This window comes from Chiloscyllium punctatum, chromosome 2 (assembly GCF_047496795.1).
Source record: "Chiloscyllium punctatum isolate Juve2018m chromosome 2, sChiPun1.3, whole genome shotgun sequence".
Classification (NCBI taxonomy): Eukaryota; Metazoa; Chordata; class Chondrichthyes; order Orectolobiformes; family Hemiscylliidae; genus Chiloscyllium; species Chiloscyllium punctatum.
The window spans coordinates 107,425,889-107,497,977 of NC_092740.1; the positions used below are offsets into that span (position 1 = coordinate 107,425,889).

The window sequence follows — 72,089 nt, forward strand, 5'->3', positions numbered from 1 at the left end:
ATCCTGTTGTAATCTAAGGTAACTCTCTTCACTGTCCATTACACCTCCAATTTTGGTGTCATCTGCAAACTTACTAACTGTATCTCATATGCTCACATCCCAATCATTTATGTAAATGACAAAAGGTAGAGGACCCAGCACCGATCCTTGTGGCACTCCACTGGTCACAGGTCTCCAGTCTGAAAAACAACCCTCCACCACCACCCTCTGTCTTCTACCTTTGAGCCAGTTCTGTAACCAAATGGCTAGTTCTCCCTGTATTCCATGTGATCTAACCTTGCTAATCAATCTCCCATGGGAACCTTGGCGAACGCCTTACTGAAATCCATATAAATCACAGCTACCGCTCTGCCCTTATCAATCCTCTTTGTTACTTCTTCAAAAAGCTCAATCAAGTTTGTGAGACATGATTTCCTATGCACAAAGCCATGTTGACTATCCCTAATCAGTCCTTACCTTTCCAAATACATGTACATCCTGTCCCTCAGGATTCCCTCCAACAACTTGCCCACCACCGACGTCAGGCCCACTGGTCTATAGTTCCCTGGCTTGTCCTTACCACCTTTCTTAAACAGTGGCACCATGTTAGCTAACCTCGAGTCTTCTGGCACCTCATCTGTGACTATCAATGGTACAAATATCTCAGTAAGAGGCCCAGCAATCACTTCTCTAGCTTCCCACAGAGGTCTAGGATACACCCAATCAGGTCCTGGGGATTTATCCACCTTTATGCATTTCAAGACATCCAGCACTTCCTCCTCTGTAATTTGGGCATTTTGCAAGATGTCACCATCTATTTCCCTGCAGTCTATATCTTCAATCTCCTTTTCCACAGTAAATACTTCTGCAAAATACTTGTTTAATATCTCCCCCATTTTCTGTCCGTCATATACAAGTCAGAAATGTGATGGAATACTTTCTACTTTCCTGGATAAGTGCAGCTCCAGCAACTCTGAAGAAGCTTGACACCATCCAGGATAGCACAGCCCAATTGACTAGCACCACATTCACAAGCATTCACTCCCCATCACCACCAATGCTCAGTAGCAGCATCTACAAAATCTATGGCAGAAATTCACCAAAGATCCTTAGATAGCACCTTCCCAACCCATGACCACTTCAGTTCTGAAGGGTCCCTGGACCTGAAATGGTAGCCCTCTGTGTTTGTGCTTTGTTTTAGCTGATATGAGAACCAATTCTCCTCCAAATGATTCATTGAATATTTACTGACTGTATGTTTGGATTTGTTGGCAGAAAATTGGAAATCTGGTAACCCTTATTGGACTATACAGTACTGGGACCCTATACTTTAATCAGCTATGAATAGTACTATTGTGAGCAGCTAGATCTGACTATTTCCTTTTATGTTAAATCCCCACAGTATGAAAACAGGCCATTTGGCCCAACAAGTCCAAACAGACCATCCGAAGAATAACCAACTCAGACCCATTCCCCTTCTTTATTACTCTACATTTACTTCTGACTAATGTACCTAATCTAAGCAACCCTGAACACTACAGACAATTTAGCATGGCCAATTCACCTAACCCGCACATCTTCGGATTGTGAGAAGAAACCAGAACACACATAGGGAAACCCACGTAGACACGGTAAGAATGTGCAAACCCGAGGCTGGAATCAATCCTGGGTCCCTGGTGCTGTGAGGCAGCAGCATTAATCACTGAGCCACCATGCCGCTATTGTATTTACCTGCTGCATATAGTCCTTTATGGAAAAGAAGATAAACATAAAATTAGTCTTTTAATTTCTTAACTTCCTTGTAGCTGGATTTTCAATAATCAGCTATTCAGTTTAGCTGTCCTTGTTGAAATACTAGATTTTTGCAGTTATTTAGTGCAGATAATAAATATGTTTACTTCCCTGATGACAATGTAACCACGTAGTTTAATTAAATGATGTAATTTACAGGTTGAATGTAAACTTTAATACATAGTTCCAAATTCCAGGGGGCTTTGTAGACAGTGTACATCAAGTTACAAAAGGAAATTGTTGATTAAGGGAATGGGCAAAACTGTGGTAGATGGATTTCAATGTAAGCAAGCATGAAGTTATCAATTTTAAACTTAAGAAGGACTCATTAGGGTACTTTCTAGATGGTATAATGTTAAATATACAGGATGTCCAGAGACTTTGGGATTCAAGTGCATATCTTTAAAATGCCACAAACAGGTGTAGGAAATAACCATAAAGTTAATGGAATGCTAGCCTTTACAATTAGAGGACTGGTGTACAAGGATGCACAAGTTATGCTGAAGCTATACAAAACCCTGGATGGAACCCACTTGGAGTACTGTGAGCAGATCTGGGTACCATATCTTAGGAAGAATATACTGGTCTTGGATGGAGTATAAGGCAGGTTTATAAGAATAATATCTGAACTTCAGGACTAATTAATGAACAGAGATTAGACAAACTAGGTCTGTTTTCTCCAGAATTTAGGTGAGGGATAATCTGACTGAAATCTTCAAGTTACTATCAGGAAAAGATAGGGTAGATAAACATAAACTATTTTCACTAGTTGAGAATTTTAGAACGAGGGAGCGTAGTCCAAAAATTAGGTCAGACTTTCAGGAGAAATGTTAGGAAGAATTCTCTTCCACAAATAGTTTGTATTCCATCAATTGTTAATTTTAAAGATGAAATAGATAAAGTTTTGTCAAACACTGATGTTAAGGAATATGGGCCACGGTGAGGCTAAAGATCATCCATGATCTAACTCAATGGTGAACAGTGTCAAGGGGGTTGAATGGCCTATTCCTGTGTTGCACGTCTATCAATGCTAATCTGTCTATAGACCTTTGAAAGACACATTTCTCAGAACTATTGGACATCAGACATAATTCATTTTTACTGGCACCTTTAATTCATGGTGAAAATGGAGGACTTGCACAATCGCATGGTTTACACATTTATAGAGAGTGCCCTTGATTGTCTCAACCCAAACAGATAGACTTCTAGGATTGGCATGTAACTGTAACATTGAAATGTTTTGAAACAGTTTCAAAAGTAGAATGAAAAAAGCTTATGTCACTTAGTGAAATACAGGTAATTTATTATTAAATTGACGAAGTTTGAATTTAATTCAGTTCATAAGTACATTTCATTGTACATTGAGACAGCACTTAAAAAAAACCTTCCATTTTCTTGTTGAAAATTTTAAATAAGTAAGACCGGTGGATGTACCTGTTTGCTAATGCACAGTGTTTCTTTTGTTTCCCTTGCAAAAACATAAATGAAAGTTTCACTATCAGTTTAAACTAGTAGTTTAAGAGTTGCTCCTTCTGGCCAAATATGGCAAATTGCACTCAAAATTCAATTGAAATTGTGCTGCGATACAACATTTTTGCAAGAATTCATTTTGCATAACTGCAAACATAAAACCATCCCCACGGGCCAGCACAATTATACAGAGTAACAAATGTAATTTTTACTCTTTGCTTCATAATACAAATTAATTCTTGATGTATTTAATCATGGTAACTTAATGCAGTTTTATTAACTCTGCTGAAAATGGGTTTATTACAGCAATAAGCATGGATTAATTTAATCTATACATAGACACAGGAAAAATCAGACTGGCAATATTAACCTGAATGATCTTCACAGAATGATTTTGAGTTTCTTATATCAGTATGTTCTGGAACTGATCAGCCAGCAGATTATAAGAGACTTGGCATTGTTTAATAAGACAGGACTCATTAATTATCTCAGAGTAAAGCACCCCTAGATAGCAAGGGTCACAATATAATTGATTTTTACATCCAGATTGAAAGATAGAAGAATGGGTCTCAGATTAGTATTTAATTTAAATAAGGGCAACTATTTGTGAATGAAAGCTGAGCTAGTTGAAGTGAACTGGCATATTAGGTGAGGAGACAGACCAATAGAGAAATAGTTGCACACAATTAAGGGGGTATTTTAGAATACTCCTCACAAATATGTTCCTATTATAAAGAAAAAAGTCCAAAATGAGATCCACCATCTGTTAACTAAATAAGTTAAGGAAAGCATAATACTTAAGAAAAAGTGCACATAATTGCACCAAATACTTAGTTCATTGCACAGAATATAAAACAATAGTCGATAGTGACTTGTAGATTAATCAGGTAGAAAAAATTAGAATACGAAAGGAAATTATCTAGAAATGTAAAACTGGGGAAAGGAGTTTCCACAGGTAATTTAAAATGGAAAAGTGTAAATAATGTCACCATTGGTCCTTCACAGTGAGAATGGAAAATTAATAGTAGATAATAAGAAAATGGCAGAATGAGCAAATAATATACTTCTGTCGTCACAGTGGAGATTGCAAAAAATAAATTCCATCTATACCTGTGAACCAAGAGGTGGAAGATCAAGAGAACTTTGTAAAATTGCAATCACCAGGGAAGGGACTCTGAGTGAAGTGAGACAGCTACGAGGTGATTAAATAGACATCATAGTCAGTAGTTAAGAAAGGTGGCTAAGGAGTTCGTAGATACTTTAGAACTGATTTTCCAAAATTTCAGAGATTCAGGAAAGATTTCTTCAGCCTGGTAAGTAATAAATATAATCCCTCTTTTCAAGAAGAAGGGGCAGAGAAAAGGAATGTATAAATCAATTAATTTTCAAAGTTTGGGAGAAGATTTGTAGCTCGGGTTCTCGTTGTGGTTCTGTTCGCCGAGCAGGGAATTTGTCTTGCAAACGTTTCGTCCACTGTCTAGGTGACATCCTCAGTGCTTGGGAGCCTCCTGTGAAGTGCTTCTGTGCTGTTTCGTCCGGCATTTATAGTGGCCTGTCTCTGCCGCTTCCGGTTGTCAGTTCGAGCTGTCCGCTGTAGTGGCCGGTATATTGGGTCCAGGTCGATGTGTTGTCTGAGCGTGGCTGTTGGTTTGTGTGCTGTTATGGTACTATACATCAGGAGCATTTCTGAACTGACAGCCAGACTACTGCGACAACTAGGACTCATAACAGCACACAAACCAACAGCCACGCTCAGACAACTCACCAGAACGAAGGACCCGATACCCAACATGAGCAAAACTAGTGTAGTGTACAAAATCCCATGCAAGGACTGCACAAAACACTACATCGGACAAACAGGAAGACAGTTAACGATCTGTATACACGAACATCAACTAGCCACGAAACGACACGACCAGCTATCCTTAGTAGCCACACACACAGACGACAAGCAACATGAATTCGACTGGGACATCACTACCATTATAGGGCAAGCCAAACAGAGAACAGCCAGGGAATTCCTAGAGGCATGGCACTCATCCACAGACTCTATCAACAAACACATCAACCTGGACCCAATATACCGGCCACTACAGCGGACAGCTCGAACTGACAACCGGAAGCGGCAGAGACAGGCCACAATAAATGCCGGAGGAAACAGCACAGAAGCGCTTCACAGGAGGCTCCCAAGCACTGAGGATGTCACGTAGACAGGGGACGAAATGTTTGCAAGACAAATTCCCAGCTCGGCGAACAGAACCACAACATCAATTAGTTTTTCATCTGGCGTGGGGAATGTGTTATCATCAATCATTAAGGAGAACTTGCTGGGCTCTTAGAAAACCTCAAGGTAATTGGGAAGAGTCAGCATAGTTTGATGAAAGAGAAATCATGTTTAACTGACTCTTGGAGTTCTCTAAAAAAAGTAACATGCATTGTGGAAAAATGGGAGCCTATAAATGTACTACACTTGAACTTCCAGAAGGCATTTGACAAGGTGTCACATAAACCATCATTGTGAAAAGTAAACCATTATTGTGTAAAATGTTAGCATTAGCAGAGAATTAGCTGGGTGATAAAAAGAAAGATAAATAGGTCCTTATCTGATTGGCATATGTGATGAGTAAAATCCCACAGGAGACTGCATTGGGGCATCACTCACCAAAATGACTTGGATGAGGGGAGCAAAGGGATAGTTCCTAAATTTTTAAGTGACATGGAAATAGGAAAATTTGGCATTTTGGAAAAGACAAGAGGATGCAGATGGATATGCACAGGTTAAGTGAGTGGGCAAAAAATCTGGCAGACGGACCACAATGTGGGAAAATGTGAAATTGTTCACTTTGGAAGGAAGGATTAAAAAAAACTTAAATGGAGCATCACTGCAGAAGTTTGAGGTGTACAGAGATCTAGGTGTTCTAATGCAAGAATCCCAAAAGTGAATGTGCAGGTACAACAATTCATAGAATCTCGACAGTGCACGTAGAGGCCATTCGGCCCATTGAATCTGGAGGCAGTTCAGAGGAGGTTTAATAGGTTGATACGTGGAATGAGTCGGTTGACTTATGAGGATAGGTTGGCCACGCTGGATTTGTTTCCAATAGAGTTTAGAAGAGAGTGATGATTTGACTGTTGTGTTCAAGAACCTGAATGGTCTTGCCAAGGTGAAAACTATGGATGAATATTGAACTGGGGGCACTGTTTGAAAATCAGTGGTCCCACTTAGGACAAGGAAAAGGTTTTTTTCTATCAGAGTATGTGCTTTTGGAAATCTGCCTCAGAAGTTGATGGGGGTGGGGTCACTGCATATTTTTTAAACAGATGCAAATCAAAGATTATTGGGGGGCAGCTGGGAATGTGGAATTCAAACACAAATAGATCAGCCATAATCTTATTCAATGGTGGAGCAGGCTTGAGGGCCAAATGTCTTAGATTACTCCTAATTCATATGCTTGGATGTATCCACCTGATTGTAAATAAGCACTTTTGCCAGTGCTCTTTATGCAGAAAGTAAATTAAAAGTCATTGTAAAAATGAGTTTCAAAGCAATACTGAACAATTTGTAGTTTGGCTGGTGCACACGAGTCAGTTCAGTTTTCAAGGGCATTTAAAATGTGCCTGTGTGCCTAAGAAGTCAAATCAGGGTGACTGGCAGAACTTCAGATTTTTAATTGGGATTATAGGGTGCATTGAATCTTCAACTGTTACAAAGTATTGAAAACATTTTAAGCAGGATTTGTTTTGGGACCTCCTCGTTTGTGTTGAATTTACCCTGATTTTTGCACCTTTAGAAGTGGTTCCACCCAGATTGTAAATTGAAATTCTACTCTTAAGTTTCAAAATAAATTTGATAACAATGTCACAAGGACTTAACATGGTATCGTTGACTTTGGGTAGTAGTGTGAAATGACTAATATCAGACCAACTGCTTTAAACACTGTATCAGTGGGGGGTGATGTATAATGAAAGGCTGAACAATAATTTCTTCCATCTGTTTGTAGATACAGAAAAATATTTTATTCTCACATAATTTATCCAAAACAATAATATCCATCATCAGAGTCATCTTTGGATTCTTTATTGATAGATTCACTGTTAAGTGAATCTGTTGTTACACATCCGTCTGAGAAGGGATCTAGGTCAGAAGGTGTGCAGTCACCTGGCAAGTCATCAGCCAGCGTGTCCAGGTAACTTCCCACTGAGATTTCATCAAGGCCATCACTGCCATCTTGCAGGCTACTCCAGCTGCCTTGGAGTGAAGTGCTCTGGCTTTCTGCCAAGCTATAGAGACTGCTTGTCAAGCTGCTCCCCCTGCTCGTCATGTTGCCTTTCTCCTCTATTATCCATTTGATCGACTCAATACCTTCATTGATGGACAATAACTGATGCATCAATTTGACATCAATTGCCCTGAGGCGAGCCTGACACAGAGTGAGAAAAATAAATCAGTTCATTACATTACTTAATGTCTCTTAAGAGTACAAACAGTATACAGAAATTTCTCTGAGCCACAGCTGAAGTTTTACATAACATTTTTGACATTTTGTCATTTCAATGCTCTAAGTTTGACCTTGGTTTCCCTTTTAGTATTTTTTGGCATCATTTACAAAACAATCTTGTGGAAGTAGGACAACTTCAAACAATAATACAAAATATACAATCCACAGAGTCCGACTGTGTTTATATTCCCATAGCCACCGAATTACTGAAGAATGCATCATCTGCTGAAAGACAAATTTTATTTGAACCTATATAACTGTGAAATGAAAAAAAATTCTGGAGCATTTGTCCAAGCTCCTGTCTGCTGGAAATAGAGCAGGAGCACCCCTCAAAAGTGTGAGGAACATTGCACTGTGACTGAGATTGCGATGTCATTTCCCCTGGGATCTGCCACTTTGTACCTGCAGTACCCTCCTTAAATCAGTTGGTCCAACCATTTAGGATGATAATAAATGCATAAGAATCTTAAAGGCTTCTACTTGCATCAAATTGACTGGAATGTGTTCTACTCGTGTGCTTACTGGTATAAACTCTTGCATACTGAATTATAAGATTTTACCAGCACAGAAAAAAGGCCATTTGGCTCATCATGTCAATTCCTCACCTTCTCCCTGCACATTCTACCTGTTCAAACAACCAGCAAATTCCTTTTGGAATACTCCGATTGAACTTATCTCCACCACAATTTTTGGCAGTGCATCCCAGACTCTAACCACTCACTGCATGAACAAATATTTTCATGTTGCCAATGTGCTCTTTACGTTGCCAACTGACCTGTGCTGATCTTCTGAAGTGCTGCATACTGCCCACTAACAAAAAAATGCAAATCATGTTTGGTCATTGTACTCACTCATCATTCCCCCCATCCTATTAATTCCACAGTATCTCCATTCCCTACCAGGCCATCAAATGCTCCCTGCACTCCTTACTGTATAAAAAAAAAATCTTCTTTGGATGTTACCATGAAAGACTGATTAGTGATTACGTTTGTTTTTAAGCAAGGTGCTTTATCACTTTCTTGGACAGCCAGCTCCTGGGATAAAAGAGGTAATGAGTCGGATCTTGAATTGGCCCTGGAGGCTGGAACAGGACTGTGTGGACTTTGATATTGCCTCATCAAACAGGGTGGGAGAAGGTAGGTAGTTTAAAACACAGTCACCTCCAGTTCAATGTGTGCAGAAATTAAGGGTTCATTTTTAAACGCTGGAAATTTTTTAAAGCAGGAAATCTTGCTCTGGAATGAGTGCAATTCATTTAAGCCGGCCATTTCGCCAATTCTAATGTGCTGCCTGCTCTCTTCTACAAGGAAGGGACATAATGGCTTCAGCCTGCCTTTGCTGCAAGTGCTCTGCAACCAACCATTATTCCCCACCATCTGTATGCCACAGATGCCTTGTCAACCTTCCCCCTCCCCGCACTCCTTAAACTACTGGTGACGCTCACCCAAGACAGTGAATGCTGAGCCTTCCTGCAGCCTAATTAGTCAAGAATACATACTGAGGTCAAGAAATCCATCAGTCAGTTGAACAAGCTTTGCTTCAAGGGGAATAGTGCTTGATTGTCAGCTCTTTCTCTCTGATCAATTCTATCAGTTGGACAATGTTCAGTTACATGGATATGTAGGATTCAATTGCTTGCAGTTTCTACTATTGATACCTTGAAGGTATGGATAATAGTAATATTTAAGTAAATAATTTAATTGTCGTTAATGTTTAGTTAACTTTTATATAAGCATAAAATTTAAAGGAAGTGGAGTGTTATGAATGAATGAATAAATAAATGAATTGATTTAAAAAAAAAATAATTTAACATATCTTATTGTTCTGATCGGGTTTGTTCATTCTGTACACAGCGTATAATTGATGAATGGGCACAGAGGTTGTGCAGCTTGACATGGAGCAGATGAAGGGAACATATGGCCAATTGAGGGGCATTATTTTGCACTATGAGTACAAGGTTCCTTGGGAGGAGGTTGTGGGCTAAAGGGCTTAGTCTGGCCTGCAGGCTAAGGAGCCAAGGACTGTGGTGGGGCAGGGGTTAGTGAATGCCACAACTGGGGTCCTTGCTATCACACTTCTGTGGAATCTCCCTGATTCATTGAAAATTTTGCCTCACAGTTTCTTGAATCTCCCCTTGACCACATTCCCTGTCACTACCCTCTTTATTAGTTTGTAGCCCTGGGTAGTTTGAGAAAAAGGTTCCCACTCTAACACCACATTTTACTTACCGACACCACATAGACTGCAGTGTTTCAAGATGACAGCTCATCGATACCTTCTCAAGGATTTTAACCTGGAGTTTCTGGCCCAGAAGCAGCATCACTAACTACTGCTCCACAAGGACCTCTCTGCAAACCATTGTCTAACCAACCTAAATCTTAAGTGATACTAGCCTGACAACTCAACACTTCAGATATTTGACTTTAACCCAATTTCATGCATATTATGGTTTAGACTGGTGGATTTAAAATACCAAGAGCTGGGTGGTTTCCCAAAATCATGCAAAACTGGAAAAAAATATATCAATAATAGCTCATCAGTGCTTGGAATAGCAACAAATGTAATTAGACTTTTTTAAAAAGTCTGAGTGTTAAATGATGTGAAAAAGAAATTGCATTTATATGGTGCCATTTACAGCCTCCAGATGACTTTTTTTGCAGTCATTGCTGTAACTTAAGAAATACAGCAGGCAATTTTGTGCATGGGAAGGGCCCATAAACAACATTCTGGATAATGGCTAATTACTCTGGTCTTTTTACCATGTTGACTGACGAAGAGACACCAGGGATAACATTGCTTCTCTTCTTCAAAATAGTTCTACAAGATCTTTTATGTGTACATGACCGATGGACCTCTGTTTATCCTCTCACTTAAGAGATTACTTCCTTCAACTTTTCTGGTCAAGCCTGTGGAATAGAACTTGAACTCACTACCTGCAGATTCTGGGGCATTAGTAGTACTACCGAAGCTAAAGTTGACACCATTTGTCAGGTGGAATCAATTTGAATCATTTAGATCTCATAAGCAGTCAAAGCAGGCCATTAATATCAGAAGAAGCATCTCACACAAAGGGCCTCTATCGTATAATCTTTACAAGTGGACTGATTTACTTAACAATGCAACTCCTAATGTTTTGTAGAATATAGCAATGTATATTTTACATATATATTACATTCAATAGACATATCAACGACTGGAAATTTATTAGTTGGGATAATTTCCCTTTTGCTATAATGGTTGCATTCTATTTCCCCAACAGGACCCGCGCTGTTGTTAGGAAAGGGAGTGGTGAATAAGCTTGAGAATATACATTCTGTAATAGGTGGGGATTCACAACTGCAGTAAGGTATCTAGTCCAGGGGGAGGTCACAGACTGTGGGAGGATTCTCTGATTGTAAGAGGGCTGGGGGGGGGGGGTGTGCATGATAAGGTTCACTTATCAGGGGTGTGTGTGTGTAGGAAGAGAATTGGGATGAAACACTCCTGCTCTGCCTGGCCCATAAGCCATGCTGGAAAATCATCCAGCACTTCCACTGTTGTGTTTCCTGTGATTAGGGTGAGGCCTGGCCTGGCAATCTTAAATCACAAAGAATGGTGCAAAGTGATACCATATTAAAATATTCAGCTTAGCTCCTGGGAGATTGATACAAAACAGTTCATCTCAGTTTAAACTGCAAGTGGGAAGGCTGAAGACAGGCTGGATTTATGGCTAGACTTTTCTTGTAAATGCTTACGTCTCACTTGAGTTAAACTTAGATTTTGAGGGTTAAAGTTCCTCTTGGTGCAGCAGCATCAGACATCATCTGTGAATGGCTAACAGCAGTGTTCTCATGAACTTTCAGCCCCATCAAGTTGATGTGGAAATAGGGATTTCACTTGTCGCAGCCAAAACTTTTTTTTTGTTATCATTTTCTATTTTTTAACTTTTGTTTCATGTCACCTAAGGGGAAAATTCTGCTGAATGGCTCACTGAAATTGGTGCACCACCCAATTTAAACCTAAACAGACACAAAGTTCCAAGTTCAAATCCTAACACACATCGTGAACACTGGTGTTCACTGATACCGCCCTGCGTTCACTAATCCTCTAGGAGGAAGTGGTGTCAGATTTGTAGGGGACCACTGTCCTGGTTTGAAAGTTGCGAGTTGATTGGTTATTGAGCAGCTGCTGTTAGAGACTATGTTATCAGCCTCAGTAATTTAAAAGAAAATGTACACTTCTAAAGTAGCACAGGGAAAGTGAAATTTCACAGACCATTGGGGAGAAAACTGATTGATCAGTGAGGGTGAAAAAATTTCAACTTGCTTTAGCTTACAGTTTAGAGCTAATCATACAAGAAACTTATGTTCTACCTGCCTTAAATTTTGCTTAAGAGTGATTTCATTAAAGGTATGGCAGTGGAGCTCTGCCCCATGTGCTGCACAGCCTGCAGCACGTGGAAAATCTTAGCTGCTCAGTGCAGTCTGGAAGACAACATTTGCAGGTTTGATTAACTTGAGCTCCAGTTTTTGGAGCTTGAGCGTGGCTGGAGTAATGTGGACAGCACAATTCTAGATGTGGTTGCAACCCCTTCCCTCAACATAAGGAAATGTAGCCAGAGGGTGAATGGGTCACCATCAGTCAGGAGGATGACAGGCAAGAAGTCATTAATTTAGCACTTTCTATAAAACTTTCTGTTCCCAGCTACACTATATTATCATGTTGTCTAACTTAATATCATCACCAAACATGATAATGTCAGAAATCGGTATGTTCAGCTACATGATCGGCAACATTCACAAGTCCTTGATACTGAAGCAATCCATGTATAAATGTTAAAAATCACGCAACACCAGGTTATAGTCCAACAGGTTTAATTGGAAGCACCAGCTTTTGGAGCTCTGCTCCTTCATCAGATGCTCCAAATCATGTATCAATGAATCATAAATGCAATGAGACCTGGACAATACCCAGCTCTGGGTTGGCAGTCTGCTAGTGAGATTTGTGACTCTAGTGCCAAACAATGGCCAACAAGGGAAGATCTAACCATCACCTCTTGATACTCAGTGGCATTATCATCACCAAACTCCCCCATTATCCTCCATTTTGGGTTGCTACTGACCAGGAATTGAACTGGACTAACTATATAAATATTGTGGCTATGAGAGTAGGTCTGAGGCTGGGAAAATTGTGGAGATTAACTCACCTCCTGACTCCACAAAGCATGAGCACCATCTACAATGCACAAGTCAGGTGTGTGCAGGAATACTCCCCACTTGCCTGAATGAGTACAGCTCCAACAACACTCAAAAGTGGATGTCATCTAGGACAAAGCAACCTGCTCGATTGGCATCACAGTCACAAATATTCAAACATCTACCACCAATGCTCAGTGGCAGCAGTGTGTTGTATGCTTTCTTCCTCAGATATTTCCTCACCTACATATCTCTTTTAGAATGCTGCGTACAATTCTGATTGCCCTTCTATAGAAAGGATGATGTTAAACTTGAGAGGGTGCAGAACGATTCACAAGGATGTTGCTAGGACTGAAGGGTTTGAATTACACGGAGAGGCTGAATAGGGTGGAGTTTTTGTCTCTGGAGCATGGGAAGCTGAGGGGGTGACCTTATACAGGTTTATAAAATTATGAGGGGCATAGATAGGGCGAATAGACAAGCTCTTTTTCCTCGAGTGGGGGAGTCCAAAACTAGAGGTATAGGTTTAAGGTGAGGGGAAAAGATTTAAAAAGGACCTGAGGGCTAATGTTTTCATGCAGAGGGTGGTGTATGATATGGAACAAGCTGCCAGAGGAAGTGCTGGAGGCGAGTCCAATTCCAACATTTAAAGGACATCTGAATGGGTATATGAATAGAAATTATTTAGAGGAACATTGGCCACATTCTGCCAAATGGGCAGATTGGGATGTCTGGTTAGTGTAGACAAGTTACACTGAAGGGTCTGTTTCCATACTGTATGACTCTAAGTCAGGAAAGTCCAAGACTGAATCTCACTTAAAGACAGATTTTTTTGTTTTGCACATAGTTCGAGTAAAAGATTTTGGGGGAATGGGGGTGATGTAGCTTATATTAAGAGGGAGTTGAAAGTGAAGGAGAACAATAGTGGTACGAAACACATTAGTGAGGTTACAGAAAGGCATTTCTGCAGCCATATATGTGACTCCAGGCTTGTTGCCTCTTTAGGGTCAGTCTCAACCATGTGACTGAACAGCTGAAGGGCATTCTCAAGGGAGGGGGTGAACGAGTAGAGATTGTGCTTTACAATAGGACCAACAACATAGGGAGAAAAAGGAATTAGGTTCTGCAGCAAGAATTTGTCAGAATAACTGATTAAAAAGCAAGACCTCTTTTATGGATTTCTCTCAATGCGACATGTTAGTGACCATTGAAATTGGGGGATAGCACAGATGAATGTGTGGCTGAAGATTTAGAGCAGGAAATTTAGATTCTTTTAAATTTATTGACTTTAGATTCCTGGATTACACAGTCTGGGGAAGGTAGGACATTTAAAAGTCTGGTAGTTTACACTTTAACTAAAATGGAACATACATATTTCTGGTTTGCTTGTGCGGTTTGGCAGGGGTGTGGGTCACTGAGTACAAGTACAATTGGGGGTTAGGCATAGACAAATATAGAAGGTAAAAACAAGTAGTCTGGAAAACAGAGTGTACAAGGTTCAGTTAAGGCACAAGGGAGCAGGACAAAGCTGGAAGGCATTTATTTTAACGGAGGAGTCTTGTGAGTAAGGCAGGTGAGTTGAGTGTGTTGATTGACATAAGATGTGTGGGGTGTGATATCATTGCTATCAAGGAGACATGGCTGAGGGAGAGGCAGGACTGGCAGCTCAATATTCCATGGTATAAAATTTTCAGGCAAGTTAGGGAGCACTATAAAAGATGAGGTGATATGGCAATATTGATAAAGGAGCCAATTGCTGCACTAAGAAGGGATGATACCCTGGATGGCTTTTCATTTGAGGCCATATGGATCAAATTTAAAACAAAAAGGGGGTAATCGAATTGTTAGGAGTGTCCTGTCAACCTCCAAACAGTGAAAGATAAAAGGGCAGATATACAGGCAAATTTCAGAAGTGCAAAAATAATTGGGAAATAATAGTAGGGGATTCAACTTCTCTAAAATTAATCAGGATACACAAAGTGTGAAAGGCTTAGAAAGGCCAGAAATTTTAAAATGTGCCCAGGAGAACATTTTCAGACTGCTGTAGAAATTCCCACAAGAGAACTGGCCCTAACTTTAGGGAATAATACAAGGCAAATGGAAAAAGTGTCAGTGGAGTCAGTGATGGCGACAATAATTTTAAGATTTCAGTTATTGAAGGAACAAGATAAAAAATGACAGAAATAAAGCTTTATAATTGGCTCAGGTTGATTTTAATATGATAAAGATCTGACCAAAGTGGGCTGGGATAAATTACTTGTCAAAAAGTCTGCATCAGGACAGTCATTCAAAGAATAAATAGTGAAAGTGCACGTCCAACATGTTCATGTAAAAGTAAGGCATACAACCCAACTAATAAGAGAATGGATGTCACAGGATGTACAGGATTGGATAAGGAAAGAAAGAGAAGCTTACACCATATACCAAAGCAGTGGATACCCTACATGAGTATACGGAGTACAGTGGGGGGGGGGGGGGCTACTTATAAAAAAAATTAGGAGAGTGAAGGGGGGTATGAAAAAGTACTGGCAGGTAAAATAAAAGAAACTCTGAAGGGATTTTATAAGCATATTATGGGAACAAGGATGCATGAGTATCTTGCATCTGCATTCACTGTGGAAAAGTATGATGTAGGTCTGGAATCAGAAAGAGGACCATGAAAGTTTTGAAAAAGTTAGCATTGAGAGGGAAGAGGTATTAGTGACTTTAGCTGGTTTAAAATTGGATAGTCCCTTGGCCCAGATAGATTTATCCCAGGCTGCCGTGGGGAGGCAAGGGAGGAGATTGTAGGGCTTCTGACATTAGTTTTCAAATCTTCTCTGGCTATAGGAGGGGTACTAGAGGACTGGAGGTCAGTAACATTTACTGGTTCAAGGTTCAAGGTCAGAAGTCACACGACACTAGGTTAAAATCCAACAAGTTTATTTGAAAGCACAAGCTTTCAGACTGCTACATCTTCGTCAAATGAAGTGCAGAGAAGCATATAGACACAGAATTTGTAGCAGAGAGATCAAAAGATCATAGGAATGGTGTGAGTGCGATGTCAACAAGTTGAATAATAAGTCTCTGCAGATGATCAAAAGTTCAGATGGTGTGAGTAAAATTTGATCATCTGTAGAGACTTATTATTCAACCTGTCGACAATCCACTTGTATGATTTGTATGATCTCTGTGCTATAAATTCTGTGCCTATGTGCCTCTCTGCACTTCATCTGATGAAGGTGCAGCATTCAATAAGCTTGTGATTTTGAATAAACCTGTTGGACTATAACCTGGTGTTGTATGACTTCTAACCTTGTCCACCCCATTCCAACACCAGCAACTCCATAAGAAGATTCAGCCAGAGAGATGGGTGGCTGTCAGGAGAAGCAGGCAGGTAGTGCAGGAGTCTCCTGTCGCTATTCCCCTCTCTAAAGGTATACAATTTTAGATACTGTTGGGGATGGGGGTAGCCTCTCAGAGGAGTACCACATCAGTAGCCAGGCCTGTGGCACCACAATTAGCTCTGCTGTCTAGCAAGATCCAAGTGAGTGACAGTGGTCGGAGGCGTGCTACTTAGGGGCATAGGCAGGCATTTCTGTGTCCACATTCGAGACTCCAGGATGGTGTGTTGCCTCCCTAGTGCCAGGGTCAAGGACATCTCTGAGCAGTTCCATGGAATTCTTAAGGGGAAAGGTGAGCAGCCAGAGGACGCTGTACACTTTAGTATCAATAACATAGGTAAAAAGAGAGATGCGGAGTGAATACAGAGAGTTAGGAAAGAGGCTGAAAAGCAGGCCCATGAGGGTAGAAATCTCTGGGTTACTAACAGTGCCATATGCTAGTAAGGCAAGGAATAGAAAGATAGGAGAGATAAATGAGTGACTAAGGAGCTGGTGCAAGAGGGGTGTGTTGCACCTAAACTGGAGGGGAACCAATGTCCTCGCAGGGAGGATCACTAGTGCTACTCAGAAGGGTTTAAACTATAGTGGCAGAGGGGCTGGGAACCAGAGCAGCAGGTCAGCAAGTGGAGGGATTGAGTGGGAAGTAGATGTTGGGACCGATAAGTTAGAAAGGAAGGACAGGCAGAGACAGACAAATGAATGTGATGATATGAATGGACTGAGGTGAGCTTATATCAACTCGAGGACTATTATAGGTAAGGCAGAAGAGACTGGATCAGTACATGGGACTATGATGTTGTGACCATTACAGAGACTTGGTTGAGAGAGGGACAGGACTGTGTTTTAGTGTTTTAGCTCAGTGTTTTAGGGTTTTGTATGTTTTGGATGAGGTAGAAAGGAAGCTAAAAGAGGTGGAGGAGTTGCATTACTAATGAGGGAGAATGTCACATCTTCATGCAGAGAGGACATACCGGATAATAGGTCCTCCCAATTAACACTCCCTAGCTCCTGCCTAATACTGCCCTTCCCAATTTAGTACCTTCCCACTTATCCTGATTCATAGCTATCTTAAAACGTAAGGAGTGGTCATCACTGTTTTCAAAATGCTCTCCCACTGAAGGGTCAGACACCTGGCCAGTCTCATTAGCCAATACAAGGCCCAGTACCGCCCCTCCTCTACTTGGACTATCAATATACTGTTTCAAGAAATCCTCTTTGATGCACTAAACAAGTTCTCCCCCATCTGAGTCTCTTTTTCTAAGAGAGTCCCAGTCAATATTGCTTCTTAACCATCAATGTGAAACTCAGCGGTCTATAGTTTCCTGGATTATCCCTATTTCCCTTCTTGAGTGGACAAACAACATTAACTACTCGCCAGATAATCCAGGAAACTAGGGACCGGTGAGTCTCACATTGGTGATTGAGAAGCTATTGGAAAAAATTCTTAGGGATAGGGAAAAGCACGACCGAAATTGGGACAGTCAACAAGGTTGTGGGTGCAGCATGTCATGTCTAACTAAACTGATTGAGGTTTTTGAGGAGGTGAAAAAGGTGATCAATGAGGATAGACCAGTGGATGTTGGCTATGTGGATTTTAGTAAGGCTTTCGACAAGATCCTTCATGGTAGAAGATTAGATGCATGGGATCGATGGTAACTTGGCTGCAAAGATTCAGGGTAGGTTTGTCCATAGAATGCAAAAAACAGTGGTGGAAGGGTATTTTTCAGCTGGAGGTATGTGACTAGTGGTGTTCTGCAGAGATCTGTAATGGGTCCTCTGCTGTATGTGATATATATAAATGATTGGATGAAAATAGACGGATGGATTAGTACGTTTGCAGATGATACAAAGAAAGGTGGAATTGTGGATAGTGTAGAAGGTTGTCAAAGGATATAGTGTGATATAGACCAGTTGCAGATATGGGCAGAAAAATGACAGATTGCGTTTATGCTGTGTAAGTGTGAGGTGCTGCACTTTGGGAGATCAAATGTTAAGGAAAGATATACAGTTAATGACAGGACCGTGACAGCAATGATGTACAGAGGGATCTTGGGGTTCAAGTCCAAAACTTCCAGAAAGCGGTCACGCAAGTAGATAGGGTAGTAAAGAAAGTATATGGTATGCTTGCCTTTATTGGTCAGGGAATTAAGTACAAGAGCCAGGATATCATGCATAAGACTTTGATTCGGCCACACCTTAGAGTACTGTGTTCAGTTCTGGCCACGACATTACAGGAAGGATGTGGAGGCTTTGGAGAGAGTGTAGAAGAGGTCTACCAGGACGCTGCTTAGATGAGAGGGTATGAGGAGGAGAGGGTAGAAAAACACAGGTTGTTTTCTGTGAAGCAGCAGAGGCTAAGGGGAGATTGATAGAAGTTTAGAAAATTATGAGATGCCTGGATAGGATTGATGGTCAGAATCTCTTTGCCAGAGTTGTAAGTTCTAGGGGGCATGTATTAAGAGGGAAAAGTTCAAAGGAGATGTGAGGGGCAACGTTTTTACACACAGTGTGATAGGGATTTGGAATATGCTACCAAGGGTGATTGTGGAGGCAGATACGATGGGGTCGTTTAAGGGACTTTTAGATAAGCATTTGAGTACGCAATGAATGGCGGGACATGGACCAAGGGCAGGCAGAAGGGATTAGTTTAATTTGGCATCAGGTTCGGCACAACATGGTGGGCCTAAGGGCCCATTCCTGTGCTGTACAGTTCAATGTTCTATGTTCTCAGGTTGATAGGGATGAACTAGGCATCTACAGGTTAGTGAGATAACATCTGTGGTAGGGAAGCTATTGGGGAAAATCTGATGGGTAGAATTAATCTCCATTTGGAGAGGCAAGAATTAATCAAGGATAGTCAGCATGGCTTTGTCAGGGAGAGAACATACATAAATTTTGTTTTGAGGTAACTAGATGTGTAGATGAAGCCAATGTAGTTAATGTAGTTTACATGGACTTCAGTAAGGTTTTTGGCAAGATGTTACATAGGAGAATGACCACAATGGTAGGAGTCTGTGGGATCTAATTTGACAAATAGAAATCAAAATTAACTTAGTGGCAAAAGGCAAAGGCTAATGATTGAAAGGGTTTTTTTGTGACTAGTTGCCACACTATAAGGAGGATGTGATTGCACCACAGAGGGTGCAGAAGAGATTCAGCAGGATGGGCCACAAAGTTCAGTGGTCACTTGTTGTTTTCTGTCCATGTTAATGATCTGGACATGAATGTAGCAGGTATAATCAGTGAGCTTGCAGAAGATACAAAAAACAGTGTTGTGGTAAATAGCAATATGGAAAGCCTTAAACTACAGGATGAAATAAATTAGCTGGTTAGATGGGCTGATTAGTGGCAAATGGCATTTAATCCTGAAAAGTGTAAAGTGATGTATTTGAGGAGGACTAACAAGGCAAGTGAGTACACATTGAATGGTAGAATCTTAGGAAGTACAGAGGATCAGAGTGACCATGGTGTGCATTTCCATAGATTTTGAACACATATGGAATATTTGCCTTTTTTCGACAAGGCATTGAGTACAAGAGCAAGGAGGTTATGATGGGACAAAATCAGAAATTACTGGAGAAAAACTCAGTCGATCTGGTAGCATCTTTGGAGAAAGAAGCATAGCTAATGTCTTGAGTCCAGCAACCGTTGGGTGGCACAGTTGTTAGCACTGCTGCCTCACAGCGCCAGGGACCCGGGTTCAATTCCTGCCTCGGGTCACTGTCCATGTGGAGTTTGCACATTCTCTCTGTGTGGGTTTCCTCCCACAATCCAAAGATGTGCAGGTCAGGTAAATTGGCCATGCTAAATTGCCTGTAGTGTTAGGTGCATTAGTCAGGGGTATATATAGGGTAGGAGAATGGGTCTGGGTGGGCTGCTCTTCAGAGGGTCAGTGTGGACTTGTTGGGCCGAAAGGCCTGTTTCCATACTATAGGGAATCTAGTCCATCTTGAGTTCTGACAAAAGACAACTGAACTTGAAAAGTTAACTCTGATTACTGAGCTCCTCTAGCATTTATTTTTATTCTTTCAGATTTCCAACATTCACAGTTCTGTGTTTTATTTTATACGTTATGTTGGAGCCCAATATAATGTTAGTTAGCTTACAGCTGGAGTGCTGTGTACAGTGCTAGTTGCCACGCTATAGGAAGGATGTGATTGCACCACAAGATTGTGCAGAGGAGATTCAATAGGACATTAAGTGGGCTGGAGCAATTCAGTTATGAAGACAGATGAGAGAGACTGAGGTTGGCTCCTTTGAGCTGAGAAGGCTGAGGGGGCTCTATTGAGGTGTACAAAATTATGAGGGGCATAAGCAAGGATAGATGAGAAGCAACCTTCCCCTGCAGAGGGGTAAATAACAAGGGTAAAGATTTAAGGTAAATGATAGGAGATTTAGAACTATTTAAGGACAGGATTTTTCACTCAGAGGATGAGAAGTATCTGGAATTCACTCCTGATAGGGTGCTCGAGTCAGGAAATATTTAAGTAGTATTTAGATGAACACTTGAAATGCTGTAGTATACAAGGCTATGGGTAAAGGTCAGGAAAATGAAATTCGAGTAGATAGTTGTTTCATGACTGGCATGTATGTAATGAAGCAAACTATACCTGTCCTAATCAGTATGTTCAAGGCTAAAATCTAAATGGAGAGAGTCTGCTGACACCAACCATTTGATGACAAATTCTGACTGTGCATGCTCACCGCCACTTTGTTTTAGATCTGTATGTGTAATGTGTAAATTAATTCTTAATAATTAAAATAATTCTATTTCACTTACATATCTTTCATTGATATTGATTTTACCCGACTATCAAGGGTTTGTTAAGGTTTTATCACAGGTTATTTCAGAGATTTCACTGCAATTGCACATGCTCCTAGGTATCAGTAAATAAGCCAGTTAAGTATTTTGAATACACAGATGCTTGACAATATACTATTATTATCTCTACATGTCATGTCACTCCATCCTTTGAAAGTAGAGATGGTGCCTGATTCATTGGAGTACAGTCATTTGAAAAGTGATGTCCATCCAGCAATCCTGTCCAGGCTAGCTTGAAACACAGTATTTAAAAGTTGTGCTGAATGGTTCCTCACCTTTTTGGCTGTTCTGCATATAAAGTGCACTGGGAATTCATCATAGTTTCATTTGTTCATTCCCCATATTACCTTTCTACACCAAAGCAATAGCTGTCAGGCAAAGTTTTATATAATTACAGAGTTATTTCTCCTGAAACAATACAAGAATGGACCATTATGGCTTAGCTGTAATAAACATTACTTCAAATAATTGGTCTCAACATATTGAACTAAGTATAAAAAGAAATACCTTTGTTTCACCAGAGCTCAGGCAGGTCACTGTCTAAATGCACAGATCCAAGATAATTAGGTTCTCCATAAGATACTGCTAGGGATAGAAGTTTATATTATATTGATAACAATGTTCCAGTGGGAGTGAGGATGGATGAATGTTCTGGCATTTTAGCTGATTGCCAAATATAATCAGTGTGGTTTTGTGCAGAACCTCCCATTCAAAGGGTGTGGCAGAGTTCATGCTAGGGTGGATTTTAAGGATTATGTGCAGTTTATAGGCTTGATAATATTCTCTCAATCTATGTTTTTCATGTTCCTAATAAATGTGTACATATGAAAGCTTTAAGTGTTGAGCTTCCTTAAAGGTTAACATTTTTTATGCATTTGTACTCTAAATATGTTAGATTATCAGTTGAATAATTGATGACATGTCTTACCATGTACTAAGATATCAAGGTACACATACAACTAAGTTAAAATGTTTTATACTGTAATGTAAGAGAAATCATTGAAATTTTCTGAGTGGCATTATTTTTATTCACATAGAACAAAGAACAGCTCAACAACAGGCCCTTCAGCCTACGATGACTGCGTCAACACAAAATGCTTTTCTAAATTAAAATCTTTTGCCTCTACATGTATCCCCCATGCGCTGCCAATTCATGTATCTGTCAAGATGCCTCTTAAGCATTGCTATTGTATCTGCTTCCACTCCCTCCACTGGCCATGCATTCCAGGCACTTGCCAAGCTCTGTAAAATAACTTGCCTCTCGCATACCGTCTAAGCTTTCTTCTTTTGCTTTCAACCTACGTTTCCAAATAATTGATATTTCTACTCTGAGAAAAAGATTCCAACTATCCATTCTATCCATGCCTCTCATAACTTTGAAAACCTCTATCAGGTCACTCCTCAGCCTTCGACATTCAAGTGAAAAACAAACCAAGTTTGTCCAATCTCTCCTTATAGCTAATACCCTCCAAATCAGGCAACATCCCAGTAAAACTTTTCTGTACCATCTCCAAAGCCTCTATATCCTTTTGGTAGCGAGACAATCAGAACACTACACAATGTTCCAAATATAGCCTAACTAAAGTTCTATCCAGTTGCATCATGACTTGCCTATTGTTATGCTCCACACCCTGTCCAATGAAGGCAAGCATGGCATATGCTTTCCTGACCACCTTATCCAATTGTGTTGCCAGATTAAGTAAACTGTGGACATGTACACCAAGATCCCTCTATCTGTTAATGTTTCTAAGGGTTCTTCCAAATACAGTATACTTCCCTCATGCATTAGACGTTCCAGCATAAATCCCATCTGCCATTTCTCCACCCAAATCTCCAGCCTATCGATATCCTGTGGTAATCATCCTCATTCACCGCAGTTCCCCCAATCCTTCTGCCATCTGCAACCTTACTAATCAGACCACCCATATTCTCTTCCAAATTATTTATATATATAATCACAAACAACAGAGATCCCAGTACTGATACCTGTGGAACACCACTGGTCACAGATCTCTTGTCAGAGAAAACACCTTCCACTGTTACTCTCTGTCTTCTATGACCAAGCCAGTTCTGTATCTATCTTATCAGCTCACTGTGAATCCCACACATTTTCACCTTCTGTATTAGCCTACAATGAGGAACTTTGTCAAAGGCCTTGCCTATGTCCATGTAGACAACAGGGGTGACATGGTGATTCAGTGGTTAGCACTGCTGCCTCACAGCACTATGGACCTGGGTTTGTTTCTGCCAACAGGTGACTGTTTGGAGTTTGCACATTCTCCCCATGTCTCTATGAGTGATCTGGTTTCTTCCCACAGATTAGGTGGATTGGCTGTGCTAAATTGTCCATAATGTCCAGAGATGTACAGGCTATGTGGATTAACCATTGGACTGCAGTATTACAGGGTTAGGGTGGAGGGTCGATTTTGGTGGGATGCTCTTTTCAGGGACAGTGGGGCCTGATAGGTGAAATGACCTATTTCCATACTATAGGGGTCCTATGATTACTATGACATTCACTGCCTTGACCCCAATCACATTTCTGACTTCATCACAAAACTCAATCAAATTTGTTAGATATGGTCTTCCCTGCACAAAGCCATGTTGCCTATTGCTAATCAATCCATATTTATCCAAACATGAGTAAATCCTGTCTCTAAGAATCCTCTTCAGTAACGTCTCTACCACTGACATAAGGCTCACCAGCGTGTAATTTTCTGAGTTATTCCTATTGCCTTTTAGATTAGATTCCCTACAATGTGGAAACGACCAATTGGCCCCACCAGTCCACACCGACCCTCCGAAGAGTAACCTACCCAGACCCATTTCCCTCTGACTAATGCACCTGACACTATGGGCAATTTAGCATGGCTAATCCACCTGACTGGCACATCTTTGGATTGTGGGAGCACCCAGAGGAAACCCACACAGACACAGGGAGAATGTGCAAACTCCACACAGACAGTTGCCCGAGGCTAGAATCGAATCCGGGTCCCTGGTGCTGTGAGAGTGTAGTGCTAACCACTGAGCCACCATGCACCCCTTCCTGAACAAAGGAACAACATTAGCTATTCTCCAGTCCTCTGGAACCTCTCCTGAAACTGAGCAGAATACAAAGATTTCATAGAAGGCTCCAGCAATTTCCTCCCTTGCCTCCTTCTGTATTTTGGAATAGATCCCATCAGACCCTGGGGATTTCTCTACCTTAATGCTTTTCAGAATCCCAAATACCTTCTCCTTTTTATACTGACATGCCCTAGAATATCAATGTACCCTTCCTAGACTCACCATCCACCATGTCCTCCTCCTTTGTGAATACTGATGTAAAGTATTTGTGAAGGACCTCACCCACTTAGATTCGTAAGAGTCATAAAGCATAGAAACAGGCTCTTTGGCCTACCATGCTGACCAACAAACACTAAAGTACAATAATCCCATTTACTGCACTTGGTACATAGTCTACTATGCCCGAATGATTGTAAATATTTTTATTGGGTGATTGAGATAACACCTATCAAAAGCATTAAAAAAAAACCATACACACATATCTTGCAGTGTGCCAGTTTTCGCCAAGTGTACAGCAGTAAAGGACAGCCAGTTCAACTTTAGCTGCAGATGCATGGCAGAGAATTGGGCAATATTATGATGCTTTCCACCAACTCCAAAGCCAAGAAACATTGGATCCTCAGCTAGTGAAGTTATCCCTATGCCAACAAGGATCAGATTGGGTAGATTTCAATGCCTAAAATCTAGATCAGTGACATAACTGGAGAAAGTCTATTTGGCACATAACTTTGGTAAGGACACTTGTATGGGCACCTTGTGAGAGTGTCAGAAGCAGCAAAATGGTGCCAACGTGATGTCACACAGCTTTACCAGCTCATAACATTCACTGCCTGAACTACCCAATGTTTGCAACAAAAATATTTCAAGTGTTTGGCTCTGCACATAAATTCCTTCCTTTGTCCTCAAATGGACCTATCCTTTCTGGAGCTACCCTCTTGCTTCTTATATACATATAAAAGACCTTGGGATTTTCCTTGATCCCATTTGCCAAGATATTATGTGGCCCCTTATTGTCCTCTTAGCTCTTTGTTAAAGTTATTTATGCTTTTGTCTTTCTTGAGGCAGTTCTTTACATTTTCACACATGCAATATTTTCCTTTGTGTGGTATGTAACAGTACGAACTACGATGTAATTATATGTTAGTAAAGTCTTAGATTCTTTGGCTCTTCTAAATGAAGATTAATGCTTAGTGCACAAAATTACAGGTGGTGCCATGTGATGCTTATTACTCTGTTATTGAGTGTCAGCAAGTTTTTTTTATTAGGAGTAGACAGAATGAACAGTGCAATGTTTAGAGAGATTCAATCTACACTGGCTGCCAGCCATTTCACTGCAGTGTAAATTTGATGGACTGCTGCATGGTTATCTTGTGTTGACAGGAGAACAGTGGACTTCCCTTTAAAAATGTATTTTTGCTCTGTTTTCCTTTTCCTTCCCCCTTCTCCACTTTGGAGATATGAACACTTTGTTCTGGTATGATTGCAATATGATTGCACAGGCAATAGTTACGCTCTGGCATCATATTCACATTCCTCAGAGGTGAGCTATGGCAATGAGTGTCAGTAAACTATATACCATAGGTTGAAGACCTGCTGAACTTCCTACTGCTCTTCCCTGCAACTTTAGCATTGGGCAATTAGAATACCAACTGCAGTATCAATTCCAGACAACATGTTGAAGTGTGCCAAGTCTACAACTTCAATATGAAAGTTGTAGTCGTTAGGTGAATGTATTATCAATGAGCATAGGAATATTACGCCGTTATATGCATTCAAATCTAAATACCCCTGGCCAGAATTTCAATGGCTGCCTTGTGGTCCTGCCACCAGTTCCAAATCTGTTTTTGCAAGCCCCCACTGTGTGTGCCAGTACTGTAGAATCTATGGAGTGGAAGGGGGCATAATGATGATGTCACCGTATTAGCAATCTAGAATCTCAGAACATTCTGGAATTAAATCCTATTACAGAAGATAATGAAATCTGAAATTTAAATGTCAATCAGATAACCATCAATGACTGCTGTTAAAAACCCATTTGGTACACTAAAGGTAAGGAAAACTGCTGACAAAGAGTTACTTGACTCAAAGTGTTAACTCTACCTTCTCCTCACAGATCCTGCTGAGTTTCACCAGCAAGTTTTGTTTATGTTTGAAGGAATTCTGCTATGCTCCCCACTATAGCCTACATGTGACTCTTAACTATCCTCTGTAATGGCCAAGCAGGCCATCACTTTAAAGGCAATTGGGGCGCCAGCCCAGCCAGCAATACCCACATTCCATGAATGAATAACCTAAGAAAACTTAAGAAAGACCTGCCTTTCTGAGCAGACGGTCTAATGAGAGCTCGGGTGGCTAAGCAGTGTCACCAATAGAGATGGCAGCTGAAGCTGGAAACTAAAGGAAAGGGTGTTGACATTTTGCACTTCCCTCACAAGTAAGTAAGATGTTTCCTTCTCTAGCTCTTCTACTGCTGTATCGGTGGCAACCATATCCACTGACACGCCCGTCCATGGGCTGAGGAGCGACACAAAAGAAGATTTACTCCGGGGGGGCTATGTGAATGTATCTGGGGTTAACACGGCTATCAATTGGTTTATTAATTGGACTAAATGGCCTCCCACCTTTGGTTGGTGGGGAGTCCAGCTGGTGCTTTACCATTGCCCCCATTGTGATAAACCCTGGCGGCAGGGATGGATTGGGTGCTATTGTGATGCCATGTGACCACCCCTCTCACCTCACAATCCTTCTCCAAAACTCTGGGAAAATTCAAGCCCAAATGTTATATAAAGGTTGCGTAAATGAAATGATGCAGTTGAATTCTCTGACTCTGAGGATCAGCTAGCCACAAATATTCATTATACGCCCTACTGACTGCACGCTGTAAGGATTCCATTCGTTCTCTGTCACATGTGCTTTGATGATATAACCTTCCACACAAATGCTTGTGGTAAGTTTTCCTTTTCCTCAATCATGAATTCTATCCAAGGACAGGATTTTCACCCATATCCAACTGATTTCTTGTACCCCCGTTCTCATGCCTTCCCCTTCCTCCCAATGTCTTCACACCTCCCCAGTCTCCATACTCAAAGGATCATTTTCTATCATTTCTTGCAAAATGCACCAAACGCATCATCCCATCCCCTTGTCAAGTTTCTGAGGGCCACTCCCTATGCAACACCCTCATCCATTCCTCCATCACCTCTAAGCCTAATCTCTTTCTCAAGGCATCTTTTGGTACAAACACAGGAGATGTAACACTGCCTTTTCACTGTCTCTCACCTTACAAGATCACAAACTCTCCTAGCTGAAACATTGATTTATTTGGGCTTCTTTTGATTTAGTTTACTGTATTCATTGCTCACATGCTTCAGAAGTTGCTTCTCCTGCCTCCATTCACATTGAGGATTCAGGTGTGGAAGTTGTGAGCAAAACTGAAGACAATAAACTAAGCGAAAGGATCAGTGAGATGGTAAGCCAAGGAGAGACTGCAGGTAAGTGTGCAGGTTATGAAACCAGTAAGGCTTCAAGTTGGACAGTCAGGTAGCAAGGGAAGCCATTCCAAAATGGCGCAGATCAGTTCATGTGTAACTACTAATGGGAAATTACCTTAAAATGAAATCAGAGATATTAAACTAGACTGGAGGCTGCAGTAACTGACTGATATTAAACAAAAACACCATAAAGCAAGGTAATGTTAAACAGGGACTCACTGTGCGAAAATAGTCAAGAAGCTGTGAACAGTTGTATACATTATCAATATTCCATGCTACCTGTGCTCATATCTGTGATCTTAGATAGGGAACTATTAAGCTTCAATACATAGAACATAGAACTTAGAACAATACAGCACAGAACAGGCCCTTCGGCCCACGATGTTGTGCCGAACTTCTATCCTAGATTAAGCACCCATCCATGTACCTATCCAAATGCCGCTTAAAGGTCGCCAATGATTCTGACTCTACCACTCCCACGGGCAGCGCATTCCATGCCCCCACCACTCTCTGGGTAAAGAACCCACCCCTGACATCTCCCCTATACCTTCCACCCTTCACCTTAAATTTATGTCCCCTTGTAACACTCTGTTGTACCCGGGGAAAAAGTTTCTGACTGTCTACTCTATCTATTCCTCTGATCATCTTATAAACCTCTATTCAGTCACCCCTGATCCTTCGCCGTTCCAACGAGAAAAGGTCGAGAACTCTCAACCTATCCTCGTACGACCTATTCTCCATTCCAGGCAACATCCTGGTAAATCTTCTCTGCACCCTCTCCAAAGCTTCCACATCTTTCCTAAAGTGAGGCGACCAGAACTGCACACAGTACTCCAAATGTGGCCTAACCAAAGTCCTGTACAGCTGCAACATCACTTCACGACTCTTGAATTCAATCCCTCTGCTAATGAACGATAATACTCCATAGGCCTTCTTACAAACTCTATCCACCTGAGTGGCAACTTTCAAAGATCTATGTACATAGACCCCAAGATCCCTCTGTTCCTCCACCTGACTAAGAACCCTACCATTAACCCCGTATTCCGCATTCTTATTTGTTCTTCCAAAATGGACAACCTCACACTTGGCAGGGTTGAACTCCATCTGCCACTCCTCAGCCCAGCTCTGCATCATATCTAAGTCCCTTTGCAAACGACAAATGCCCTCCTCACGGTCCACAACTCCACCTATCTTCATATCATCTGCAAATTTACTGACCCACCCTTCGACTCCCTCATCCAAGTCATTAATAAAAATGAGGACCCAGAACTGATCCCTGCGGCACTCCACTTGTAACTGGGCTCCAGGCTGAATATTTACCATCTACCACCACTCTCTGACTTCGACCGGTTAGCCAGTTTTCGATCCAATTGGCCAAATTTCCCTCTATCCCATGCCTCCTGACTTTCCGCTAAAGCCTACCATGGGGAACCTTATCAAATGCCTTACAACTGGTGTTGTTTCATCAATTTAAATTAAATGGCAATGGAGGTTGGGGGGTTTCAGCAGGATCAGCATTCCTGTACAGCAGCATGGTATCATCTATAAAAGTCTCAGTTTGTGTGAGAAATCATTAACACACTTTCCGTAGAAAGTTTTCATTCACCTAAATGTCAGCCCTGCCACACTTGCTCCTGAAACACAAAGGTTACAGGTCAAGTCCCACTCTAGAGCTTAAGTGTGACAAAAAAAAAATCAAAGGTGGACACTCAATCACAGCACTGGGGGAGCACACCCCCGGTAAAGATACCATCTATCAGATGAAATATTAAACCAAGACCTTATGTATCTGTTCAGATGGATGCAAAATATTCCACGGCACTATTTCAAAGTAAAGATGGGGATTTCACTCCCATGTCTTAGCCAATATTTATTCTCCAGTGAACTGCACACAAAAGAAAATTAAGTTGTCATATGATATTGATGCTTGCAGGAGCTTGCTGGGCACAACAGTGACTACATTTCAAAAAGTACCCCTGTATTGGCTGGAAAGTTCTTAGAGATACCTGGCGGTAGTGAATGATACTATGTAAATAGAAGTGCTTCTCAATTAATTTTTCAATATCTAGTAAATAATGCCATTATGCTGATTGCTGCTAAAACTCAGAGCAAGAAGTCAAGGGAGAGCAGCATGGCGACTCAGTGGCTAGCACTGCTGCCAAGGACCCGGGATTGATTCCACCCTTGGATCACTGTGTCTGTGAAGTTTGCACATTCTCCACGTCTATGTGGGTTTCCTCCAGATGCTCTGGTTTCCTCCCACAGTCCAAATATAGTCGTAGAGCTATACATCATGGAAACAGACCCGTCAGTCCAACTCATTCATGCCGTCCAGATATCCTAAATTCATCGAGTTCCATTTGCCAGCATTTGACCTATATCCCTCTAATCCCTTCCTATTCATATACCCATCCAGATGCCTTTTAAATATTATAATTGTACTAGCCTCCACCACTTTGTCTGACAGCTCATTACATATATGCACTACCTGCTGGAGTGAAAAGGTTGCCCGTCAGGCTCCTTTTAAATCTTTGCCTTCTCACCTTAAACCTATGCCCTTTTGTTCTGGACTCCCCAACTCTAGGGAAAAAACCTTGACCATTCACCCTAAGCATGCCCCTCATGATTTTATAAACCTCTATAACATCACCCCTCATCCTCCAATGCTCTAGGGAGACAGCCCCCATCTAATCAGCCTCTCCCTATAGCTCAAATCCTCCAACCCTGGCAACACCCTTGTAAATCTTTTCTGAACCCTTTCAAGAGACCAAGATTACACACAATATTCCAAAAGTGGCCTAACCAATATCCTGTACAGCTGCAACATGACCTCCCAACTCCTATACTCAACCCACTGACCAATAAAGTAAAGTTTACGAAACGCCTTCTCTTCCACTATCCAATGTACCTGGGACTCCACTTTCAAGAAACTATGAACCTGCACTCCAAAGTCTTTTTTCAGCAATACTCCCCAGAACTTTACCATTAAGTGTATAAGCCCTCCCCGACTTGCTTTTCAAAAATGCAGGACCTCACATTTATTTAAATTAAACTCCATTTGCCAGTCCTCAGCCCATTGACCCATCTGATCAAGGTCCCGTTGAACTCTGAGGTAACCTTCTTTGCTGTCCGCTACACCACCAATTTTGGGGTCATCTGCAAACTTACTAATCATACCTCCTCTGTTCACATTCAAATCATTTATATAAATGACAAAAAGCAGTGGACCCAGCATAGATCCTTGAGGCACATTGCTGGTCACAGGCCTCCAGACTGAAAAACAACCCTCCACCACTACCCTCTGTCTCCTGATGTCAAGCAAGTCCTGCATCCAAATATGTGCAGGTTAGCTGGTTTGGACATGCTAAATTGCCCATAGCATCCAGGGATGTGCAGGCTAGGTGGGTTAGCCAAGGGACATGCAGGGTTACAGGGATTAAACAGAGGGATGGGTTTGGGTGGGATCCTGTTCAGACAGTCAGTATGAACTCATGGGCTGAATGGCTTCCTTCCACCTTCTTGGGTTTCTATGATCTAAGTCAAATAAAATAAAGGCAATAAATTACCCAAAATTTGTCAATTATGATTATCATTCATTGGTGGTTTAATGATTGTGATTCAGTTGTAAATTAGAAACATTAGTTTTTTTTCACATGAAGACTGCTTCAAATAAGAACTGAAATTTGGCTTAACATTTTATTTTTTGGTAAACACTACTCGTCTGTTCTTAAACTCTGCTCTGAGGAGAGTTGGCCAATTTGACATATAGTTAGAACTAAATAGAAACTAGTTTGTCCAACAGAGCCATCATACAAATTTCTTGAAAGGGATTCTTAGTCTAACCTAGCTTTACATCTTTAAAGCATGTCTTGTTCTTAACATCAGTATTTGTAAACAGGATATTAGCCAACCTTAGTGGACCAGCTTATAACTTGAGTCTCCGCTGAATCATTTATTTGAATAAAAGCCCTATTGGCTCCTGAAGACAGTCGCAATAGTACTTATTGAGTTCTACTTAAAAGTGAATATTAGTTGAATAAATTTGATAGTATGAATTCTTTCATACCTCACTGAGCAATAAATGCTAGTCCAGACAATGGGGCTCACATCTCCTGAATGAGTTTAAAAATCTTAATGCTATAAATTGAAATCGGCTTTGTAGGTCATGTCCTGACAGATCTAATGTAAGCTTTGCAGGGAGGTGGCAGAGGTTGGGGGGGGGGAAGCAAAGCAAGGGAAGTGCATGGGGTCTTCGACTGTCTTCAATTTGTTACTATCTCTGAGACCAATCCAGAATACTTTGTCTTATTTTTCTTGATGAGCAACACTAGTCATGAGAGAAGACAGCCACAAGGGTGGCACAGTGGCTCGGTGGTTAGCACTGCTGCCTCACAGCACTAGGGACCCAGGTTCGATTCCTGCCTCAGGCGACAGTCTATGTGGAGTCTGCACGTTCTCCCAGTGACTGCGTGAGTTTGCTCCCACAATCCAAAGATGTGTGGGCCAGGTGAATTGGCCATGCTAAATTGCCCATAGTTAGGTACATTAGTCAGGGGTAAATATAGGATAGGGGAATGGGTTTGGGTGGGTTACCCTTTGGAGGGTCGGTGTGGACTTGTTGGGCCGAAGGGCCTGTTTTCATACATAGAGAATCTAATCTAATAATATTTGCAACAGATATCCTGAATTCAATGGAACACTACCAGCCATGATGTAGACTGTCTTATTGCTTACATAGAGCTGAGATTGGATTGCCCAAAGTCCAGAATCATGTCACTATTGTCTAGCAATCCATACACAGCAATCATTCTCTATTGGGCAGCCTGGTGGCTCAGTGGTTAGCACTAATGCCTCACAGTGCCAGGGACCAAGTTTGATTAAAGCCTAGGGCAACCATCTGTGTGGAATCTGCATGGGTTTCCTCCGTGTGCTCCAGTTTCCTCCCACAGTCCACAGTCCTCACAGTGACCGTCTATTCTTCATGCTACCCACACAGTGACAAGTCCAGACAAAGATGTGCAGGTTAGGTGAATTGGCAATGCTAAATTGCCCATAGTGTTCAGAGATATGTTAGTTAGGTGCATTAGTCAGGGGAAATGTAGAGCAAAAGGGTAGGGGAATGGGTCTGGGCGGGTTACTCTTTGGAGGGTCAGTGTGGACTTGTTGGGACAAACGGCCTGTCTCCACACTTTAGGGATTCTATAATTCTCACAAGAAATGATTCATGCCATATTTTAAAGTGTGGCTTTGTTTCTGCCATGCAGACAATTTGAATTAAGTAAACCAAATTATGTTCCCTAAGGTCAGGGCACAGAATATTGCTTCCCAGTGAGCCCGGTCCTAGTCTAACTGGGGAAACTGCTGCTTGGTCCCAGAGGTTCACGGCTATTGTCAAGGAGACGACAATTAGTTTCACATGGCATGCTCCACTCATGTCACTGGTGATGAGCAATTAGAGAAATGAGAGTTGGCGTGGAAAATAGTATCATTCTCATCAGAATTTGGTCAGATCCAGAGACAATCCTCACCCATAATGACCATGTACCCACCTCACAGTGACCTTCTATTCCTCATGCTACCCACACAGTGACAATCCAGTCTCTTTACAGAGACTGTCGAACCCTTCACAGAGACCGTCCACCTATTTACAGAGATCATCCAACCCCCTCACAGTGACTGTCCAGAACTCCCACAACGATCATTCACTCAACCCTTATAGTGACCGTCCATTTCCCTCATAGTGACTGATCAAAGCTCTCACATTGGTCATTTACACTCCTCACAGCAACTACCCAGTATCCCTCCGTGACTGTCCCATCCCCCTCACAGTCATCATCCATACCCTCCAGTGACCATCCAAGCCCCCTCACAGTGACTCTCCACCCTCACAGATCATTCACCCCTCCTACACTGACCATTTAAGACCCCCACAGAGTTTTTACCTTCCCAACAGTGACTGTCTGCTCCCTCTTCATTGTGAAACCATCACTCTCAACTACCTCATCCTTCACTGAATTACAACTAACTTAAGCATGGCTGGCCCAGGATAATAGACACTGAACTGCATATCTACTTTTTGAAGATAACTATGCATACAGCCTGGTTCAAGCTTGGTTTTGCTGTACAGCACATACTGTTTTCATCCTGAACCATGGCTTAATAGCACACCCAGCTCTTAAAATGTAACAATTGTTAAAATAATAACAAAATATGCTTAAGAAAACATCAAGAACCCCAAAATTATATCAGTCAGATGTGGCTAAATATTCACATTCTCCATCGAATATCAGCTTCTTTTTTTGCTTCCCCAAGATAGACAATTTCCATGAATTCTCCAACTGATTGTTCAATTAGTATTTCGTGCTCTGTTTACATTTAACAGAATGGTAACTGAATCTATTCAAACTCCCTGGTGTCAAAATGCTTAAACATCCATACTTTATTCCAGTTAACTCATAAAACCTTCTGTCAATTTGTATGGTTGAATGAATCCAGCAAGAGTGGGGCTGAAGAGGGGAGAGAAGAGTGCAGTACAATAAACCACTTTGGGACTGCAGGAAGAGAGCTGTGTCTGTCGTATAAGTTGTGAATGGGAATGATACTCAGGATCATATGCCACCAGCTAAAATTAGTTTCAGCTGAAATGATTTACACGCAGGACATGCCACATGCCCCACACCCCTGAGCTACCTTTTACAGCAGAATATCGCTTCTACACACTGAAATTTGTTCAAGTTGTAGGTTTTGATTCAAAAGCTAGACTAATCTTTACTGTCTCACTCTGCTTAACTTCAAGCCTCTCCCTTGCGTGAATACAGCATAGGAGAAGGCCATTCATTCTATTATTTTTATGACAGCCTCCCTCTAAGAGCCACTCATCTAGTTCCACTCACTGTTTTTTCCCGAGTTACTCAATTCCATTTTGAAAGCTGATTGAGGGCAGCACATTCAAATCCTGACCTTGTTTCTCTTCATGCTCCGTCTAGCTCTTTTGCCCCATTGTCCTAATTCAGTGCTTTCTTGTTTGCAACTGTTCTACCAATTGGATCAGTTTCTCCTGATTTACTTTGTCCATATGAGAATGGGACCAAGTGAGTGCAATTCTATACACAAGCAAGCAAAAACCTACATAGTGTCTTTCCACGTATGGCCTTGGGACCTTTTGAAAGTGCATCACAACCAATAATTTAATTTTGTATAGCAGACACTGTTTTTGTAGTCAGATTCTTGTATTGTAAGCATGTGAATTCCATTTCACCAATATCTTCTATTTTCTAGTATATGCCATTTGACTGTAGGTATGCTGATCCTTTGCATCAAGCAAAGACAGATTCAAATGAGCGCCAATTCAAAAGTGCTACTAACGTTTTGGAGTTACATGATGGCCCAGATGATGTAAACGTGAATGCCTTGATGAAAGTCCGACACTGGTTTGAGTTCACATAGTTACAACGTAACTCCAAAATTTTGAATTGGGACTCATTTGAATCTGCCTTTGCTTGAAGAGGTCCTGACCGGAAAGACACTATATAGGTTTTTGCTTGCTTCTGTATAGAATTGCACTCACTTGGTCCTATTCTCATCTAGCTAATCACAGCTAGAATCCTCATCGCTCTGTCTGATACTCATCTGTGGGCCTTTGATATTTTTAATCTACATGCTGCCCCTCAGCAACTTCATTCTTTAACACAGCCTTTGCTGCCACATTCATAGAACCATATAGTACAGAAGATGCCTTTTGGCCCATTGAGTCTGTATTACCAAAAATATACTACTACCAGCATTAGTCCTACTTTCCTGCATTTGCCGATAGCCTTGAATGTTCTGACACTTCAAGTGCTTATCCAAATGGGTTTAACAGTCGAGTTTGCCCACCTCAACTACCTTCCCAGTTACCACATTCAGACCCCTACCATGCTCTTGTTGAAAAAGGTTTCCTCAAATCCCCTCTCAAACTTCTACCTTTTACTTTAAAATTATGACCTTTGACTTTCAACTAAGGGGAACATCTGTTTTCTATTTACCCTGTCAATGCAAGCTCATGACAACCAGCTCGATCTCTCTGTGACTTCTCATGACCCCTCCAATCTCTAAATTGTCCAGCCTTCTTGTCCAGCATCTAGTACTGGCTGAGTAGAGATTTCCAGACCTGAAGCCATTGTTTTTGGTTCCGTGGCTGATTCTGACTTTTTTTTTCCTTATTTGTTCATGTTATGTGGCATATACCAAATTAATTGCCCATCCTTAATTACCCTGCAGATGGTGGTGAACTGGCTTCTCAAATCTCTGAAATTTGTGTGGTGTAGGCAGACTCAGGGAGCTGTCAGGAAGAGAGTTCCAGGATTTTCACCCAGAAACAATAAAGGAACAATAAAATGTTTTCCAGTTAGGATGATGTGTGGCTTAGAGTACAGTTTGCAGGCAGTGGGATTTCCATGTATCTGTTGCCCTGTCTTTCTAGATAAGATTGTACATTTGGAAGGTGCTGTCCTAGAAGTCTTGCTGAGTTACTCCAGTGCATTTTGAGATGATACACACTGCTGCCTCTATGCATCCATTGTGAAGGAATGGTGGAGGTGGCAGATTAAGTTCAAATTCAGTGGGCTACTTTATCCTAAATGGCATCATGATCCTTGATTGTTGTTGGAATCATCCATATCTGCATTTATTTAAGCCTGCCTTCCTGAGCATTTCTGGTTTTAATTGCAATTTTGTTGATGGCCATACCATGTATTAGTGAGGCCCCTAAGTTCTGGAATTTCTTCCTTCAATCTCTGACATTGCTTCTCCTTTTCTCCCTTCAATTTTTTTTTTTGACAATTGTCCTCATAGCACTTTATGTGGTTAGGGGTCATGTTTTGGCTTCAAAATACTCTCACGAAGCACCTTATGACACTTTCTTGCATTAAAGCTGCTATATAAATGCAAGTTGTTTCTCTACTTCCATTTTTAGGATCTCAGTTCAGATTCACCCAGATTGAGTTTAGAGTTTAGATAATTTTGTGAGTATGGATTTAAGATTTTCACAAAAAGATACTTCTGCTGGGGGGTGGGTGCAGTCACATTGATTAGACTAGATTCCCTACAGTATGGAAACAGGCCCTTCAGCCCAACAAGTCCACACCGACCCTCCTTAGAGTAACCCTCCCTGACCCATTCCCCTACATTTACTCCTGACTAATGCACCTAACACTAAGCGCAATTTAGCACAGCCAATTCACCAGACCTGCACATGTTTGGATTGTGGGAGGAAACCGGAGTACCTGGACGAAACCCATGCAGAGACGGGGAGAATGTGCAAACTCCATACAGCCTTAGGTCAAACCCAGGTCACTGGTGCTGTGAGGCAGCAGTGCTAACCACTGAACCACCATGCTGCCCCATTGTTTAAATAAACTACTAGGAGCTTCACTCTGCATCCAGTGCTGTTAAGGTGTTTGAACTTTGACGCAAACTTTGATTATCCAAACGTTAAAGTATTTCATGTTACTCAACAAATTTCCCTTAATTTAATGCTTTTTGTGCAAACATGTATATTTCAAAACAATGGGTTATTTTAAAAATCAAAATGGCTAAGAAGCCTTTTGCACTTTATTAAAAAAGAGGGCTATTCATACTCTAAAAATCCAGATCATTAAATTCTGAGAAAAAAACAGAAGATAGTTCCTGATTGAATGAAAAGAAGAACTGTGGATGCTGTAAATCTGAAACAAGAACAGAAATTGCTGGAGAGACTCAGCAGATCTGGCAGCATCTGTGGAGAGAAAAACAGAGTGAAAGTTTCAGGTCCAGTGACCCTTCTTCAGATAGAAATTTGTTATCAAGTCTTTGTCATGGCCATTGCTGGCCAAGCCAACATGTTGCCTATTCCTAATTGCCTTGAACTGAATGGTTTGCTATGGTCATTTCAGAGGGGCAGTTAAGATTCTCTCACACATATTGCTGTGGATCTGGAATCATATGTAGGCCAGGCTTATAAGGACAGGTTATTTCTGTAATCAGACCAGTTTTTAAAACAACTGATGACAGTTTCATGGTCACCATTTCTGAGACTAGTGTTATATTCCAGATTTATGAGTGCAATTAAATTTCGGTCAGCTGCTATCTGGGATTTGTGTCCACAATGTTATAATACTACCTGGACTTCTATTGCCCAGAGAAAATGATAATGTCTTTTCACAATAAAACATCAAATAATTATTTTACCACACTGTGAGATCTGAACCCTGAAACTCTAGATTAGAGTAATAAGGGCAAAATGCTGCGGATGCTGGAAATCTGAAATAAACACCCCTGGATTACCAGTCCATCAGACCAGTATCTCCCCATCTACCACCTAGAAATGAAATGATGTACCACCCATCCAAAAAAAGTTCCAAAAATTGATTCAATACAAAATAATAAATGATTCTCTTCATCGTGATCTACAGAGAAAATGTTGCCGCTTCCACATAGATTGCCTTGATCTATGCTGACATTTCGCTTCCGCGTTTTGGCAGAAAATACAATATCGTCTGCGCTCATATTGTACTGAGCAGGCGAGAAAAAAATTATTCGGAGTTCTCCTGGGCACTTCGTTTTTAATTTTTTTCAGTGCATTGGTTGACATCCAGTGTCCTGCAAGCCGCGGTCACTGTACATGGTCAGTAAGCTAACGCGTGCTCCAACACTTACCATGTCTCTCTTCAATATCTGAATCTTAGTCTCCAGTCTCTCCAGCGCGCTGCAGTTACTCAGTGTCCCCGTGTTAGAAAGAGCGACTTTCTCTTCCTTGTACGGGCCCTGCTGCTTCTCCCGCAGTGATCGCAACAGGCTCTCGGGAATCTTCCGTCCCATCTTGCTCTCTATCTCCTTCAATTCGGGCAGAACACAATCCTCCATCCTCGCATTAATTGTACAAAGTGGAATGCTTTCCAAGTGCCCAATCGATCCACAAATTAATTGCAGCCTTTCAGACAGACTCCACGCAGCATTGATCTGGTGAGTTGAGTAAACTTGCACCAAAAAGCCTAAAGGGAACAAATGACTTTATATGTGTCGGAGTTCACGGTCAGTGGACAGCTCGATGTGGTTTGACTCGGTTGAGGACACGATTCCACCGGGTTAAAGACAAAGTTGACATCAAAACAGGAGAGTGCAGCGGCCTTTCTACTTTCAGACATTGCCCTGGCAAAAGTTTGTGAATTAATTCATTCCGTATTAAGGCACAATAACTGCCAGGGAGCCGATTGCTGCAAATGAAACTATCACACAGTATGTGAGCTGACCTTGGTGTGTCTGTGTTTCTCTGTGACACCACCTCCCGACCAGAAACACTAGAACAAACCTACAGGTGAATAATGTACAGAGACCACCCCCTTACCGTAATCTGAACAGTGCAACGGCGCCTTTTTTCTCTCTCGCTGTTCCTTTTCCTTCCACCCTCATTGGCTTTTCTCCTACAAACTTGAGTGGCAGCTCTGCTATTACGTAATGGCCTATTACGAAAAGCTCCTAACCCAGAACATTTCCCTGTTCTCAAGTGCTGAACCGTTTCGTCAATTTCCAGAGGCGCTCCGTCCAAGTCTGCATCACCTGGGAAAGTGAGCTGTGAGTAGGGCACGCAGTGTTCAAACTATCTCATGTGGCATTGCAGCAGACGCCCTCCAACCAGAAAGGAAACGACCATTTAATCATCCGGAGTTCGGACAAGATGGGCCGAATGAGCGCCTTGCGTCCCCCTAACAATTCTGAGAACTGAGGGAGGAACAAAGGGTAACTGAAAGCCGCTGTCATCAGTCTCCACGAGTTCATTACACACACTCCATTTCATTTGTTAGCGGTTGGTCCTAATACTGTTAAAAACAAGTTTTAAAATCTTTATCTATTTGTAAAATAAATTGTGATCGGAAGATTTTCGTTTGGCTTGACAACAATGTAAAGTTGAACTTTGCACCAGCTCGGATAAACAAACAAGCTATTGCAGAGTAATGCTCCGTCACTGGGCGCATACTGTTCTTAGGAACTCGTGTGGTGTTTGACCATTCATTTTTAACCATGAGCAGTCTTCCTGCCGTCCTACCCTTGCCTTGTCGTCTTTGCCACACCAGTACAGCCAGCAGGTGTGTGTAAACGATGTTCTGAAGTTCTTACTTTGGTAAATAATGTAAATTAAATTACCGTAGTTGTGGATCCACATTTCTTCTGCTATACATTAAGCAGGGAGAATGGTGAACACACCTTACTTCTTACCACACTTATCACCCTGTCAGTTTTGCTTTGTGAACTGGTTCAGTTGCTGGTTCCCTCCAGTAAGAAACATCATGAAGTAAATGTTTGAAACCATTCCCAACACTGCAATAAAAATAAGGACTGAATGGCCTGTGGCAGTTCAATAACACAACTCACCTCCCTCTTCCAGGACAATCAGGGATTTGCAATAAATCCCTGATTCACTGGCCTTGCCAGTGACACCCATATTCTATGAATCACCAAATTTAATCATCAATTGCTTTTCACAAGCAGTCTACTCAGTGCATTGTGCTCATGCTGGCCTTGTCCAATCTTTCTGTCATTGAACAAGTACATATTTTTACTAACTATGACACTGGGGATCAGAAGTGCTCTGTCTGTGGGTGGCGCACACCATTAGGTGGATCATTGCAGTCTGTCAAATGTGAAAACACAGAATGCTGTAACTGACTGAGTGAGCAAATTGACTGTGCCTGTTGTATGAAATTTCCAAGTAAGAAACAAGTCGCCATACTTCAACAATTCCTTTTGTTAAATTTTAAAGCAGTTGTAAGATCCAGGAAAACACAGCAAAAATCATAATTTCTTTGTAAAAATTGAAAGAACTGTAGATGCTGGAAATCAGAAACAAAAACAGAGAAATTTCTGTGGAGAAAAACCAAACTTAACGTTTTGGGTCTAGTGACCCTACCTGAGAAGGTAGTCATGATTTGAAGGTGCCGGTGTTGGACTGGGGTAGACAAAGTTAAAAATCATGCAACACCAGGTTATAGTCCAACAGGTTTATTTGGATGCACTGGCTTTCGGAGCGCTGCTCCTTCATCAGGTGGTTGTGACTATAACCTGGTGTTGTGTGATTTTTAACTACCTCAGAAAGGTCAGGTTCAGTGTGACATTATCTGATGACTTAACATCCTTCTTTTCATGAAACCAGGAACTCTCATAGCAAAGAAATTTACAAAGAAGTTAAAGTTATCCCATTTGTTAACAATATTACACTGCACTTATATAGAGACCAGGCTTTTTGATAGTCACCAGAAGATCAAATTTGCAACGAAAATCACAGAGGGATTAAATTTATAATGTGCATAGAAATTTACAGTTGCTATTGTGTTTTCCAGGATCTTATGAGCTGTTTAAAATTTAACATGATGATGGTGTGACATCACAGGTGCAACTGTGCATACACAGATGGACCAAAGTGGCCAATTTTGCATTGGAAATATACTATCTGAATCAACAGACCTTAGCTCATTATCCCCTCAGTAATCCAATGGTAATACTACAGCTAATTGCAGTACTCAGCAGACACCACCACTTCTAACTCTCTGCAACCTGAGTAGGAGATGTGAGTGATCGTTCCTTCATCGTTGCTAGGTCAAATTGCCAAAGCTTTACCCAGACTCCTGAACAGCACTCTTCACTTCCTGAGCTGTTGCTCAGTTCTCAAGAATAATAAAGGATGAGCAAAATAAATGTCAGTAATGCCTATGTCCTGTGAATCCTGAGCAATTCTGCAGATGTTGTGGCACAAGATTAATAAGTAGTTGAGTTAAGTAACCTAGGTTGATGGTCTACTGCTTTACAGAAGGTGTTCTGCAATATTAGAACAACTGACTCAAGTGTGATATTAAACTGACTCCATGGGCAATGATTCAGGTGGATATTCAAGATCCCATGACATCATCTAAAGAAGGATGTTAAGTTGTCACAGTTTCCTGACCAATATTTTTCCCTACCGTGCAATCTGTACTGGAGGTGAACACCATGGAGGGCTCATCCAGCATGACTAAATGGATAGAGCTCAGGAATAGGATGGGTGCAATCATTTGATGGTGCTGTAGTGTAGGCCTCCCAACAGTCAACAGGAGATAGCGGGACAGGTATGCGAATAGATTATGGAACAATTGAAAACAACAGGGCTGTTGGGGTGGATGATTTTAACTTCTTAGTATGGAAACAAGCCCTTCAGCTCAACAAGTCCACACCGACCCTCCAAAGAGTAACCCACCCTGACTAATGCACCTATCACTATGGGCAATTTAGCATAGCCAGTCCACCTGACCTGCACATCTTTGAGTTGTGGGAGGAAGCCAGAGCACCTGGAGAAAACCTACCCAGACACAGGGAGAACAATACAAACTCCACACAGACAGTCACCCAAGGTGGAAATTGAACCCTGGTCCTGGCTCTATAAGGTAGTAGTGCTAACCTGTGAGCTACTGTGCCAACCCTTAACTTCCCCCATATTTACTGGGAGTCCCTTAGTGCCAGAAGCTTGGATGGCAGGGAATCTGTTAAGTGCGTCCAGGAGGGTTTCTTGAAGAAATATGTAAAAATATAACTAGGAAAAGAGTCCATACTAGACAAATATGAGGGAATCAGTCCTGCCAGGAGATCAAAGTTTCAGAGAGGGAGCATTTATCAAAAGTGACAATAATTCTGTAGGTTTTACATTTCACCTGAATAAGGATAAGAGGAGTCCTTGAGTAAACTGGGGGAAGGTTAATTATGATAGGAATTAGGGAATGTAGATTGGTGCCAGCAAGAAGTACATGGTACATGGTGGATGGTGAGTATGGAGAGGGGTATGTTGAAAGTTGAGGCAATATTGATATAAAAGCCGAGCAGGTATGTGTTTTGGAAAGCATTAAAGTAGACAAATCCCTAGGACCTGATGATATCTATTCCAGAATACTGAGAGAGGCAAAGGAGAAAATTTCTAGGGCTTGTACAAAATCTTTGTATCCTCTTTAGTTATGAGGGAGGTCCAAGAGGAGCTAATGTTGCTCCTTTATTTAAGAAGGGCAACAGGAATAATCTGGGAAATTACACGCTGATGAACTTTATATCAGTCGAAGATTCTTAAAGACAGGATTTATTCACATTTGGAAAAATATGGACTCATTAATGAAAGGTAGCATGCTTTGTTTTGGGAAGGTTGTGTCTCACAAACTGAGTTTTTTGAGGAAGCGAGAAGATAATTGAGGACAGGGTGGTGGAAGTTGTCTACATGGACTTTAGCAAAGCCTTTGACAAAATCCCTCATGGCAGGTTGATACAGAAGGTGAAAATACGTGGAATCGGCAGTGAGCTGATATGACAGATAAGATGGCTTGATCATAGATAAAAGAGGGTGGTGGTGGAAAGGTATTTTTCTGACTGATGATCTATGACCAGTGGTATTCTACAGGAATAAGTCTTGGGAACTCTGTTGTCTGTGATATATAGAAATAGGTTGGAGAAGAATTTAGGTGGTCTGATTAGTAAGCTTGCAGACGCTACAAAGGCTAGGGATCTGCAGGTAGTGATGAGGATTGCCAGACAATACAGCCGGATATAGGTAGAATAGAGACTTTTTTAAAGAAATGGCAGAGGGAGTTTAATTTGGACAAATACAAGATGCTGCATTTTGGAAGGTCTACTGCTGGGGGGAACTATTTAGTAAATGGCAGAATCCTTAAAAGCATCAACCTAGCGTAGATATTTATAGTTACCTTAAAGTGTCAACATAAGTAGATAAACTGGTCAAGAAGGCATAAGGCATGCTTGCCTTCATAGGTTGGGGCTGAGCTCATAAAAGTTGATAATTCGTGTTGCTGCTGTATAGAATTTCAGTTTGGCTAAATTTGGAATATTGCATATCATTCTTGTCATCGCACTACCAGAATGATGTGGAAGCTTTGGAGACGGTACTGAAAAGACTTACCAGATGTTGCTGATTTGGAGGGAATTAGCTATGAGGAGAGATTGGATAAACTTGATTTGTTTTCACTTGAAAGTTGGAGGCTGAGGGGTGACCTGATATAAGTTTACAAAAGTTTGAGAAGCATAGATAGAATGGATATTTGGAATCTTTTTCCCAAGATAGAAATGTCAATTATGAGGTTTAGGTTTAAGATAAACTGGAGAAAGTTTAAAAGAGATGTGAGAGGCAATTAATTTTACACAGAAGGTGGTAGTTGCCCAGGATACACTGTCAGAGGAGGTGGCAGAGCAGATCCAATATCAATGTTTAAAAGGCATCTTGTCAGATACATGAATAGGAAGGGAATAGAGGGCTAAAGGGCCTATTCTTTTGCTGCACTGTACTTTGTTCTTTGTAAAATCAAAGTAAACAGGCAGCATGGTGGCACAGTGGTTAGCACTGCTGCCTCACAGCACCAGAGACGTGAGTTCAATTCCTACCTCAGGCCGTGTGGAGTTTGCACATTCTCCCCGTGTCTGCGTGGGTTTCCTCCGGGTGCTCTGATTTCCTCCCACAGTCCAAAAATGTGCAGCTTAGGTGAATTGACATGCTAAATTGCCCGTAGTGTTAGATGTAGGGGGGGTGGGTTGTGGTTTGGTGTGGACTTGTTGGGCTGAAGGGCCTGTTTCCACATTATAAGTAATCTAATCTAAACCAGATTGACTGCTTTCCTTTATTGGTCAGAGTATTGAGTACAGGAGTTGGGAGGTCATGTTGTGGCTGTACAGGACATTGGCTAGGCCACTTATGGAAAATTGCATGCAATTCTGGTCTCCTTCCTATTGGAAAGATGCTGTGAAAGTTGAAAGGGTTCAGAAAAGATTTACAAGGATGTTGCCAGGGTTGGAGGATTTGAGCTATAGGGAGAGGTTGAATAGACTAGGGCTGTTTTTCTTGGAGCGTCGGAGGCTGAGGGGTGATCTTATAAAGATTTATAAAATCATGAGGGGTATGGACAGGGTAAATAGACAAGGTCTTTTCTCTGGGATAGGGGAGTCCAGAAGTAGAGGTATAGGTTTAGGGTGAGAGGGGAAAGATATAAAAGAGATCTAAGGGGCAACCTTTTCATGCAGAGGATGGTGCATGTGTGGAATGAGCTGCTAGAGGAAGTGGTGGAGGCTAGTACAATTGCAACACTTAAAAGGCATCTGGATGGGAATATGAATAGGAAGGGTTTGGAGGGATATGGGCCGGGTGCTGGCATGGGGGAACTAGACTGGGTTGGGATATCATGTCGGCATGAATGAGTTGGACCGAAGGGTCTCTTTCCATGCTGTACATTTCTATGACTCTATGACTCTATGACCGGTAATTTATTTCTACTGTTTGGCTCCTGTGTCTGCTTATATACCAAATGTATGTAATTATATGCATGTTAAATGAGTTTGTAAGAAAAGCTTTCCTATAATAACATAAAATACTAAATTTTTATCAATGATTCCATAAACCCATTATTATTTTTTGACAATATCCAATTAGGTTTTAATGAGGTCATTGGATGATTATTTGGACAAGAATAATATGCAATATTATGGAGAAAGACAGGAGCTAAGCACTAGATAACGATGCTTGGTTTGAAGAGCCAGTAGTCCTAATGAGCTGAATAGCCTCCTTCTGCACTGTCACACTTGTGTGATTCTGTGAATGTTTCTTCATGCAATTTATTTCTAGATTACTTCTGGCCATTGATCCCAAGCTTAAGAATGCAATTCCACTAAGTATGTAGTCAGTAGTGGGGTACATAAGGCAAAAGTCACTTAATAGAGAAAATCAGAAGTACCTTTTTGAAAGGGAAAGTCCTCTGGTATTTGTGAACATGTGGATGAGCATGTGTGCATTCAGTGGAGCTTTAGATAAATGATAGCTGTGGATCCGTTAGGTGGTTAATATTCATTCAGATCCATATATACATCTCCACAATAACAATAATATTTTTGTTGCAGTCTAATACTAAATTAATGATGTTTACCTTGGGATTACATCAGTCATATTACAGGATTATCCTCGCAATGGAAGGTAATAGAGTGGGTGGGAACTCCAACTGAAATTCAGGCTGAATGTTGTTCTAGTGTCTTTGAAGCACAGGATGTTAATTTCTGAAATTGGACCTTGTTTCTACTTGCAAAACAGGTGTAATAAGATCCTATTTCTACCCAAGCTGTCCCTTTATTCCACTTTAGTAATACCTTCAACTTCAATCCCAGATAAGCACTCCACAGCAGTCGCAAAAACACATTATTATGGAAGGAAATGGTGAGAGTTCAATAGATATAATAAAAGTAACAAATAGGGAGAATAGAAAAATAACAAATAGAAAGTAAGACACGAGTTTATGGAAGGGTTATGGAAAGGAAGGAAGAAATATCAGAAGAAAGCCTGAAAAATGTAAGTGAAATACTTCACAAATATAGCATTGAAAAGAGACCTTTGAAATTTGAGGCAGGTTAATGTATTGAATAAAGCTTCTAAATCAAACTCAAACTCTGCAATGTTATCATTCTCCAGTCATGCTGCACCCCATCTGCCATTGTAAACCTCATCGATTCAGTTATTACCTCCCCATTGAACATTCTAATTCTTGGCCAGACAGCAACCCTCCCCATTTTCCAGAAAACTCAACCTTCAGCTCATTCAAAGTGTTTTTGCTGCACCGAGACTCGGTCCCCTTGTGCTGCACTGGGACTCACTCCCCTTGCACTGCATTGAGACTCATTCACTTCGGGTTGCACGGGGACTCACTCTCCTCACACTGCTCCGGGACTCACGCCCCGCGTGCTGCAACACCAGGACTCGCTTCTTTCATGCTGCACTAGGACTTGCTCCCCTCGCGCTGCACTAGGACTTGATCCCCTCGCGCTGCTCTGTGACCCGCTTCCCTCACACTGCAAAGGGACTCACTCCCTTCACGCTGCACTGGGACTCGCTCCTCTTGCACTGTACCAGGACCCGCTCCCCTTGCACTGCATTGGGATTCACACCCCTTGCACTGTACCGGGACTCACACCTCTCGCATTGCACCGGGACTCACTCCCCTCACACTGCATTGGGACTCACTCATCTCGTGCTGCACTGGGACTCGCTCCTCTTGCACTGCACCAGGACCTGCTCTTCTTACACTGCATTGGGACTTACTCCCTTCGCGCTGCACCGAGACTCGCTCCCCTCGCGCTGCACTGGGACTCACACCTCTTGCGCTGCACTGGAACTCACTCCCCTTGCACTCATTGGGACTCACTCCCCTCACACTGCACCGGGTCTTGCTCCCTTCACACTGCATTGGGACTCAGTCATCTCGCGCTGCACTGGGACTCACTCCTCTTGCACTGCACCAGGACCTGCTCCCCTCGCTCTGCATTGGGACTTACGCCCTTTGCGCTGCACTGGGACTCGCTCCTCTTGCACTGCACCAGGACCTGCTCCCCTCGCTCTGCATTGGGACTTACTCCCTTCGCGCTGCACCGGGACTCGCTCCCCTCGCGCTGCACTGGGACTCACTCCCCTTGCGCTGCACTGGAACTCACTCCCCTCATGCTGCAACAGGACTCACTCCCCTCACGCTGCACCGGGACTGGCTCCCCTTGTGCTGCACTAGAACTTGCACCCCTCGCGCTGCACCAGGACCTACTCCCTTCGCGCTGCACCGGGACTCATCTTGCGCTGCACTGGGACTTGCTCTTCTTGCACTGTATCAGGACTTGCTCCCCTCACGCTGCACCAGCAATTGCTCCCCTCTCACTGCACCAGGGCTTGCTCCCCTCGTGCTGCACCAGGACTCGCTCCCCTCTCACTGCACCAAGGCTTGCTCCCCTCTCACTGCAACAAGGCTTGCTCCCCTCGTGCTGCATCAGGACTCGCTCTTATTGCGCTACACCTGGATCCGCTCCCCTCGCACTGCACCGGGACCCGGTCCCCTTCTGCTGCAGTCGGACTCACTCCCCTCGTGCTGCACCGGGGCTCGATCCCCTTCTGTTGCACTGGGACTCACTCCCCTCGCACTGCACTGGGACTCACTCCCCTTGCACTGCACTGGGACTCACTCCCCTCGCACTGCACTGGGACTTGCTCCCCTCATTCTGCACAGGGACCCGCTCCCCTCGTGCTGCACTGGGACACACTCCCCTCTTGCTGCACTGGGACTTGCTCCCCTCGCACTGCACCGTGACCTCGCTCCACTCGCTCTGCATTGGGACTCCCTCCCCTCGCACTGCACCAGGACCTGCTCCCCTTGGGCTGCATTGGGACTTACTCCCTTCGCGCTGCACCGGGACTCGCTCCTCTTGCACTGCACTGGGACTCACTCGCCTTGCACTGATTGGGACTCACTCCCCTTACACTGCCAGAGGACTCACTCCCCTCACACTGCACTGGCACTAGAACTTGCTCCCCTTATGCTGCACCAGGACTTGCTCCCCTCACACTGCACTGGGACTCACTTCCCTCACAGTCTGGAATTCGCTTCCCTCACACTGCACCAGCATCCGCTCCCCTTGTGCTGCTCCAGGACCCACTCCCCTCGCGCTGCACTGGGACTTGCTCCCCTTGCGCTGCACTATGACCCGTTCCCCTCGCGCTGCTCCAAGACTCACACCCCTCGCGCTGCTCCAAGACTCACTCCCCTCACACTGCAATGGGACTCACTTCCCTCACGCTGCCACGGGACTCACTCATCTTGCGCTGCACTGGGACTTGCTCTTCTTGCACCATACCAGGACCCGCTCCCTTTGCACTGCATTGGGATTCACTCCCCTCACGCTGCAACAGGACTCATTCCCCTCACGCTGCACCAGGAGTAGCTCCCCTTGTGCTGCACTGGGACACACTCCCCTCTCGCTGCACCGTGACCCGTTCCTCTCATGCTGCACTGGCGCTTGCTCCCCTCGCGCTGCATCGGGATTCACCTCCGTTGTGCTACTCCAGGATTTGTGCCCTTCACGCTGCACCAGAACTCACTCCCCTTGTACTGCACTGGGTCCCAGTCACCTCGCACTGCACCAAGTCTCACTCCCCTCGTCCTGCACTGGGATTTGTTCCCCTCACGATGCACTGGGACTCCTTCCCCTTGCACTGCTCCGGGTCTGCTAAAAAAAGAAAGAAAAGAGACAACAACAAATAGACAGAATAGAGGAGCTCTGTGTGGAGCGCTCTACTCTGTTGCTATCTTGCCTTGGTATGATAAGTGCACATCTAAATAATTATTAAAAGTTATGGGGTTTTCTTCCTCCCCCACCCTTACAGGCAGTGAGTTCCTGATTCCCACGAACCTGAGTGAAAAATAATTTCCTCACTTCCTCTCAACACATCACATTGATCTCTCCGCTCAGGCGAAATGTCTTTTCCTGTCTTCCTGAAGTATTTTCCAAAAAATTCATCTCAACCATAACCCCCTCAGTCTCCTCTGCTCTGAGGAAAATAATTGCAGTCTATACATTCTCTTTCCATGGGCAGCATGGTGGTACAGCAGTTAGCACTGCTGCCTCACAGTGCCAGAGACCCAGGTTCAATTCCCGCCTCAGGCAACTGACTGTGTGGAGTTTGCAGGTTCTCCCCGTGTCTGCGTGGGTTTCTTTTGGGTGCTCCGGTTTCCTCTCACAGTCCAAAGATATGCGGGTCAGGTGAAATTGGCCCTGCTAAATCGCCCGTAGTGTTAGGTGTAGGGGTATGGTGGGTTGCTCTTCGACGGGTCGGTGTGGACTTGTTGGGCCGAAGGGCCTGTTTCCACACTGTAAGTAATCTAATCATAACCAAAACTCTTCTGGTCAAGATGGCAGCAGAGTAGGATGCTTCAACCAGAACTAATTCAGTTCTTCTGTTTCCTTCTCTTTTTTTGTCTTTATTTTTCCCCTTTGGTTTCTCAGTGGGTCTCAGCGTGGTCTCCAGGCAGTTCATGGTGAGTTCCGGCCTGGTGTCCTGGCAGCGTGCTGGGTCTTGGCCTGGCCTCTCAGTGGCCCCTGGCAGGTCCCAGCCTGGTGTTTTTGGTAGCCCTCGGTCTGGTCTCATGGCAGTGTCTCAGCTCAACGTGCGAGTGTATCCCGCCCATGCATGTTCCTGAGGCACTGGCGGAGAAAGGAAAGGTGGCAGTTTCAGCAACTTGCAAGTTATCTGCAACAGTGGGATGAAGAACACACAGCAGAGCAAGATAAGCAGAGGACAATTTAAAGCCTGTTAAACTTTTAACTTATTCCTTTATTTCCCTAGTTTAAACTATGAAAGACTTAAATGCAAACTATTACCCATTTCTTTATTTTTTGACTATTCTATGAAGTAATACTTAACTCTTTAACTCTCATTTCTCTTACTATGTTGTACCCATGCTTTTTTTTGTACCTTGGTACTTAAGATGGTGCCATGTGTGGTGACATTATGCACTTTTCACTCTATTCCTGTACTTTTGTACCTTAGTACCCATGACAATAGAATCTAAAATCTAAAAAATCTAGCCGGAAGAGCATTCTGCTAAATCCCCTCTGCATTCTCTCCACTGCAATCACATCCCTTCGATAATATGGATTCCAGAACTGTACACTAAATTGTACCTCACCAAAACTTTATGCAGCTCCAGCATACTCTACCTGCTCTTGAACTCAATGCTTCGGCTACTAAAGGCAAGTATCTCATATGCCTCTTCATCACTCTATCTACCTGACCTGCTGCCTTTAGATATGTCCTGTGAGGTCCTGGAGGACTGGAGAATTGTTAGTATTGTCCCCTTATTTAAGAAGGGTAGCAGGGATAATCCAGGTAATGACAGACCAGTGAGCTTGATGTCAGTGATAGAGAAACTGCTGGAGAAAATACTGAAGGATAAGATCTATTCCCATTGGAAGAAAATGGGCTGATTAGTGATAGGCAGCATGTTTTGTACAAAGAAGGTCATGTCTTACCAATTTAATAGAATTCTTTGAGGAAGTGACAATGTTAATTGATGAGGGAAGAGCTGTAGATGTCATAATCATGGACTTCAGTAAGGTGTTTGATATGGTTCCCTAATGGTAGGCTGATGAAGAAAGTGAAGTTACGTGAGTTTCAGGGTGTATTAGCTGGATGGATAGCGAACTGACTGGGCAGCAGGAGACAGTAGTGGAAGGGAGTTTCGCAAAATGGAGATCTGTGAGCAGTGGTTTTCCACAGGGATCGGTCCTGGGACTACTGTTGTTTGTGCTATACATAAATGATCTGGAGGAAGGTATCAGTTGCCTGATTAGCAAGTTTGCAGATGACACTAAGATTGCTAGAGTAGCAGATAGTGAAAAGGACTGTCAGAGAATACAGCAGAATATAGATAGATTAGAGAGTTGGGCGGAGAAATGGCAGATAGAGTTCAATCTGGGCAAATGCAAGGTAATGCATTTTGGAAGATCCAATTCTAGAGCAAACTATATGGTAAATGGAAAAGCTCTGGGGAAAATTGATGTACAGACAGATCTATGTGTTCAGGTCCATTGTACCCTGAAGGTAGCAACGCAGGTCGATAGAGTGGTCGAGAAGGCATACGGCATGCTTTCCTTCATAGGATGGGGCATTGAGTACAAGAGTTGGCAGGTCATGTTACAGGTGTATAAGACTTTGGTTTGGCCTTTTTTGGAATACTGCATACAGTTCTGGTCACCATATTACCAAAAGGATATCGATGCTTTGGAGAGGGTGCAGAGGAGGTTCACCAAGTCGTTGCCTGGTATGAAGAGAGATTAAGTAGATTAGGATTATTTTTACCAGAAAGATAGAGGTTGAGGGAGCCCGATTGAAGTCGATAAAATCATTAGAGGTATAGACAGGGTGGATAGCAAGAAGTTTTTTTTCCCAGAGTAGGGGTATCAATTACTAGGTGTCAGGAGTTCAAGGTGTGAGTGGATAGTTTAAGGGAAATATGTGTGGATAGTTCTTTACGCAGAGGGTGGTGGGAGCCTGGAAGGCATTGCCATCGGGGGTGGTAGATGCGGGCATGATAGCATCATTTAAGATGTATCAAGACAGATACATGAATGAGGAGGGAGTAGCGGGATACAGATCCTGAGAAAATAGGCGACTGATTTAGATAGAGGATCTGGATTGGTGCAGGCATGGAGGGTCAAAGGGCCTGTTCCTGTGCTGTAATTTTGGTTGTTCTTTGTTTTTGTTCTATGTTCTATGGAAATGCACACTAAGGTCCCTTTGATTCTCTTTGCTACCTCAGGTCTTACTGCTCACCATGCATTCTCTATCTTGTTTGTGCTGCCCATGTACATTACCTCAGATTGATTTAATTCCATTTACTACTGATCAGCCAATCTGGCCAGCCACTCTATATCCTCCTGTCACCTAACCTCCCTCTTATTATTTACTACCCCACTAATTTTCATATCATCTGTGAACTTACTGATCCACCCTTCTATATTCATCTCTAAATTATTTATATATACCACAAAGGGTCCCAATAAAAGCAAAATGCTGTAAGTGCTGTAAAGCTGAAAAAACATGGAGAATGCGAGGGAAACTCAGTAAGTCTGGCAGCATCAAGGGCAAGAGACATACTAATCACTGCAGCACAGGCTTACAATCACAAAAAGCATTCATCGAGCACAACCCTTTGCTTCTTGCCACTCGGCTAATTTCATATTAATTTGCTAAATTTCCTTGGATCTAATGGGATCTTATCTCTACTATCAGTCTCACATGCAGGATCTGACTAAAAACCTTGCTAAAATCCAAGAAAACTACATCAATGCAATACCCTCATCTTACACACCTGTTCACCTCTTCAAAAAACTCAGTGGTGTTGGTTAGACAGACCTCCCATTAACAAAAGCATGCTGACTGTTCTTGATTAATCCCTATCTCTCCAAATGCAGATTAATTCTGTCCCTCATAATTGCTTGAAATAATTTCTCTACTGATGAAGTTAGACTGACTGGTTTTCTGATTTATTCCTTCCTCCCTTCTTGAGTATCAAATTGGTTATCCCTCCAGTCCTCAAGCACTTCTCTTGCATCTGAGAGGAATTGAAAATTATTGCAATTGCCCCTTCTGTTTCATTCGTTGACTCAATCAACAACCTGGGATACATTTCATCTCATCTGGGTATTTATTTAGTTTTAAGAATGTCAAATCTCCTTTCAGTCAATGCTAGTTTCTTTAATTGTATCATTGTCCTTTTCTCTGATAACTACACTTTGTCCATTCTACGAGTGAAAACTGGCATAACATATTAATTTAGGACTTTACCTAGATCCTCTAGCTCCACGTACAAATTACCACTATGGTCCTAAGGGTCTTTACTCTTTCACTTGTTTAATTTACCCTAACGTACTTGTAAAATTTCCTTTGTTTTACTTTCCGTTATCCTTACATGTCTCCTTCCTGCTCTCCTAATTTCATTTTTGAGTTCCCTCCTGCACATTCTGTACTCCTTTTGTGCTTCTGCTTTCTTGAGCTCTCAGTATCTGCTGTAAACCTCCCTTTATCTCTTTGCCCAGTCCTGTATATCCTCAGTATCCATTGTCCACAGGTTTCGATGATGCCACTCTTTTTCTTCATTGGAACATGTTGGCTCTGTATGCTCCATATTTCCTTCTTGAATGCATCCTATTGTTCTGAGGTAGATTTACCTGAAAGTATCCGCTGTCAGTCCACTTTGGCCAAATCATATCTGATCTTATTAAAACTAGCCTTCCCCTACTTTAGGACTTCGATTTCAGGCACACCTTTTCCATAACAAGCTTGAGCTGCCAAGCTCCGAGCACCATCCTACAACTCATCCGATTCATCCTCAACCACAACGTTTTCATCTTTGACAACCAGTTCTTCATCTAGACATATGGAAAAGCCATAGGGACCAGATTTGCACCCAAATATGCCAACATTTTCATGCTCAGGTTCAAACAAGACTTCTTCTCTATGCAGGTCCTCCAACTAACACTATACACCAGATATATCAATGACATTTTGTTCCTCTGGACCCATGGTGAGAAGTAACTGAAACAACTACACAGTGACATCAATGAGTTTCATCCCATCATCAAACTCACCATGAACTACTTTTTAGTACCTGTCTCATTCATGGACACATGCATCCCCATCAAGGATGGGCACCTCAGCACCTCACTCTACCGCAAACCCATGGATAATCTCACGATGCTACACTTCTCTAGCTTCCCCCTTAAACATATCAAAACAGCCATTCTCTACGGACAAGCCCTACTAATATACAGAATCTGTTCTTGTGAGGACGAATGTGAAGTACTCAAGGATGCACTCATAAAAACGGGATATGATGCTCAACTCACTGGCCCCCAGTTCTGACGTGCCACAGCAAGAAACCGTAATGACGTCCTCAGGAGACTGGCACGAGCTGCAACTGATAGGGTACCCTTTGTTGTCCAGTATTTCCTGGAAGCTGAAAAACTACATCGTCTTCTTCGCAGCCTGCAACACATTATCAATGAGTATGAGCACCTCACCAAGACCTTCTCCATGCCTCCACTTCTCACCTATAAGCAACTACCAAACCACAACTGATCATTGTTCGCAGCAAACTGCCCAACCTTCAGGACAACACCATGCAACACTGTCTTGGCAGACGCTGCAAGATGTGTTAGAGTGTTGACATGAATACCACCATTACACGTACCATCACCCACCATGTTCATGGCACGTACTCATGTGACACGGCCAACATTGTCTATCTCATGCGCTGCAGACAAGGATGCCCTGAGGCATGGTACATTGGCGAGACCAAGTAGATGCTACAACAATGAGTGAATGGACACCACGCAATGATCACCAGGCAGGAGTGTTATCTCCCAGTCGGAGAACATTTCAGTGGTCCGGGACCCTCAGCCTCGGACCTTCGGGTGACCATCCTCCAAGGCTGACCTCGGGACAGGCAACAAAGCAAAGTGGCTGAGCAGAGGCTGATAGCCAAGTTCGGTACCCATGGGGATGGCCTCAACTGGGACCTTCGGTACATGTCACATTACAGCTGACCCCACTGCACTATACACTTTTTCTCTCACACACACACACTCTTCTACAGACCCAAACACCCATGCAGACCCTCGGTCTTACACAAGGTCTCTCTCATATGCTCACACACACATACACATATGCACACTCTCTCACAGATACTCACACACCCACACAAACACACCCACATGCACACACTCATTTGGTCTCCGCTATTTGTGGGGTGAATTTGTACATATAGAATTTCATTTTATTTCACTCAAAACTGCATAAATCCATCTAGGATTCTGTAAATCCCACTTTAGGAATGGAATCAGTCTGATCTATTATTGGGACACAGATAGCCTTTAACCTTATACCCTGAGTGTATTATCTGAGCTGAGTCAGCACGTATTGTTAAAGCTATCTTGAGAATGTAACTTTAAAAAAGTTCTGGGATTTACATGTGAAGGAACCAAAACTAACATGACCATTCTAAAAGATGAAAGACTTAAGCTAAATTTGTTTAACATTACATTCCATGACAGTGCAATCCTGTTGCTATAAATTGTGTCTTATAATTCTGCTCCACAATTACCTGATGAAGGAGCAGCGCTTTGAAAGCTAGTGCTTCCAAATAAACCTGTTGGACTACAACCTGGTGTTGTGTGATTTTTAACATTGTTCACCCTAGTTCAACACCGTTGTCTCCAAATCAAGCTTGAATCTAACAGAATTCGATCATTGTCTGCAAAATGATCCCCCACCTACTCAGATTCATTATCTAAAATTAAGTTCAGGATTGTCTGTTCTCTTGTGGGGCCTTCTATGTAGTGGCTTAAACAGCGATTCTGGATGTATTACATGTATTCTGCTCCCACTAAACCTTTCACACAATGACCATCCATGTTAATGTTGGGGAAGTTGAAATGCTTTACTATCATGACCCTATTTGCAGTTCCTTGAAAGTTTCCTACACATCTGCTATTCTATTTCTGTCAGACTGTCAGGGGGGGCTACAGTAAACTCCTTTTTGGTTTTTAAGTTCTACCTGTATGGCTTCATTTCAAGACTCATACAAGGTTTCATCCCTTCTTACTGTTGTACTAGATTTCTCAGTCAAAATTATGCCTCCTCCATGCTCCACTTTTATCTCCTGCCCTGTCTCACCTGAAAACCCTTTATCCTGCCAGTCCTGCCCCTCCTAAACTAAGTTAAAAATCACACAACACCAGGTTATAGTCCAACAGGTTTAATTGGAAGCACACTAGCTTTCGGAGTGCCGCTCCTTCATCAGATGGTTGTGGAGGACACAATTGTAAGACACAGAATTTATAGCAAAAGTTTGCAGTGTGATGTAACTGAAATTATACATTGAAAAATACCTTGATTTTTTGTTGAGTCTTTCATCTGTTTGAATATCATGATAGTTTCACTTCTTTCATATGTAAATCATAAAACTTTTTTCTAACAGTTACATTCTCAGGTTAACTGTAACAATTGGTGTTAGCCAGACAATATGTTGAAGGTGTTAGCCCCCTGTGTTCTCTTTCTGTGCCATAATGTTTAGACTGGTTCTAATCTAAAAAGTGAGATAACAGAGTCTTACATGAATTTGTGCAGTTTTTGAGCAAACTACAGTGTAACTCTATAATTTGGTGTTGTGTGATTTTTAACTTTGTACACCCCAGTCCAATACTGTCATCTCCAAATCATTTCTCCTAAACTATATCTCAGTGAGAGCAATATCATTGTCTCATGTTATATATGGTGACCTCGACTTACCTGCCTCATTTGTCAGACCCTTAGTATTAGAAGAAATAACATTCAAACTCCCTTGTGTTTATCTAAAATAAAAACTGAAGAATATGGGTGGCACGGTGGTTAGCACTGCTGCCTCACAGCATCAGAGACCTGGGTTCAATTCCCACCTCAGGTGACTGACTGTGTGGAGTTTGCACATTCTTCCCATGTCTATGTGGGTTTCCTCCGGGTGCTCCAGTTTCCTTCCACAGTCCAAAAATGTGCAGGTCAGGTGAATTGGCCATGCTAAATTGTCCGTAGTGTTAGGTGAAGGGGTAAATATAGGAGAATGGGTCTGGGTAGGTTGCGCTTCAGTGGGTTGGTGTGGACTTGTTGGGCCATAGTTCCACACTGTAACTAATCTAATATCCCTGATGCTGGAAATCAGAAATAAAAATAGAAATTACTGTTTCAGAGAGAAAGCAGAGTCAATGTTTCACAGGCCATCATCTTTTTTCAGACCATTCTGAAATATTAACTTTGCTTTCTCTCCACAGATGCAGCCAGACCTGCTGGGTTTCCCAGCAATTTCTGTTTTTGTCCTTTGTGCCAATGAGGACTTTCCCTTCCAGACCTGCTTCCTCTTCCAGTTCTGGCTGTGCATCTCCCCCTGCTGGGCATTCTCTCTGGATCCAAACTCTCTGCCAAGGTATTTTAAACCTTCCCTAGCTGCAGGAGGAAACATCCCCACAAGGATGTTGGTCTTATTCCAGTTCAGGTGCAACATAGCTATCTTGTACAGGTCCCATTGGCCCCACAAATGATCCCATGTCCCAGAAATATAAAGTGGAGGAACTAGTGTTAAACTGGGATGGACAAAGTTACAATCACACAACAACAGGTTATAGTACAATAAGTTGTTTTTTAGAAGCATTAGCTTTAGGAGTGTTGCTCCTTCATCAGGTGGTTGTGGAGCATAAGACCAGACGACACAGAATTTATAGAACAAGGTTACTGTGTCATGCAACCAAAATGATATATTGAACAAACCTGGATTGTTTTTAAGTCTTTCATATTTTAGAATGGGTTGCAGGTTTTGGTTCATTACTATGGAAAGGTGACATCTCAGCTCAGACAATGCATTAAAGGTATGAGGTTACAATCCTGATTCCGACAATGGATAAATGGACACCATGCAACAATTGCCAGACAAGGGTATTCCCTCCCAGTCGGGGAACACTTCAGCGGCCATGGACCTTCTGGTGACCATCTTCCAAGGCAGACTTCAGGATAGGCAACAATGCAAAGTGGTCGAGCAGATAGCCAAGTTCGGTAGCCACAGTGATGGCCTCAACTGGGACCTTGGGTTCATGTCACACTACAGGTGACCACATTCCACTATACACTCTCTCTCTTTCTCTTTCTCTCTCACACACAAGCAAACATACACACACTTTTACTCACAACTCATACACCTGTCACACTCACATGCACACACACACCCTCTCACAGGCTTATATTTCATCACACCTACCTTTATCACTTTACCAAGCTTTCACACATGCAAATAAACATTCTGTCACTTGAACTCACACTCACCTGCACACACTCACATGCAATCTCTCTCTCTCTCTCTCTCTCTCTCACACACATGCAAGCGCACACACAAGTAAGTCTATGGGTGAATTTGCATTTGCAGAATTATATTTGCAGATACATTCTATTTTGCTCAAAAATGCACAATCTGCAGACAGTCAATGCATGTAGTATTTTGTAAATTCCACTTAGGAAAGAGAACCAGTCTGATTCAAGATTTGGATACAGACATACGCTAACCTCAAACCTTTAATGCATTGTCTAAGCTGAGATGTCACCTTTTGTTATAAAACCTTATGTTATCTTGAGGAGGTGACTTAAAAGAAGTTCTGGGATTCCCATATTAATGAACTGAAACCTGCAACCCAATTCTAAAAGATGAAAGACAACAACAATCCGGGTTTGTTCAATGTATCATTTCAGTTGCATGACACTGTAATCTTTTGTTATAAATTCTGTGTCTTATGGTCTTATGCTCCACAACCACCTGATGAAGGAGCAGCACTCTGAAAGCTAGTGTTCCAAATAAACCTGTTGGACTACAATCTGGTGATGTGTGTTAACTTTGTCCAGAAATATAAAGCCTTCCTTCTCTTCCTTCCTTCCATCTCTTCAGCCTTGCATTTATCTGGATTAACCTCCTTTTCTGTTCTCATATATGCCTGGTACTGGAAGCAGTGCACAAATTGCTGCTTTTTAGTTCATGTTTTTTAATCTACTTCCTAGCAGATTCCTTTAGTTTTGAGAACCATATCTAATCCCTTCTTGGACGTTTTCACGTTTTTGGCCTCAACAGCTTTCTATGGTAAGAATTCCATATTTCACCATGGTCTGGGTAAAGAAATTTCTCCTCATCTAAACCTTAAATGGTTTACCCCATATTCTTAAATATGATCCTAGTTTCTTGAACATCCTTCCTGCCATTCTCCTGTCCAGTCCTGATAGAAATTTATAGGTTTGATGAGATGCCCCTTCTTCTACACTCCTGTGAATATAGCCCTAACCAGTCCTGTCTCTCTTCTTACAATAGTCTTACCATGTCAAGAATCAATCTGGTGAACATTTGTTGCATAATCTTCATACCTCAGATAAGGAGGGCAAAACTGCACACAATACTTTGAATGTGATCTCATAAAGGCCCTGTAAAAGTGCAGCAGGATATTCCTGCTCCTGTACTCGAATCCTCTCACTATGAAAATCAACATCCCATTTGCCTTCATCATCATTGGCTGCACCTACATGCTTACCTTCAGCATCTGCTTGCAAGAAGATTCTTCCTGTTATAATACCACCTATCTATAACAGAGTAAGTTTCAATTGAGATTGGAAAGGTTATTTTATTAGGCATTCTGACTTTTGAGTTTGGGATGTACCTGTTCCTGATGTGAATAAGTATGAACTGAAAGAGTGTGGGCCTTACATATGACTGATGATAGCTGTGGACAGAGAGATTGAAGGACCTATCTATCAATTTTTTATCAACATGGACCAAGAGTGTGGGTCCACCTATAACAGTCTGATAGAAATGGGCTGATAGACTATGAAACCTGTCAATAGGTTAGGTGTATGTAGTGTGGATTAGCAAAGTGAGAGACCTCTCTATTAATTCCCTATTGTTGTGGATTGAGGTAGTGAAGGACATACCTGTAAATGATGGGTTGGTACAGGCAGTTGAGTAATTATGAATGGAGTGCATCGTAAAGGACAGTAAAAGTCAGGGAGCTGGTGACATTGGGAATTTTCCATTCAGCAGCAAATTTTTCTGAAATGTCATTTAACTTTATTTTTGAATTTAATTCAGAACTTGCAAAATTGTAACATAAAATGCAACTTTATTAACAGAAATGTCCATAGGTGTTAGTTAATTGTCCATTAATTGTAAGTGACTGTTTAAATAGGTGTTAATTACTATGTGCTGAAAGCTGTGTGAATACGTGTATTTTGAGTGTGGTTATAAGTACACACAAAGAGTGGTTGTAAACTGAATCACAAACAGAGAGTTGAAGTTAAGAATTTAGTGAAAGTAAGGATTTGATTCAAAGAGGAAGGAGATTGTTGGTTTTTGTCTCCAATACCAGTATTGGCTATAAAAGTGTAAAATATTTATCAATTCCTATAGTGCTTGAAATAAACTTCAAACTAGATGCAAACAATCTAACTAATATAGTACAGAGTGACTGCAGTACGTGGCAAATCGGAACTCATACTGAAGAAGGATCACAGGACTCAAAACTTTAACTGTTTTTCTCTCCACAGCTGCTGCCGTATCTGCTGAGTTTCTCCAGCAATTTTTTTTTTTTTGTTTGTTTCATATCTGTGCCATATATGCAGCTTGTAGAGTATTTGTAATGAACATATCTATGTCTGCAGTACATAGCAGTTTTCAGTGAATATATTTACTGTAAACAACTGCATCTTCATTTTTCCAATTCAGGGTCATTTAGCTGGAGTGTGAGCTGGATGGAAGCAATTTCAGAAGTTAATCTGGGATGAGAAAAGTGAGAATTGACAGAGCAGCAAAAAGGTTTCCAGGACTACACTGTCTGTGAGTGAGTGCACAGACTCAAGTTCTCTTGAGATGTCATCCTCACCTCATTTCCCAAGTTTCAATCTCATTTGCTACACCCCATTACAATGTTGTCCAAAATTCTGAAATTAAACAAATCAACAAAATGTAACCCCAAAACTTGCATGCAACATTTCCAATAATTAGGTGACCTAGCCCATAATGAGGTAGCAAATATTAGCAGAGGAGGTCAGCAAGCATAGAAGGCATGTCCCACATAATAATTATTCCTGGCAAAACTTGCTATTTACATCGTGCAAGAATGCTGTGACTGAGACTCTGCAAAGAAACTGTGACTGAGGATGGGGATGATGGCATTGTGTTACTATCATTGTACTAGTAATCCAGAAACTCACACTAATGCTGTGAGGATCTGGATTATTCCTCATTCCAACATGACAACTGATAGAATTAAATTCAATGAATACATCTAGAATCTAAAGCTTGTTTCATTGATGATGATGATAACTTTCATCCACTGTAAAAATACAACTGGTTCACTAATGTCCTTGAAGGAAGGAAATCTGCCTTCTTTCCCTGGTTTAGCTTACGTGTGACTCCAGATCAAGAGCAATTTGGCTGATTTGTATCTGCTGTCTGAAATAACCAGCAAGCAAATCAGTTCCAGGGCAATTAGGTAAGATGAGCAACAAATACTGGGCTTATCTGCATAAGCCACATCTCATCAAAGAGTTAAAACAAAAATGAATGCCATCTGTGCCCTGAACATTTGCAAGGATGGTAAAGCAACAATCCTATCTTGCCACAAGAAATAAAGGTCATCACTACCACATAGTTTAATATCAAGTAATTGTTTTGGGTGCACACTTGCTCACCATGCACCATCCTATGTGCCCTTCATGACTGACCAGAAGCAGTTATGTCAATCGGCAATTGCTAAGCTGTTCCAACAGTGAGTACTTTATGTTTACTGGAGATATATATATGTGATGACATATTTCTGTGGCAGTTACATGTGATGCTGCTCACAGATGATATAAAAATTATTTTGTCAGAAAACTGGCTAGGTGGATACTACCACTTTTTGACTTTTGTACCCCTAAATACAAAGAGGTACAACGTTTCTCATTGAGCAGACATTTGGGTTGCTAAAGAAGTGTATTAGCTAGCCAGAAGAATCAGTAAGATGTTTGGAAGTGTGGTTAGACAAGTTCAACATAGAAGCTGCCAGACAAAAAATGCTCTCAATTCTCAAAAAGCTCTTTAACTTGCCACACTTTTCCATTCAATATTTTTACAGTGATGGCAGTTAATCCTAAGAACTACAAACAAATAGAAGTAAAGTAATTGTTGAGCAGGAAGTAAGGGGAATGCAGAAGAATGAAGATCAGTTGGGTGAGTGAGCAGGAACTTGGCAGATGGAACACAATATGGAGAAGTGAGAAGGTCTCCAGTTTGAAATTAAAAATATAGATCTGTGTAAAATATATATATATAGGATTACAATCTAGCTTTTACACATATTTAACAAAACTCACTCATAGCAAGTATAAAGCCTGCTCAAGAGAATAACTAAGTTAGATGGAGTGTCAAAGCTCTCTTGCATCCCAGCAGTGATTAACTGCCTCATGGACAATGCTCAAAACTAGTCTCCCAACTCCCGGTCAGTGATCATTCCCATCCCACTAGAACGTGTACTCTTCAGGCAATATAGATCCCAGATTGAGTTCACTACCTGCATCAATCCCCAAACTAATACTGTTTTCACACTGCCTACTCAAACCCCTCATCATCAGCCAGAGTTTATAAACCCTGATGAAAGTGCTCATCCTTGTTGGGTAAGGGTTGAAGGTCTTAAACAATTAATACTGAGCTGTATCACTCACTCACTGAGCTTAATCATCACTCACTTTGTATCATATGGGCTTGGTGGGGGAATAGTTTAGGATCACAAAGAAAAAAGATATATCATCCATGTCTTAAAAACATATGAACAAGGAACAAGAGCCAACCACTTGACCTTTCAAGTCGTCTTGTAGCTATTCAGCAAGATCATTTCCTAATCTGATTTTAATCACAATTCTAAATTCCTGCTCAGCATTGATAATTTAACATCCCCTTGACAATCAAGAATCTATCTACTTCAGTCTTAAAAATATTTAAAGATTCTGGATCCACTACGTTTTGTGGAAGGGAATTCCAAAGAATCACATCCCTCTGAGGGATAAAAAATGTTTCCTCATTTTTGTTTTAAATCGGCGCCCCCTTATTTTTAGACTATAACTCCTAGTTTCAGATTCTCCCAGTCATCAGCATACATACCATATTGTCCAAGATACATCATTTCTGAAGAAGGGTCATTGAGCTCAAAATATGCCACTCTGCTTTCTCTCTATTGGATGAGGTGATAGCCTCGTGGTATTATTGCTGGGCTGTTAATTCAGAGATGCAAATAATTTTCAGTGAACCTGGGTTCAGATCCTGCTATGACATAGAACATAGAACATAGAACATAGAAAAATACAGCGCAGTACAGGCCCTTCGGCCCTCGATGTTGCGCCGACCGAAGCCTACCTAACCTACACTAGCCCAATAACCTCCATATGCTTGTCCAATGCCCGCTTAAATGACCATAAAGAGGGAGAGTACACCACTGCTACTGGCAGGGCATTCCATGAACTCACAACCCGCTGAGTAAAAAATCTACCCCTAACATCTGTCCTATACCTACCACCCCTTAATTTAAAGCTGTGTCCCCTAGTAACAGCTGACTTCATTAGCAGAAAAAGGTTCTCACTGTCAACCCTATCTAAATCCCTAATCATCTTGTACACCTCTATCAAGTCACCCCTAAACCTTCTTTTCTCCAATGAGAACAGCCCCAAGTGCCTCAGCCTTTCCTCATATGATCTTCAATAATCTCAATTCAATAGGGGAGAAAGAAAATCTGTAATTAAGAGTCTAATGGTGACCATGAATTGATTGTTGAGGGAAAACCCATCTGGTTCACCAATGCCCTTTAGGGATGGAAACTGACACCCTCACCTAGTCTGGCCTACATTGTGACTCAGATCCACAGTGTTGTGGTTAACTCATAACTGCCCGCTGGGCAATTAGAGATGGCCTCATCCCATGAATGAATAAAAAAAAGTGCTGTCAGACCTGCTGAGCTTCTCCAGAAATATCTATTATTGTTTTAAATTTTAATATCCACAGTTATTTATTTTATTCTAGAGCTTTTTGGGGGTGTTACTATCAGAGCCTGCAGGGGAGAACCAGGAGATGAGTTCAGTTTTCAGAAGGCATTTGATCAAGTCCGACACAGGTGTTTAGTAATCAATTTTAAAGCACATGGGATGAGGGATAATTTAAGGACAGGTCAACAGGCAGACAGCAGAGGGTTGGAATAAATGGATGATTCTTAGTACGGCAGGTGGGTACTGCAAGGATCACTATTCAGTTACGATGTTTCAACTAGTTATAACTCACCTTTCAATCTTCAGAATACTCTGGAAAATATTGACGGAAGCATAGGGACAAGGAAATGAAGTTCTGGTGATGAATGCATCATACATTTAGGACATTGAAAAGGGAGGAACTGTCCGCAGTTTATTGAATAAAAATCACCCTTGTAATGATCCCTCAAAATGACATAATCCAGTTTAAGAAAAGAAGTTTTTAAACAATCTGCTCAGATTAATTATGCCAAGCCTCTGGGGGAATTTGTGATTGGGAAGTTGTGTCTCACTAACTTGATTAAGTTTCTTGAAGAAGTAATGAAGAGGATTGATGAGGGCAGAGCAGTGGACGCGATCTATATGGGATTTAGTAAGGCATTCGATAAGGTTCCTCGTGGTAGACTGGTTAGCAAAGTTAGATCGCATGGAATACATTTGGATACTGAACTGGCTCAAATGTAGAAGAAGAAGTTGGTGGTGGAGGGTTGCTTTTCAGACTGGAGGCCTGTGACCAACAGTGGACCACAAGGATCGTTGCTGGGTCCAGTGCTTTTCATCATTTATATAAATTATTTGGATGTGAATGTCAGAGGTATGGTAAATCAGTTTGCAGGTTTTGGAGGTGTAGTGAAGAGCAAAGAAGGTTATCTCAGAATACAATGGAATATTGGGTTAATGTGTGGAGGAGTGGCAGATGGAACTTAATTTAGATACATTTGAAGTGTTATATTTTGAAAAGGCAAATCAGGGCAGGACTTATACTCTTAATAGAGTGTTGATGAATAAAGAGGTCTTAGGTGCAGGTTGATAGTTCATTGAAAGTGGAGTCAAGGTAGACAGGATAGTGAAGAAGGTAATTTGTATAGTGTTACAACTCAGGGTAGACTCTCCTGCTTAATTTAAAACCAGCAACACAGAAAAGATTTATTCCATGTAGTAATCTGTAAAAAATCGAGATGCCAAGAACTATTTAAAGTAAAAATTAACAACTTTATTCCCTAAAGTATAACAGAGAATACTTAACTAACAACGATGTACAAGTCCTTTCTCTATCTTTTACTTTCCCTTCTATAATACTAGTCCAACACAACGGCCAATTAAGATTTACAAAACAACATTTTTTATCTCAAAACCAAGCAGCTTTTAGTTCTTCTATTTGGATCTCCTTGTGTCTTCTTTTCTTCTTCTTAGGGATTCTGCTTCACAGGTTACTGATTGAGAAAGGTACTTTTAAGAAAGCTATTTTTCAGGCAGTCTTTTACCTGCTGGGGTTTGGCAGTTCTCCTCCCAACTGTTCAATTTCCCCCCGGTCTTACACCTTAGAGCATCGGATTGTTTCATTGGCTTTTAAGATTGTCAATATACTCAATTAAAACTTGATTGGAAATTGGTACTTTTTTCAGGGAATCATTTAAACTGATTGGCCTAATTCAAATCTGTTTTTTGTCATTTCCAGGCAACCAGCTAGCCCAGTAGCTGGAGCACATGTTTCATTGTGTCTTATTGAGAACGCTTGGTGCTGTCACTGCTAGCTTTCACTCTCTTAAAGGTACAGTACACCCACATCATCATAACGCCTCCCCCCTTAAGAAAAATGAGCAATCATAATGAAAAGATGGCTTTGTTTTTTTTCTCACTACTTTTTAAACACATTACCCTCACATACAGATAACTTTAATATAAGTTCACTTTAATTTATTTCCATATACCTGGACACATATAACATTAAATGAAGACAAATCTCATCTAAACTTTATCAGTTATAACGTATCTGCGATTACATTCTTCAGACTCGCAACATATATGATTTTTAAATTAAAAGTCTGTAACATAATACTCCAACAAAATAGTCTCGTATTCTTATCTTTAAAATGTTCTAAGAATCTAAGCGGATTGTAGTCAGTGTTCACAACTGTCTCCGACACACTATTAAAAGGTTGTAAGGCCAGTACCATACTCAATAGTTCTTTTTTGATCATGGAGTATTTCCTTTGGTAGATGTCAATCTTCTTCGAAAAATAACTAACTGGCAGTTCAATCCCATTCTTGTCTTCCTATAGGAGTACAACGCCAACTCCTATGTCACTAGCATTGATAGCAACTTTAAAAGGTTTTGAAAGGTTTGGTGTAGCTAAAACTGGTTTGGTGGTTAACATTGATTTCAAAGGGTCAAATGCCGCCTGGCATGGTTCTGTCCACCGAAACTTTGTGTTCTTCTTCAGCAAATCGGTTCACAATGCTGAAGCTTGGACCAAACTTCCGATAGAATCCGCTGAGTCCTAAGGATTGAAGCACCTCTTTCTTCGAAGTTGGTTGTGGAAATTCCCCGACGGCCTACATCTTTGTGTTCCCTGGGGTCAACCTTCCATGACTGATGTTATGTCCCAAGAACGTCATCTCTGCTTTCGTGAATTCCATTTTATTTAACTTAATCACCAGTTTTGCTTCTCGTAGTCATTCAAAGAGCTCTGCCAACTGTACCATGTGATATTTCCGGACTTACTAAAGATCACTACTTCGTCCAAATAGACTGCACAGTTTGTTAACCCAGCCACAACTCTGTTCATGAGTCTTTGGCATGTGGTGGGTGCATTCTTCGTTCCAAAGGGCATCACTTTAAACTGGTATAGCTCATTTGGGGTTACAAACGCAGAAATTTCTTTCGCCGACTCTGATAAAGGTACCTGCCAGTAATCACGCAATAAGTCCAACTTGGTGAGGTAACTGGCTTGTCCAACTTTCTCCATACCGTCCTCCAATCTAGGAATTGGATATGCTCTGATTTTGTAATGACATTGACCTTCTGATAATCCATGCAGAATAATTGAGTCCCGTCTGGTTTGGGTAGTAAGAACTCCACTTGCTTTGGCTTGGTTCAATGATGTCCTCGTCGAGCATGGCCTCCACATCCTTCTGGACCTGTCTGGCCTTGAAAGGATTAAGCCAATAGGGGTGTTTTTATCGGAGCAGTATTTCCTACGTCTACTTCATTTCCAATAGCATTAGCCCTCCCCATCTGATTCTGACATATGTCCTTCTACTGCAGTAACAAATCTTTCAACTGCATTCTATGCTGCTGAGACAGATAGCTTACTAACCTCTCCCAATCCTCAAAGACTTCTTCAGTTTTTAATCTATTTTGAGGCACATCAAAATCCACACTATCTGAATTTGATTCCTCAGTCTGCGGGGCAGTAACTAACACCTGTTACTCCAGTTCTTTCTCTCTAGTATAATAGGGTTTCAACATGTTCACATGACATACTCGCTATCTTTTCTTCTATCTGGCACCTTTACTAGATAGTTCACCTGACTCAACTTTTTGTCAATTTGATAGGGACCACTAAACCTGGCTTTGAAGGGATCTCCTATCACTGGTAACAGTACTGACACTTCATCCCCTTGGGAAAATGTCCGAGTCTCGAGCTTTTATCTGCAACCTGCTTCATTCTATACTGATATTGTTTAGCTAGCTCACCTACTCAGTTTAGTCTCTTCCTCACCTCTGATACATGATCTAACTGTGACATCTCTGAGTTTGGTCCTGTCAATTTTTCTTTAATTAATTTCAAACAGCCTCTCACTTCATGACCGAATATTAACTCAAAGGGAGTAAACTGAGTAAATTCATTTGGGGCATCTTTCATGGCAACCAATACGAATGGGATACCTTGATCCCAGTCATTCAGATATTCCTGACAGTATGCTCTCAACATGGTCTTCAAGGTCTGATGCCACTTTTCTAAACATCCCTGGGATTCAGGATGATACGCACCAGATTTAAACTGCTGTATACCTAAGCTAGTCATAATCTCCTTAAACAGCCTAGCAGTAAAATCTGACCCTTGGTCCAACTGAATCTTGATGGGTAACCCATACCACGTGAAGAAACTACTAACTCTTCTGATACCCTTTTTGCTTTGATACTCCATAATGGAATTGCCTCCGAAAATCTGTAGACACATCTATTATGGTTAACAACTACTGGTTCCCATTTTTCGTTCCAGGAAGGGGACCTACACAATCAGTTATAACCCGCATGAAAGGTTCTTCAATTGTGGGAATCAGCAATAAAGGTGCTGGTTTTATTACCTACCATTTAGAATCATAGAGACGTACAGCACAGAAACAGAAACTTCAGTCCTACTTGTCCATGCCAATCAGATATCTCAACCCAAATAAAGTCCCACCTGCCAGTACCCGGTCCATATCCCTCCAAACCCTTCCTATTCATATACCCATCCAGATGCTTTTAAATGTTGCAGTTGTACCAGCCTCCACCACTTTCTCTGGCAGCTCATTCCACATACGCATCACCCTCTGCATGAAAACGTTGTCCCTTAGGTCTCTTTTATATCTTTCACCTCTCACCCTAAACCTATGCCCTCTAGTTCTGGACTCACCCACTCCAGGGAAAAGACTTTGTCTATTTATCCAATGCATGCCCCTCATGGTTTTATAAATCTCTATAAGGTCACCTCTCAGCCTCCGTGCTCCAGGGAAAACAGCCCTAGCTTATTCAACTTCTCCAGATAGCCCAAATCCTCCAACCCTGGCAACATCCTTGTAAAACTTTTCTGAACCCTTTATAGTTTTACAACATCGCTCCGACAGGAAGGAGACCAGAATTGCATGCAATATTCCATAAGTGGCCTAACCAATGTCCTGTACAACCGCAACATGACCTCCCAACTCCTGTACTCAATACTCTAACCAATAAAGGATAGCATACCAAATGCCTTCTTCACTATCCTATCTACCTGCGACTCTACTTTCACATGAACGTTTAAACTCCTCCAGCTGAATAATCTCTCTTAGAGCTTCAAATGTCCTATCTATTTTCAAAGCACGTTCCCATCGATCAAAGTGACTATGTTTAATTCTTTCAAACTCAACATAAGTCTGACTTGGTTCTTTCTTTATATTTCTGATCCACCGTCTGTATGTTTCTGGTACCAATTAATAACACTTAAAATAGCCTGTTTAACCTCTTTATAATCTCTTGACCCCTCATCTGACAGTGCAGCAATACCTCACCAGCTCTGCCTACTAGTTTAGTCTGAACTAGCATCACCTATAAATCCTCGGACCACTCCATCTACCTAGCCAATTTTTCAAATGAAATGAATCTTTCTCATTAAAATGTGGAAGTGTTTTGACATGTTTATAAAAATATCACTACCTTCTCTTTTAATCTCCATCCTGTTAAATTGACTTTGCTGACTAAGTCGTAACTTCTCAAGTTCAAATTCTCCTCTTTTTATCTCTCCCTTTCTTCTCTTCTCTTTGCTCAGCTAAAAATCTTCTCTCTTTTTTCCTCTCTCTCTTTTCTCTCTCTTTCTCTTTCCCCTCTCTCTTTGTTTATCATCTCATTACATTTTCCTCAATTGTAGTTGAAGTTTTCTACCTCTACTGCACTTGTCTGTTTTTCTAACACATCTAAGTGTTTAAGTAACCCCTTTACAATTTCAGCTTTACTTCTGCCCTTGGCTAAATCCAAATCTAACTTATTTGCTAATACTAAAAGTATAGCCATTTTCTTTCCTTCTAAACTTTCTTGGCAAATTTGAGAAACATCTTCAAATCCAAAAACCTCTTTAGCAATTTTAAGAGCCATTTCTCTCACAATAAATTTAATTAACCATAAATCATTGAAATTAAACAAATTATCTCACCCATGTTTATTTAAAGATCTAGGACACTAACCTGCATGTGTTTAAATCTGCTGGGACCTTTTGTACCCCCAAATCTATTCAGATCTGTCTAAACCTGTTCAGCCCACGGACCCGAGCTCCCAAACTGTTATGACACAGGGTAAACCCTACTGTTTAATTTAAAACCAAGAACACAGAAAGGATTTATCCCATGCAGTAATCTGTAAAGATTTGAGTGGCCAAGAATTATTTAAAGTAAAAATTAACAACTTTATTTCTTAAAGTGTAACAGCGAATAATTAACTAACAACTATGTACAAGCCCTTACTCTAACCTATCTTTTACCTACCACTCTATAATATTGTCTGATAAACTCCCAATTAAGATTTACAAAACAACACTTCTTATCCTAAAACCAGGCAGCTTTTGGTTCTTCTAATTGGATCTGCCTGTGTCTTCTTTTCTTTTTAAGGATTCTGCTTCACAGGTTACTGATTGAAAAAAGGTACCTTTAAGAAAGCTATTTTAAGGCCGTTTTTTACCCGCTGGGGCTTGGCAGTACTCCTCCCAACTGTTTAATTTTTCCCCAGTCTTATACCACATTACATCGGATTGTGTCATTGGCTTGTAAGATTGTAAATATACTCAGTTAAAACTTGATTGGAATTTTGTATTTTTCAGGGAATGATTTAAAGTGATTGGTCTAACTCGTATCTGTTTTTTCTTGTTGTTTCCAGGCAACCAGCTAGCCCAGTAGCTGGTGCACATGTTACATTGTGTTTTATTGAGAACACTTGGCGCTGTCACTGCTAGCTTTGACTCTCTTAAAGGTACAGTACATCTTCAACAATAGAACATAGAACATCGAACATAGAACAGTACAACAGAGTTCAGGACCCTCGGCCCTCGACATTGTGCCAACCTTTTATCCTACTCTAAGATTGAACTTAACTACATACCTTTCATTTTACTATCATCCATGTGCCTATCCAAGAGTCACTTAAATGTCTCTAATGTATCTGACTTTACTATCACTGCTGGCAGTGCATTCCACACACCCACCACTCTCTGTGTAAAGAACCTACCTCTGACATCTCCCCTAAACTTTCCTCCAATCACCTTAAAATTATGCCCCCTCATAATAGCCATTTCAACTCTTGGAAAAAGTGTCTGGCTATCCAATCTATCTATGCCTCTTTCTGTCTTGTACACCTGTATCAAGTCACCTCTCATCCTTCTTCACTCAAATGAGAAAAGCCCTAGTTCCCTCAACCTTTCTTCATAAAACATGCTCCCCAGTTCAAGCAGCATCCTGGTAAATCTCCTCTCCACCCTTTCTAAAGCTTCCACATCCTTCCTACAATGAGGCGACCAGAACTGAACACAATATTTCAAGTGTAGTCTAACCAGGGTTTTTATGGAGCTGCAGCATAACCTTGCAGCTCTTAAACTTAATCCCCCTGCTAATGTAAACCAACACACCATATACCTTCTTAACAACCCTTTCAACTTAGTTGACAACTTGGAGGAATATATGGGCGTGTACCCCAAGATCCCTCTGTTCCTTCACACTGCCACGAATCCTGCCTTTAATCCTATAATCTGCATTCAAATTAAACCTTCAAATATGAATCATTTCATACTCTTCCAAATTGAACTTCATGAATTAAAAGAAAAATACCCTGGAATTTTTCCAGACAGTACAGTAACAAGATCCCACTGTCATAAGTTACAGCAAGAAGGAAAGACGAAAGAGAAAGACAAAGGAGTTCAGGTTTAGTCAGCTGAGACACTGTTTGATGAAATAGCTCCGGAAAAATCTGAACAGGTAGAGGGGCAGGCAGAGAGGTATTTGCTCCTGAAAGGCTAATAAACTTACAACGGAAAGATGAGATGATAAAAGATCTAAATCATAGTGCATACTCAGAAAAGGAATCAGAATTTATTCCCGAGGATTATTATCTTAAAGATAGAATCCTAAGGCAAAAATGCAGACTATGGCAGGTTAGTGCAGAGGAGAAATGGGCAAAAGTGCAACAGATTGTGTTGTTGGTAGCATACAGACAGGAAATATTATGGGTAACAATATCTAGGTGTGAGGAAGACTCATGCTAAGATACAAAGCAGTTCTATTGGTCTGGACTTCATAAGGATGTGGATATATTTTGTCAAACCTGGTAAAATGTGCTAGGGGATAGGAAATCTACCAGAGAAACAGTTGTTATTTACTGCCCCACAGAGTGAGGAATCAAATCCACGTGGCGTGGATTTTGATGTGCCTCAAAGTACATTAAATAACGAGGAAGTCCTTGAAGAATGAGATAGGATAGTGAGCTACCTGTCTCAGGAGCAAAGAACCGAGCTGAAAGGTTTGTTGTAGCAGTATGAGGACATGTGTAGGAATTGAATGGGGTGGACTAATACTATTGTGCATGAGGTCAAGTAGGGAATGCTGTTCCAATAAAACAGACTTAATCCTCCCAAAGCCGCACAAGTACAGAAGGAAGTGGATGCGATGCTCATCGAAGACATCATTCAAC

General features: G+C 41.6%; 1 protein-coding gene across 1 annotated transcript; it reads right to left on the bottom strand.

Annotated features, from left to right (window-relative positions):
* Positions 1-4,859: 4,859 nt before the first annotated feature.
* On the bottom strand, positions 4,860-39,029 carry LOC140487772 (leucine rich adaptor protein 1-like). Its single transcript, XM_072587019.1, has 2 exons — positions 38,350-39,029; positions 4,860-7,661 (listed from the first exon to the last, which is right to left on the bottom strand). The coding sequence occupies exons 1-2, from the start codon at positions 38,554-38,556 to the stop codon at positions 7,272-7,274; spliced, it is 597 nt and encodes a 198-aa protein (XP_072443120.1). The 5' UTR covers positions 38,557-39,029; the 3' UTR covers positions 4,860-7,271.
* Between the last annotated feature and the right edge of the window lie 33,060 nt (positions 39,030-72,089).

Bases quoted from the DNA above. Each gene is read 5' to 3' on its own strand.
- LOC140487772 (XM_072587019.1), bottom strand. From the start codon at position 38,556: ATGGAGGATTGTGTTCTGCCCGAATTGAAGGAGATAGAGAGCAAGATG. The intron at 7,662-38,349 runs GTAAGTGTTGGA...ACTCTGTGTCAG, and splicing joins AGATATTGAAGAGAGACATG to GCTCGCCTCAGGGCAATTGA.